At 36.8% G+C, this 60,948-nt stretch overlaps 4 protein-coding genes across 13 annotated transcripts in view; 2 read left to right on the top strand and 2 right to left on the bottom strand.

Annotated features, from left to right (window-relative positions):
• Positions 1-4,307: 4,307 nt before the first annotated feature.
• On the top strand, positions 4,308-24,686 carry Pfas (phosphoribosylformylglycinamidine synthase). 7 transcript variants are annotated; one of them, XM_073967000.1, is made up of 8 exons: positions 4,308-4,432; positions 18,967-19,118; positions 19,182-19,392; positions 20,375-21,297; positions 21,354-21,694; positions 21,750-21,964; positions 22,030-23,827; positions 23,889-24,686. In XM_073967000.1, exons 3-8 carry the CDS (start codon positions 19,315-19,317, stop codon positions 24,581-24,583), a joined length of 4,050 nt encoding a protein of 1,349 aa, XP_073823101.1. In that variant the 5' UTR covers positions 4,308-4,432; positions 18,967-19,118; positions 19,182-19,314; the 3' UTR covers positions 24,584-24,686. The 7 variants fall into 7 exon arrangements, with proteins under 7 accessions (XP_073823101.1, XP_073823100.1, XP_073823099.1 ...); XM_073966999.1 differs by having other exon boundaries at positions 4,316-4,432; positions 18,929-19,118; XM_073966998.1 differs by having other exon boundaries at positions 4,321-4,472.
• Positions 11,232-18,316, bottom strand: Nup214 (nuclear pore complex protein Nup214). The gene is made up of 11 exons (XM_073966993.1): positions 18,096-18,316; positions 17,856-17,994; positions 17,607-17,794; positions 16,507-17,553; positions 16,163-16,436; positions 15,830-16,101; positions 15,582-15,763; positions 14,992-15,348; positions 13,632-14,933; positions 11,695-13,575; positions 11,232-11,372 (listed from the first exon to the last, which is right to left on the bottom strand). The coding sequence occupies exons 1-11, from the start codon at positions 18,129-18,131 to the stop codon at positions 11,348-11,350; spliced, it is 5,703 nt and encodes a 1,900-aa protein (XP_073823094.1). The 5' UTR covers positions 18,132-18,316; the 3' UTR covers positions 11,232-11,347.
• On the bottom strand, positions 24,670-40,295 carry LOC141393659 (FAST kinase domain-containing protein 1, mitochondrial). 4 transcript variants are annotated; one of them, XM_073967004.1, is made up of 10 exons: positions 39,647-40,295; positions 38,328-38,678; positions 36,968-38,274; positions 32,461-32,609; positions 32,115-32,394; positions 31,724-31,874; positions 31,530-31,653; positions 25,177-25,286; positions 25,020-25,102; positions 24,670-24,954 (listed from the first exon to the last, which is right to left on the bottom strand). In XM_073967004.1, exons 2-10 carry the CDS (start codon positions 38,625-38,627, stop codon positions 24,747-24,749), a joined length of 2,712 nt encoding a protein of 903 aa, XP_073823105.1. In that variant the 5' UTR covers positions 38,628-38,678; positions 39,647-40,295; the 3' UTR covers positions 24,670-24,746. The 4 variants fall into 4 exon arrangements, with proteins under 4 accessions (XP_073823105.1, XP_073823103.1, XP_073823106.1 ...); XM_073967002.1 differs by having other exon boundaries at positions 39,348-40,227; XM_073967005.1 differs by having other exon boundaries at positions 38,328-38,580; positions 39,647-39,772.
• Positions 40,296-59,177: 18,882 nt separating this feature from the next.
• mtm (phosphatidylinositol-3-phosphate phosphatase) overlaps positions 59,178-60,948 on the top strand; it is a 2,261-nt gene continuing 490 nt past the window's right edge. Inside the window, exons 1-2 of the mRNA XM_073966992.1 lie at positions 59,178-60,825; positions 60,893-60,948. The exon at positions 60,893-60,948 is cut by the window's right edge and continues 490 nt beyond it. Of these exons, the coding sequence (XP_073823093.1) occupies positions 59,280-60,825; positions 60,893-60,948 (1,602 nt within the window). The 5' untranslated portion in view covers positions 59,178-59,279. The remainder of the gene's footprint in view (positions 60,826-60,892) is intronic.

Genomic DNA, 60,948 nt, shown 5'->3' with positions numbered 1-60,948 from the left:
ACATGACATATATGCCAGAAGCATTTAAAGATGTTTTTGGTTTTGATTTTTTTTTGCGATCAAATAATAATTTATTTGGGATATTCCATTCATTATATTTTAATTTCATTAAGGCAAGCTATCGAACTATTATGAACTACTGCTTTTTTCAAACAAAAATATTTACAAAAATTCAGAATAGGGCTGTTTATGTACATTATCTGACATTTTAGCATACCCACTTAAAGTTGGGGACAGGAATGAAAACTAATTATTCCATTTTAGTTCAGAATATTTTATGTGGAGGGTATGGTATGGCCCGGCCGAAATTAACGCTTTTTTACTTGTTTTTATCTAAATTACCCGAATTTTGTTAATTTTATTTTATTATATTTAAGTTAAGACCCTAATGTAAAAATATACATAAAAAATAATGAAATCGCTATCATTAATTAACTCTAAGCAATCGCAGTTTTAGTGAAAGAAATTGAAGTGGATACTTATGACTGTGATTCACTGTATATGAAGAGCGGAGTAAAATAACACACAAATTAGCTGTGTTCCTTTACTTACCTGAGTTTGCCATTTTTACCATTTGTTACCATTTTTAACCTGCAAAGCGTTCCTTAACCCCGAAAAGTGGCAAAACTGGGAGCAATTTTTAAGAGAGTGAGAGGGGAGAGAGAGCGAAAATGGCTTTCTCTTCTACCACAGGCTATCAGCAAAATTTCTGCAGGTAAAAAATGGCAGAACTGATTTTTCGATTTTTGTTTAACGACTATTTCACAATGAAGAAGAAAATGGACGAAAAACAGAAGAAAAAGTCGAACGCTGACAAAACTAAAGCATTATTCCCGTACTTTTTAATTGTAAAACTCGTAAGAGAGAGAAAAAATCTTTTTCACACAAAAGTTTTTTCAAAAAGTTCGGGAACTCAAAAAAAGCTGGAACAAATGTCAAAGTCGGCATACCAGCCAATCAGACGCCGGCATCCATGTTACTATTTTTTACACGCTCAAATTTGTCGAGTAAAAAGTTTTTAAAGAGAGCGCCATTCAGCGCCATTTTTGTTTAAAAAGAAGTGAACATTTTACAACTTTTTTGTGTACGGGAACGCTTTTTCGAGTAAAATGTGTAAAAATTGTAAAAACTTTTTAGTTCTGGAACACAGCTTATATTAAAAACTGTGAAATAAAAGACAAAAACTGATTTTTTATGTTTCTTTTTGACATTGCTGCCAGATCTACAATTTTTCTGTTCCTTTACTTTTCTGGTAAAAATGTTCATGAGAGAGCAATTTTGACACTTTTATCTTTTACCATTAAAAAAGTAAAGAAACAAAGCTAAATTATTAATGTGTAGGAGGACGTATACGATGACGTACCAGCGCTCAAGTTTTCCCACTGCCGAAATCGTTGAAGCTTGGTTTCCAAGATGCAGAATGGAATTCACCAACTCAACAAAGAACACAATTCTTCGGTAGTATGGAGGAAAGTGACAGGATGTGCTATATTACATTTGACGCAATCCACATAAGTCACCCCATTGTAAACGACCAGTACCGATTCCTATTAAACGGCGCGATGAAAAATTGGTGCATTTTTATTGGGACGGAGTGCCGCGAAAGATATCCAGGAATTTATGTGAAAAAGATGCTTAGACAAATTAGCAATGATGCGGAAAGTGTCGGCGCAAAGGTAATAGGCTACGTCGGCGATGGGAGCGGCAATCATCAAAAAGTCCCTATGTGCCATGGCGGTTGTTTGCGTCTTGACGGAAATTTTTTCCTATATGTCATACATATAGCTCCTCCTTGTTCGAGTAACTCAAAAATTCATACATGGAAAATTACGTCGGGGTCTAATCAGATTTGCCTATGTACGAAACTACTGTCATCATTACCATGAACGCACACAAGAATATTTTTATAAAAGATTCAAAGTTGAATGCTACCATGAAATATTCAATAACAGAGTTTTTCAAGCACTCCATGGCCAGTGGGAACACAGCGGCAATGAAGCGTTGAAGCAAACTGTGAAAATTGTATCTGCGATGACTGAATTTCTCGCAATGCTGACAGTAGAGCTATGTATATGTGGCGCAGAAACAAGAAATACTACGCAAACTGGAAACAATTTTACAGCGATGTGACACTGCCCCGCCTCGGTTTATTTATTCGCACACTGACCACGTTGCAAGAAATGTTCAGAACTTAAAGTTCAAACAATTAAACACGCAATTAACAATTGAAATGTTTTTTTTTAACAACATTAGAAGACAGGTTGAGGGCAAACCGACAGATGTTACTATGGAATATGGGAAGGTACGGTTCGATGCCTGCATAGAAAATTCAAATAAGATTAAAGACGCCAATGGCTTATTCTGGGACGAGTTAGATTTTTCAATGAAGCTACCGGAAAATTAAGATTGTCAGCTTCGTTTTTTTCGCAAAAATGTCGTTCAGGAAATTTTAGGTACGGTTCTCATTGACAAGTAATAGATATTGTTGCGTTTTCATACTTATTTTTGACATTTACCCCCAAGATACAGTAAAAAGAATAAAAATTTGTAATTCATATGTACATATTTATTTTGTTTAATACTTAGGAAATTCAAATTCGCATAGAAATCGTTGTCTAGCGTGTGAGATTTTAAACGTGTTTTCAATGCAAGCGGCATACCTTGCCTTGGCATATTCCATTGCGACGGTTGTTGGTGTTCCATAAACGCGTCTTCGTACAGTCAACCAAAAAAGTCTACATACACCCTATAAATCTAAATTCTATAAAAATTAAAAAAAAAAAATAGGGAAAAAGTGTACATACTCCCAATGAAATATTAAGATTACCGTAAAATTCATGGAATAAGCAATACAAATTTTACATTTTATTGCTTTATCGAATGTCTCTGGTTGTCTATGATATATTTTAGACAAAATTGGAACCTATTTCTGCTTTAATTGACGTTATTTAAGGTCAGACTTCGCGTATAGCTCGTTAAGGCGGACCCTTGCAGATTTCTTTGAGTTTTTCAGTCTGGTAGTTTATGAAACCCCAGGAAATACAGTGGGACTAATTATTTTGAGATCCTAGAGCGCTTTGAAGTTGTTCTTATAGATAATATATGCTCCTGAGCTTCGCTAAATATGCGAATTTCTGAGTTCTTCATAAATTTTATAGCTTTCACTGCATTCCAAGGGTCAAATTACAAGCAAGAACCTTGGAATTACCTTGTAATACATTTTTGGGCCTTAACTCAATCAGAAATGTACAGCATTATTCTACAAACCCGTTCCTAAAGTTTCCGAAGCATCAAAGTAAAAGCACCACCAAAGAATGCATGAAATTTGTATGAAATTTACACTGTTAACTAATATGCTCTCGTATTATGATCGTTAGGGTCACTTGAAGCGCTATAAATGTCGGATTCTTTTACATTGCTGATTCAATGGATGCTCGAGGATTGTACTAGCCCTTATTACAAGGTAATTCGAAGGCTTCTGCATGTAATTTGCCCCTTGGAATGTTGTGAAAACTATAAAATTTATGAGAAAACTCAGGAATTCGTATATTTAGAGAAGCTCAGGAGCATATATTATCCACAAGAAAAACTTCATAGCGCTCTTGGATCCCAAAATTATTAGTCCCACTGTATTTTCTGGGGTTTCATAAACTACTAGACTGAAAAACTCAAAGAAATATGCAAGGGTCCGCCTTAACGAGCAATACGCGAAGTCTGACATTAAATAACGGCAATTAATCCACAAATATGTTCCTATTTTTTCTAAAATATGTCATAGACAACCAGAGACATTCGATAAAGCAATAAAATGTAAAATTTGTATTGATTATTCGATAAATTTTACGGTAATCTTAATATTTCATTGGGTGTATGTACACTTTTTCCCTATTAATTTTTTAATTTTTATAGAATTTACCGTTATTCGTATTCATAGCGATTATGAATCTTCACGTAGGGAGCTACTCACAAGTGAGTTGCAGTTCACTTTCACCTGCTCGAGCTATTACGATTGGGCAGGGAGGAGCACAAAAAGTGAACAAGGGTTGACAAGTCGGAAAATGGAAAATAATGGCGCGACTTGTGAACCCTTGAAATAATAATTTGTGTTACCATACCGTCATTTTTTGCACAAATAACTTTGGGATTATTAAATTCTTATTTTTTGCATAAAAAGTAAATAAATTTTCAAATTAATAAACATTTCTAGCAAGAAAAATGTCGGTTATTAAAAATCCACTGTAAAAGAACATGAATATTGGTAAAAGAAAATACAACATTGAAACAACATGGCAACATCTGTAACAGCTGTTCTTTTGTTTTGACAGATATGTGAAAATTGTTTATTTACACTGAAGAATTCGTGAAATTTATTAGAAAATCGTAAAAAAGTGAACAAATGTCGTTTAAAAACGTCATTAAATGGCTACAATAAGTAAATGTTTAATGTTGCATTTTGGGTGATAACAGAAATGGCAAGTTCTGAGGAATACCAAGGAAATGGAGTGGAAGCTGTACCAGCGATGTTAGGACATCACAGGAGATCAATGATTGGTTCAAATGAGGTTCAGCATTTAGCCAATTCCAAGAATTGTAAATACAATTCGTGAAACATCCGATATTTTCTCCAGTATAAGAACCAATTCTATGAATGCTAAGTATAATTTCTAATGCTTTCTTCAACACTTAAACCAATTTAATGAATTTTAAATACAATTTCAATAAATTCCAATTGTAATTCCAATTTTTTTTGTTCATGGCATATAACGACCGGTACTTAAAATACTATTCCAGGAAATTGTTTGGTGTAGATACCATTCCACTGGGTTATCGACGATGACGTGATTAAGATCTCAAAATGGTTTGGATCTTTTTGGGGCAACGGTCTGGACTTATATTCCATCAAAATATTTGATTCTATTCAAGCTTGAGGGCAAGTGATTGGACATGTCATCTTTTTAGCACCAGCACCCATTTTTTCCAAGACTGCGACCCCAAAAGTTCCAAATCGTGTACATTACTCTCTCTAGGAACAACAATCGCAGACATGGGTTGCTCCAGATTGGGTCCTTGTATATTTGTGAACCGCTTTATACAGTATGCACCTTTTTGATTTGTCCATACCTGAAAACGGGGAACGCTTTAGTTACAGTACTTGCTTGGGCGTTACCGTGAGAGCCATCCCAATCACCAACTAGTAGGTTGGCCCGACACACTAGGTCCATCAAGAATGATCTTCACTTTCTAGAGAGGAAAGCCCAACGATACAGGAGAGAACCCCTTGCTCAACAAGCATTTCAAGTAGGTTTGTATAGCTTTCACATAGTCGCAGTTTCTAATGTAAACAAATATAGTGTGAATAAAGTCCACCACAAACCAGGGTAGTTTTTGCTCAACTATACTCGGGATATTGCAGTCGTCTAAATTCTTATAGGGCAAATGTTGATAGCACCATGCATAGCACTCTTCGTCTTTTAAAGGTGCGATGCCAAACCTAGTCATTTAACTTCAGTGGATAGTTACATCCCATTCTTGGAACTGAAGTTAGACCCAATTTTGTACCAAATTCTGAAAGAATTCAGAGATTCAGACCGAATTCGTAAAGAACTCTGAAAAAATGTTAGCGGTAAATGTCCTAATATTTGTTTTTGTCGAAAACATATTGCGATTAAAAATATAAAGAAACTCTTATCACAATAAGGTAGAATCTATTCCATTTCCAATATTTCAACCATCTTTGATGGTCATCCTCAGGGATTGGCTTTCAAAAACAAGAACATTTGTTTTATGCAACTATAAACAATATGGTAGAAATTTATAATAACAATGATATTTCTTTCTTTTTATAAGAATAAAAACAAAAAAATTTTAATTCTTAAGTTGACCTCAAGCCAAAGAAAAAAGCGTCCAAAGGTCAACAATAACCTCAAAACATACAAAATTTCTAATTATTTTTTGTTGCTTTCAACCTAAAATACAATTAATTATCATTACAGATACAAAATATTCGTATTTTTTAAAATAAATGACCACACTTAAATTTTTTTGTTCAACTCACTTTGATTTCGGTAGTGAGAAATTTCAGCACAAATTTGCCTCTTTTTCTCACTTTTTTTACATTTGTAATAGCTAATTTTTTCACGAACGTGAGTTTTGCTTACCCTCTTGTTGTTTATAATAAGGGAAGAGTGAGAACATAACAGCACTCACGGCGATATGATGTTTATAATAGGGGAGGAGGGGAGAAAGAGAAAACTCACGGTGAGATGCCGTTCATAATTGGGCTGATTATGGAATATAGTTTTGTTGTATGCAATATTGTTTATTAAGGATATGAGATAGAACTATGTACTTGGATTTTCATAAAAATGCTCCCTTACCCTTAAAACCCGAGAATTATAGGGTGTATGTAGACTTTTTTGGTTGACTGTATGTCGCTGAATAGTTTTTCAATATCGGCATGAGATGTAGCGTTTTCCAAATCGGAGTCATTATTCCTTAATAATTCTTGCCATACCGTAGAGTAGAGGTTATTGGAGTTTGTGTACTGCATTTTGGTCATTAAATGTTTAAAATGATGTATAACTTTCTCTTTGATTGCTTGAGGTGTTTGTGGTGTTACAACAATTTGTATTAATTTCGTCGTCATTGACACGAACTTCAGAACGTGTTTCATTCTGACATCATTAGAATTTCTATCCGACTCATCATAAAGTCTTCTCACTACAATATCGTTAAACAACTCTTGATATCGATCAATGTTGAAGGTCTCATAAAAATATTGATTGCTGATATCATCAATTGATTGCTCTGGGTTCTCCATCAGTCTCTTTGCGTATTGTACTTTTAGCGTATATCCCTTGAATTTTATGCGTCCCAGAAAATTGGTATTTTATTAATAATCAAATGGAAAATCATACTTGAACAAGCTGTACCTGCAATAAAATTTGACACTAAAATAATAAGTAAATGGGGAAAGTCGTACATCCACAGTTTTCCGTTATAGCAAAGGTTATTTTCATAGTACAAGGGTACCATGCCTTGATGTAACTTCTGCGAGTCGCAGACGATGCCTGCTACTTTTAAACCGATGCTGTCTGCGGCACCGAGCATCTGTGATAGCATGCTGTGTAAATCCATATCATTATAATGTCCACGGCCTTCGGCCACGGCCAGTTTTTACATAGCCCAGATAGCATAAATCCATACTGGGATGTAATTGGTCTGCTATCAACATTTAATGCATCGAAACTTAGTATGCATATTTTATATTCATCGGATTTATTGGCGAAAAATTTCGCAATCTTCCTCTGAGTTGTCCCGGCTAATCCCATTTGTTGTCTCGGGAGCAAACTTTCAATCGTAGCGATGTCGGGTAGCCTAGTAGCCAACCCTATAAATATCGAGGTTTAAGGGTAAGGAAACATTTTTATGAAAATCCAAGTACATACCTAGCTCTATTTCATATCCCTAATAAACAAAATTAAATAAAACAAAAATATATTCCACAATACGAATTACGGTAAATTCTATAAAAATAAAAAAATAATGGGGAAAAAGTGTAAATACACCCCACTGAAATATTGATACTACCGTAAAATTTATGGAATAAGCAATATAAATTTTAACTTTTATTGCTTTTTCGGATGTCTTTGGTTGTCCATGATATCTTTTAGACAAAATAGGAACATATTTGTGGATTAATTGCCGTTATTTAAGGTCAGACTTAGCGTATAGCTTGTTAACCCAGATAAAGCCACTGGTCGTTTAAACTCCACAAAAAATGGTTGCAAAAATTGATGTAAAACTCTGGTTTTTTCGAACATTTTTGTGGGGTTTTTTGCATTTTGTTATAGTATTGTCTGTTATCTTAAATTTCACGCTGATAACGCTACATTTGATCCACGCATTTCCACGCAATTGGCCAAAAACCCAAGCTATTCAAAAAATCGACTTTTGATGAAAAATTTAAATATGCGATAAAAATTTAATCAAAAATGTTAGAATCATATAAAGTCAGGGATTTGTTAGGAATATACAGCCCTATTCTGAACGCATGGGAGTTGGGAATTTTTACCCATTCCCACATTTTCGTATTCTGAATAAAATTTTGTGGGAGTTTTTTTCCCATTTCCCATCTCCCCTCATTCTGAATGATGTTCGAATTGGGAATTTGTTCCCATGGGAAAAAAGTATACATTCTCTATCTTGAATTGTGGGAGAATTTTGTGTCTTTTTGTGGGAAAAATCTCCCCAGCAAACAGTGTGGGAGTTTGAAAAAAATTTTCAAGAAATTTCATATTTTTATGAAATTTCCTATTTTAAGACATCTACACGACAAAATTATTGCAAATATTTATAATCGCCATGTGTTTGCTTAATAAAAGCATACAAAATGTACTGTAAAATATGCCATTAGTAGACTTCGGATTTTGCATATTCTTATATGATACAAAAACCTGCAAGAATCTAACATGTTTTACACCGATAAAAAAATTTCCTTTATGTTATCGAACAAAACAAAAAAAAAAAATGTAGTAAAAATTAGTAGATTTTTGCAGTTCTGGAACAGACCATATGTATTGAAATACGAGAAAAAGAGTCATGGTTGATTCTGTTAACGCAGCACAGCAAGTAAAAAAGAATTTTTGGCAATAATTATTAAAATATATTGGAAAATAACCATAATACATACAATCTTTACAACTTGTATTCATTTTCGTAATATAATCTTCCGGTTTTTTAAATCAGACGACTAACGTTCTATTGAAAACGTATTAGTCTCCTCAACGACACGACAACTATCACACAAACGTACATACATATATGCTAAATTATTGCAATGCTATTTCATTTTCCGAAATGCCTTTTCTTGAATAGGATCGTTATTTTTGAACGTAGAAGCTTGAAATTTTGCAAGGGCATGTGTTTTAGTTTTAGATTCAATCAAAAACGTATTTTATTTATTTTTTTGAGATACGTTTTCTGAAATATGTAACAATCGAGAAAAATATCCGAATTTTTCTTTTTGATTTTTTTTTAAATATGCAAAATACGAGTTCTAGCGATCATAAGGAATAAGTAAAACTAGCGATATACGCGTTAAACCCCTAACGAAAATTATTCCGAATCAACATACAATTTTTAAATTAGTTGCAAATTTAAAAAGTTCCTATTACTTTATACACAAAACTTATGTTTGCCTACTAATTAAAAAAATGCTTATACCAATTCGCAAATTCTGAAGAAAATGTGCTTATTAGAACAACACCACACATCGTTGACTCCATTCACTTAAAAAAATCCATAAATCAATGCACGGTTGTTGAATTAAGTGAGTTGTGCTTTGCTAATCTAATTCAAAAACCGCGAATTCAATGCAAACAGGCATTTTGTATTACAAAACAAAATTACATCCCCCCAAAAGTATGCTATAATAATTTGGTGTAACTGATTTCGAATTTCGAAATTCCAGCTCCCATCATTTGCTGTTCCCACGTCGTTGAGAATATGGAAAACGTGGGAATGGGAAATTTCGCTCCCCTGGGAAACAGTTCCCATGGGAATGTTCAGAATAGGGCTGATAGTAAGAGTATTTTCTCAACCAAAAACCAAGGGATAGGCATGTAAGGATACACCTGTGTTACCCTCCAAAGTTTTTGGAACTTTTAAAAGAAGGCCCGATTGTAGGAAAACTATACGTTTTAGAGAAAAAAGTTATTTTTTAAAAAATGTTTAAAAAATCTCAAAAATATAATTTTCATAAAAAAAATTAGGTTTTCTCGCAAAAAAAATTCTCGGCGCTAAGTGGGTTAATGCGGACCCTTGCAGATTTCGTTGAGTTTTTCAGTCTGTTACTTTATAAAACCACAGCAAATATAGTGATACTGATAATTTTGAGATCCCATTGCGATTTGAAGTAGTCCTTGTGGACATTATATGATCCTGAATTTCGTAAAATGTACGACTTCCTGACTTTTCTCATAGAGTTTATAGGTTTCACAACATTCCAAGGGGTAAATTACAGTGAATCACAGTCAAAAGTATCCACTTCAGTTTCTTTCATTAAAACTGCGATTGCTGAAAATTGGTTAATGATATCGATTTCATTCCTTTTTATATTTGTACATTAGTGTCTTAACTTAAATATAATAAAATAAAATTAAAGAAATTCAGGTAAATGTAGATAAAAAAAATAAAAATGGTTAAACAACATCGATTTCTACCTCACAGTGAAAAGTATGCACTCTAAAAGTTTCATGAAACAAAAAGGATTTTTTAGGAGTTTAGCACTTGGTATGACATCCTTTGTTATCCTTGACAGCTTTTAGCCTTTTTGGCACAGATTTAACAAAGTTTTCGGGGCAAAATATCGGAATTTTTCCCCATTCTTCTTGCAAGGCATATTTCCCAATAGAGTGCTGTTGGAGTACATGTCGAAATCTTAACTGGTGATGGGAAGACAATATCAAACCCATTTAGCAGATGAAGCAAAAGCACTTAAGCTTGGATTAAATGAAGAGCGGAGGAAACACACATGTTTGCGATTGAAATCAATAGAGAATTTTCATAATTTTTGTTAATTTAACAAAGTTATTAATATTTTTGTTTTACACAAATAATAAATGCATTTTATTTTGTTATTCAAAACACGTGCTCTGGACTGCCTCCTATTCTACCCCAAAGGGTCAGTTAAAATGCAATGCCAAAGGGTCAGTTAAAATGCAGTGCCAAAAGTTCAGTTAAAATGCGGTGCAATGGAGTGCCTCTTTCCGGGGTCACTCCCTTGTAAAAATCATGAGTGAAAATGCATAATTTGATGCACTTCCAAATCACTTGTACATATCATTTAACTGCCTCTTTTGAGGCAAACTTTTCGCTGGGTAAATATTCACTAATATGTGGAATATTGGAGATTTTCCTTACGCCATATAATAGAATTTCGTCTCCACATTGCTCCGTGGGTAGATATGGAATGCTTTTATTTCGTGTCATATGACATTGATAGATAGTGTAAACAACCTCTTAGTGGAAATATTCACGAAAGAAAACCAATTTTCTGATAGCCGAAAAAGATTGTCTTACGGAATAGACTTTCGTAGCACTGTTTCTGTACAAAACTACTTTACATACGAATTTACAGATCTTATTACAACTACATATATTTGGTGATATAATAAAATATTTTCCCAAGAATAAATTACCCTGTTCACGTACAACATACGCAGCATAAGTTTATGTTGAGAGTGAGACGAAAATGATTTTCTCCTTTTATTGAACGATACATTCAGACTACATACCAAGTATAACAAAGTATTTTTGAACGAATATACATACATACACACTTAAATTAACGATAACTCATAAAGGATGACCTGAAAAAGAAGAGAAAACGGAATTTTTAGTAAAGTTTGCGAAGTATCTCAAAATGTTCACCATCTATAGATCTCTTTTTTACTGGCTTAGGTGGCATACATGACAATGGAAACGTAAACTTTATTTTGCGTAGTTGGTCTAAAAATGAATATTCAATGATTAAATAAAATAAGCCCATTTATGTATATCGGTTATACAATTTAATGACCTTGGAAGCTTTTGTAACAATACCAATCCGTTGCCATTCAGCACAACTAGATCTATTGATGGCTAATAAAGTATGAAACAGTTTTAAAACTACAGTCTTGTTCCACAACTTACCCTCCAAAAGCCGGCTTTTGTTGATTTGGAGGCTGTGTTGATTGAGCCAAATTACCAAATGATAGACCAGTATCAGTAGAGCCCAAAGTTTCAAATATATTACTTTTTGCGGTACCTGTATTGGCGGCGGCGGTAGCACCAAACCCTCCAGTAGCTGCTGTGGGAGATGTAGCCGCAGCAAAGGTGCCAAACCCTTTAGGACTGCCAAAAGTCGGTGCCCCACCAAATGTAGGTTGAGCTCCAAACGCAGGAGGACTTCCAAACGTAGGAGGACCACCAAATACAGGCTTGGCAAATGCCGATTGTTGTGGAGAACCAAATGCTGTAGCACCAAACCCACCTCCAGCGCTGGGTGAACCGAAAGCTGGAGCATTGGATGTTTGTGAAAATGAACCAAAACCTGATGACGCAGTTGAACCAAACGCTGATGCTGTGTTCCCTCCACCAAATATCGATCCTCCAGATGTAGAATTGTTTCCGGCATTTCCTGCCCCACCAAATATTGATCCGCCCGATGATGCACCACCGAAGGGACCAGTTGTCGAGGATTGAGTAGCTGCGGCACCACCTCCAAATATATTACCCGCAGATGCTGCTGGTGCGGCGGCAGCTGTTTGGCCAAAAGTACTTTTACCAAAAATGGAACCGCCACTAGAGGCCGATTGTTGTGTGGGAGAACCAAATATATTTCCTCCTTCGGCTGGTTTTGCATTTGCAGCTGCGGCACCACCAAATATTGAACCAGCAGTAGCAGCCGAACCAAACGGGCTTGTAGTGGCTGCACCACCTCCGAAAATAGACCCACCACTAGCTGGAGCTCCAAATGCCCCAGTTGTACTACCACCACCAAAAATACTACCACCTGCTGGAGCACCGGGAGGTTTAGTTGCAGCCGCTGCAGCGGCAAATAGCCCAGTTGTTGGGGCAGTTGCTGTTGTCGAACTACCAAATACAGATTGGTCAGGTTTGGGGATACCGCCAAAAATGCTACCACCAGTTGTGGGTTCGGCGGGTTTTGTATTACTTCCAAATATAGATCCAGTACTTGGTGTTGTGGCGGTTGTGGCAGTTGGTGCCGTAGATCCAAATAGCGAAGGACCAGACGAGCTGGCTGCACCTCCAAATATTGGAGCTGAAGCTGTGTTGGTTGTAGCCACGGTAGATGTCGCCGCTGCTGCTTGGGCGAAAATAGATGAAGCACCTGCGGCCCCACCAAAGATGTTACTGGCTGTAGTAGTTGTACCTGTTGTTGCTGCTGTTGTGCTTGTAGTGGTAGAGGGAGCAGAAGATGTTACAGATAATGAACCAAATACTGGTAAAGCTGAACTTTTTTGATCTGCTGCAGAGGTGAAAGAAAATACCGAAGTTGTTGTTGCTGTGGTTGTGGAAGATGCGGCACCTACAGAAGACGCTGTGGTTGTAGTTGTTGTTGTGGAAGTCGTTGTTGTAGCCTCAGTAGATGTTGTTGAAGGCTTGCCAAAGATATTTGTTGTAGACGTGGTAGTAGTACCAAAAACAGGCGTTGTTGCTGCAGTTGGCTTTCCTCCATCACTTGCGGTATTATTTGTGGAAAAGCTAAATGGTGATGAGGTGGTTGATGTCGAAGTTGAAGTAGCAAATCCCGAAAATATATTGGTTGGTGTTTTCGCTGAATCTGCTGGTTTGGTATCCGGTTTGCAAATATTCAATGATCCAAATAAAGAGTCAGCAGCAGGTGCCGTGGAAGTTATAGTAGTGGGGGTTTTGTTTGCCGTAGTTGTTGTTGGCAAACCTGTAGATGTGATTGTAACATTTGGTGGAGCTGAACTTGTAGTAGTTGTTATGGTAGCAGTTGGACCCTTAGAGGCTGTATTACCCAAAGCAATGCCACCAAATGAAAAGCTGAAAAGAACAAACATGAGGTCAACAGTTACTGAGCTATAAATTTGTATTCCTACCTTGGAGTGGAACTGGCGGAAGTTGTGGCTTGAGAAGGCTGTGAAGAAGATACTTTGGTTTCTTGAGGTTTAGCTGGTACTACTCCACTGGCTTCGGAAGGTTTGGCGCTTGATGTGGCAAATGTATTTGCTGTTGTTGTCGACGAAGATAAACCACCAAAACTAAATGTTGTGCCAGACCCACCAAATGGTGTGGATGATTCCGAGGATAAAGCAGCAAATGGCTTTGCCGTAGTTGTCAATGACAACCCGGAACCAAATGCTGAAGAAGAGAACAACGACCCAGAGGATGAAGACGGAACTGGGGTCGTAGCGGTTGCAGCAGCTGTACTAGCGGGTTTTGCACCAAATCCTCCAAAAGGCGTTGTGGTTGTTGTTGAAGATACACTACTTGCTGGAAGATTTGTAGATGTTAGTGTGGAAGAAATACCCCCGAAACTGAAAGCCTTTTCCGGCTCATCCGGTATCTTAGAATCCTTTGAAGCAGTGGTGGTGGTTTCAGTCGTCGTCAAGTTAGCAGGCTTGCTGCTAGAAAATGCAGCAAAACCTGAGTTATCACCAGCTGGTGTTAAAGATCCTCCCATAATATTAGGTTTATTTTTAGTATCATTACCACCAATCACTTTGGCAGAAAATGATATGGGTGTTGCGGGTACAATATTTTCTTTTTGTGCCTCAATATTTAGATTTGATTTTACCGGTTGGCCAAACGTGACTCCACTACCTGATGTTGATGTTGCAAAAGCGGCAAATGGTGAAGATGCCGAAGAAGCAAGTTTTGAGGGATCATCGGGCTTCGATGAGGTCTTTACAAAAGAACTTTGATTGCCAAATGACAAGGTGGAAGAAGTAGCTGGATTGGGAGTAATAAACGGCGATGGTTGACTTGTGTTTGCCAGTAGCGGTGGTTTAGAAGCCATAGGTTTAGCTAAAAATGTTTGCTGTTGTTGTTGCACATTTTGTGGCGGTATTTGTTGTGAGGATGTTGGTTTTTGCGTCATTGTCTTTTGTGTAGACACTTGTTGCTGTTGCTTTTGTATTTGTTGTTGCTGCTGCAGTTGTTTTTCTTTCATTTCTTTTTCCTTTTGCTTGCGTTCACTTTCAAGTTTAGTTTCCAAAATTACTTCAGATTTAAGACCAACACGATCGGGTCTTTTGGGTTTTATTATAGATATCTGTTGTTGTTGTTTAGCAAAGTTTCTAATAGCATTTAATTTACTTTCTGATAATTTTGAGTGGGATTGCGAAACAACCTGTGAAAGGCTCATAGAGAGTATGGAATCTGCCAAGGATTCCATGGGGCTAGAAGAGCAAGAAATAAATTATTACACTGAGGTCTCCTTTTTTGATACGTACATACCCTTGACTTTTACTTAGGGCTCCTACAGCCACGAGTGTAACATCCTTATCGCTGCCTGGTTTATAATTTAAACCTTTTTGTTTCAGTTTACTTTTTATGTGATTCATTTTGGATCGTTGACGTGCCAGTAGATCTTTAAGTTTTGACATCCTCTGATAGATGCCATCCAAACAGGGTATATGCATTTGATTTTTTGAATTGCGTCGTACAACATCCTGATATTGAGACCATTGGGCATCAATTAAATAGTTGACTTGATTCAGTTGTGTCTGATTGGTTGCCACAAAGGCCTGTAGTTTGGCCAATTGTCTTCGATTTGCGGGATCTGCAGTGGATGCTGAGGTTAAGCGTGAGAGGCTGTATGGAAAGAAGAATTTAAAACATTGGAAATCTCTTTGTGAGTGATATTCTCCCACAGGTTTAACTACAAACTGCTCTCTTTATTTATTTCTAGCAATATCTTCCAGTTTACTTATGGGTACTTTACACGATATGTTTTTTACATATGAGTTGTCACTTTGCATATACATTTTGTATGGGAGAAGTGACAACTCATATGAAAAATACATATCGTGTAAAGTACCCATTACTTGGGATTTTTGTACATTTCCAACTTTGACCGGCATTCAGCCAACATAGCATATGACTCATTCATTGCATGCCTCAAGCTTTGAACATCCTGTTCGAATTCATGATCATCTGCTTGTTCAATAATTTCTTGAAGATCATTTAGTTGTTTCGTATAAGATTTGATTTCATTGGGTGTTCCAATCTAAGGACAACAAGACCAAATATATAATAAAGTGATTTAACAGACAATGAATATGGGCCTTCTTACATTTTCCATAAGCTTCATGGTTTGCATTTGTATCTGCCTTATTTCTACATCAAAAGCCTGTATCTGTATAGCTATCATTTGTTTGACAACATCATCAATTTCACCAACATTCATAGTGACTTTTGGAGTAGCTGGGGAAGATTTGGGAGCTGCTTGAACCGGTTGGGGTGCCTTAAAGGTTGGCGGAACTGTATACAAAGGTTGATTGGAGTCCGGTTTTGTTAAAGTTTTATCTGAAGCAGATGTTGCTAATGGTTGGCCAGCAGGTTTCGCTACAAGGTATTAAATATTGAAGTTTTTGTTGATATAAAAAAAAGAAATATGTACGTTTACCTCCGAACCCTCCCTGACCCGCAGAAATACCACCAAATGCTGGTACAGCAGATTGCGTTCCAAAACCAGGTTTTGATGCCGATTGTTGTGATCCAAAAGGTGTTGTGTTTCCCGAACCAAATGTCAATCCTGTTGTTGTTTTGGGAGCAGTGACCGCAGTGGGCATAGCAGCCATTGATGATGGTGCAGACGATACTCCAAATCCCGTGCCTACGCCACCACTTGGCTTAGATGTAGCAGCTAAGCCTCCAAACATGGGTACAGGCTTATCTTTCTACAATTGAACATATTTTCTTATTAGAAAAGGATCTTTTTGAATGTTTAAAGCTTTTAGAACAACTTACTATGGCTGGTGTTGATGTAACCATATTTGGCCCCAATGTAAACGTCATATCACCAAAGCCAGTACCACTACTAGCTTGTTGTTGTGTGGCTGCTGCGGAATTTCCTCCACTTCCTTTTTCAGCGGCACCTTGTGACTTTTGCTCGCCGCCACCAACACCCAGTGTCTGGTGTAAAGGTTTAAACTCACCTGATGTATCATTTAAAGGTGGTGGTGGTGAACATACTCCTGCAGCATTTGGTGATAAATTCAAGAAATTAAACGAAACCAAATGTCCATGTGTGGAAAGTACATGGATCATGGGCATAACCGGCAACAATTGTTCACCCATTTTTGTTTGGTGCGAAGAAGCGGTGTCAAATACAAAGCCCATGGGAAATGTTTCATCCTTCGACTCGGTCAAAGGCATTTCTATACGAGCTTCATCCAATAGGGTATATTGAATCCAAGTAGGATTTTCACCCGTTTCTTTGGTACCCAATATACCCACCTCAACACCATTTGCTGAAGAAACAAGCAATAGATTCCATTGTGATATATGATTAAATGTCAGCTGTTGTGTACGCGGTCCCGGAGCGCTATAGCAAATATCATAGTAATTTATGTATGTAGGGTTCCCAGCCTTGGGTGCGTTAACAATAAATAGTGAGGGACACATTTCTTCACCTCTTTGCAGGAAAATTACAGCAAACTGAAATGTAGATAACCAATGTACGGCAATACAATCAAATGGACCAGGATGTATTCCGGGTGGACATGGTATAGCACGTGCTGGTTGTAAATTTGGTTTGAATTGTTGTAATTTACCATCGGGAAAGCCGAAAACAATTTGTTTTCCCTTGGGAGACCAACAACCGGATTTCACTTGATTCTCCTTTCCCAAGGTAACTTTGTCATAATTGCCTCCTGAATTCAAAGTAAACATTGTCACTGAACCATCATTTAAGACCAATGCAATGTTGTTGGCAATCACCGGATTCCATAGCAGTTGTAAGGCAAATACATAACTTTCTGGCGACACGGGGACATTGTAAATGGGATTAATCGACTGTAAGTGGAATAAACTGTTTAAAATATTCTTTGAAGAAGATAATATCTTACCGCTGTTAAAAAACAATCCACTTGAAAGATTTGTAAAAATCCGGTATTGTTTTGCATGTAATTTACCGCTAACATTGATCCATCACAACTGCATGCCATTGCCTTGGGCTCACCCGGCAGAGATATAACACGCACCGGCAAATCTTTGCCATTGCTCTTGTAATCGATAATGTCCTTTAGTTTAATAACTATAAAATAATTAAAATATTTTTGTTACTCAAAATGTTGTTGTTGTTTGTTTTCTCCTACCTTTTAACTCTTTCACGTTGGGATTGCCGGCAAACAATAGTCCCTTTGTTGACGACACTGCCAATAGACTTACTAAACTTTTTAATTCTTTACTTTCTGGGAAAAGTGGAAATTTGCCATGTAATTTAAATTGTATGTCCTGTAAATAAAGGAGAAATAAGTAAACGCCTTTTTCAAGTGGCTGAAAACAAGCAAGCCAAAACATGCCGCAATCAAAATAAATCCAATTGCATTCATTACCTGCACATCTACGGAGCCTGGTGCATTTTGGGCCATATTGTTTGTATTAGGCTTTCAAATACAATTATCCTTAAATATTTTTGTATTTTCTTCCTTTTTTAAAGAGAAACTACGATTTATTTCTGCAAATTTACAACCAAAACACTATTTTCACTAAATAAGAGCGCAAAACAAAGACCACGGCCTACGGAGATTAAACAATGACGGCGTCATTTAGCAATACGGCGTTTCTTGACGCACTCTGCATAATTTTACTTTACGTTACGTGTCTGTACTAACTTACATTCTATGTGGCAACACTGAATAGTGGATCACTGCGTATAAAACGTTAAAATTCTGCAATTTTCTTTAACAAAAAAGTAAAATTTATTAAATTAGAAGTTCCACGTAACAGTGATTCGTGTTTTATTTAATTAAAATTGTGTAAATTTAATCATTTAAATGATAATAGTTGAATATAAATTATAATCTTTTTGAGTGTTGCCATCTTTATTTTGCTCTTTTATAATGAGAGAGAATTTGAATTTCATAAACTCATTCTCCAGCATAATTGAGAGCCCCCACTATCCCCACTATATAGAGGCCAGAAAAAAACAAAACATTTCGAGGAGATCGTTGTAGCACGTTTTTTGCCGGCAAGATCGTGTGCGGTATTTTCTTTGCGCAAATTTTAACCAGCCAATTTATTTATTAATTGAATTGATTCTAAGCAATTAGATGCCATCAATATTGATCACAATTTTTGGGTTTTAATGTTATTGTATTAAAAAACAACATCAAGTGAATGTATGGTAAATAACAAAACAAAAAATATTTCTTATCAAAATCAATAGATTAATAAATAATAACAACAATAACGTATATTACACAGCCTTGTTTGTGCTACTGCATCCTCACAACCAACGAACTCTACTTCTCTGATGCAAAAACATTTACGTCTGTCAATATCACTGATAACCCCCCATTAAGGAACAAACCCCGGCAACAAGTAAACAAGAAACGTGCAGACAGACAAACTTGTTAGTAAGTAACATGCATATATTTATAATTACAACAAATAATATGCATTTTTTTTGCTTGTCTCAGACTGTGTAGGTTTACTTGGCTATTGATTCATATTTCATCGTTTTTAAATCAGCAGTTGATAGACGACTATTGTGGAGTGTTGACGGTCATAATTCAATCTACATCTAATTCGGTAAAAGCAAGGAAACCCATTATGGCTATTATACGTTTTTATACCACTGAGGCCTGTAATGAGGTCCATCGCCAGAAGCTTTTAAAATTACTTAAAGCGGTGAGTAATCAATTGATATTATCTAAAAGAAGGAGATCTACTGACCATGAATTATATAAATAATAAGTCATCATCATAGTCCCAGCGACATTGTTACATAAGATGCTGTGCTGGACAAATCGACCTTAATAATAACTTTGGTTTAAATCGTCCTAATATGTGATTAATTTAAACCAATTAAATTTAACATAATTCGTAACTTGAATTACCCATAAAACGTAAACCTCAATAACGGTCACTTGAAGTCATTTGATTCATAATTTAACTTCAATATTTAATATGTGATTAATTTAAACCAATTAAATTTAACATAATTCGTAACTTGAATTACCCATAAAACGTAAACCTCAATAAAGGTCACTTGAAGTCATTTGATTCATAATTTAACTTCAATATTTAACATTCTTTATTAATTCGACTCATCTCAAATGATAAATTAATTATAGATGATATTCCCTAAGGCTTCAAATTACCTTCATAATAAAGTGAATTGAATTGAAAGATGATTTCCCCAACAAGAAAAAAACCTAAATAGAAAACGTTTCATAAATTTGCATACGTCTTAGTTTACATGGCCGACAACGGCCACGCTAACTCACACAGACAGTTGTGCGTTAGTCGTTACATTACCAATACCCACTCTGTAATAATAAAAAGATGTTGGATTCAATTTCAAGCCAAAATATCATGTTCATTAAAAAACAAGTCCAGTTTATGCTTATGACAGATCTCCTTGGCATATTTTTGAAGGCCCATATCTTCGAAAATATGAACTTCTGCAACAAAAAATATATATCGGCGATAGACATGGCAAAGAAACTTAAGCCCATTTTTCAGTGGATGGGCGATTAAGAAATTCGTACGTGCCCTACCGTGTGATGTTTATGGAATTTGTTTTTTACACATCTTTTTGAAGCAAAACATCCTCTGGTTCATATTGAACAAGATTTTTTTTACCAAAATTAATTTTTTTATTTTCCAGAACTTTTCAAATGTCGATTCAGTTCAAGTGGAGAGATGCTATCACGTGGAAACAACCCAACCTCTAGACTCAAAGTCGATCAACCTCTTAAAATGGCTATTGAAACATCCTCAAGGTGAAGAATCTAGTTTATGCGACACCTCCAAGCTGCCAAATGAGAAGACCAATGAATCTCTGTTAATTGAAATTGGTCCACGTTTCAATTTCTCTACACCATTCTCTACAAACTGTGTTAATATTTGTCAAAATGTTGGATTACATCAAGTTATCCGTCTGGAAGCCTCAGATCGTTATTTAATCGGTTATACAGCCGGCCAACCAAATGCTGACGAATTGGTGGATTTACTAAGCGATCGCATGACTGAGTGTCGTTATACAAAAGAAAACTTACCCGTAAATAGTTTCAACGAACAGCTACCTCATTCTCAGGAATCATGGTATAAGGTTCCGGTTATGGCAGAAGGACGTAAAGCTTTGGAGGAAGTTAATGCCAAATTGGGGCTGGCTTTTGGTGATTGGGATTTGGATTATTATACAAATCTCTTTAAGAATATCTTACAACGGGATCCAACTACGGTGGAGCTGTTTGATTGTGCCCAATCGAATAGTGAACATTCAAGACATTGGTTTTTCCGTGGTAAAATGATTGTTGATGGTGTAGAACAACCCCAGTCTTTGATACGCATGATAATGGATACCCAAAACAACTCGAATCCAAATAACACCATTAAATTCAGTGACAATAGCAGTGCCATAAAGGGGTTTAAACATGTTACCATACGCCCTCAGTGTTTCGATGGACCTGGGCCAATGTCATTGGTAACAGTGGATAATGATTTGATTTTCACCGCCGAAACCCATAATATGCCAACGGCTGTGGCTCCGTTTAGTGGAGCCACCACTGGAACTGGTGGTCGTTTGAGGTATATAATTTTACTTACTTTATAGTTTTCCATAATTATGAATACGTTTGTTTCAGAGATGTCCAAGGCGTTGGCCGCGGAGGTATACCAATTGCCGGCACAGCAGGTTACTGTGTTGGCTCTTTGAACATTCCCGGTTATCCACAACCCTATGAAAATGCTTCATATCAATATCCCCCTTCTTTTGCCAAACCTTTAAAAGTCCTTATCGAGGCAAGTAATGGAGCCTCCGACTATGGTAATAAATTTGGTGAGCCGGTCATTACGGGTTTTGTCAACTCCTATGGCCTAACCAATGCCCAAGGAGAACGTGATGAGTATGTTAAACCCATTATGTTTAGTGGTGGTATGGGTACAATGGAGGCTACAATGCGTCAAAAATTTGATCCCAAGAAGGGTAAGTTGTTTTTTTTAACGCTTTAGTTTTAAAAGTTAAATTGTGTTTCTCGTAGGCATGTTATTGGCCAAAATTGGTGGCCCGGTTTATCGCATTGGTGTTGGTGGCGGTGCAGCCAGCTCTGTGGAAGTCCAAGGCTCCAATGACTCTTCATTGGATTTTAATGCCGTACAAAGAGGTGATGCTGAAATGGAAAATAAATTAAATCGTGTTGTTCGGGCCTGTATTGAAATGGGTGATCGTAATCCCATTATTGCCATACATGATCAGGTATGTGGGAAAATATTTCCAATTAAAATTTTAACTGAATTTACCATATTTTCTCTCATTCACAGGGTGCTGGTGGCAATGGAAATGTCTTAAAGGAGTTGGTGGAACCTGGTTTTGCTGGTGCAGTGATTTTCTCCAAAGAATTCCAATTGGGCGATCCTACAATTAATGCCCTGGAATTATGGGGTGCTGAGTATCAAGAAAATGATGCCATTTTGTGTAAATTTGAAGATCGTCCTCTGCTGGAAAGTATTTGCCAAAGAGAACGTTGTCAAATTAGTTTTGTTGGCATTGTAACGGGTGATGGTCGTGTCACGCTAATTGAAAGTGATGCTGATTTTGAAAAGGTTCTCCAAGAAGACTTTGATCGCACCAAGTTAGGTCCAATACCATTTGATTTGGAATTGAAACATGTTTTGGGGGATATGCCTAAACGGGAATACCAGTTGCAACGTATTACCAACAAATTGGAACCATTACATTTCGATAAATCCTTTGATTTTGCCAAGAGTTTGGAATTGGTGTTGAGTTTGGTGTCTGTGGGCAGTAAACGTTATCTGACCAATAAGGTGGATCGTTGTGTTACCGGTTTAATTTCCCAACAGCAGTGTGTGGGTCCCTTACACACTCCCCTGGCTGATTTTGGTTTGGTAACGGTGTCACATTTCAGTAAGGAGGGTATTGCCACTTCATTGGGTACTCAGCCCATAAAGGGTTTGTTGGATGCTGGAGCCATGGCTCGTATGAGTGTTGCTGAAGCCTTGTCGAACTTGGTGTTTGTAAAGATTACTGAATTGGCAGATGTCAAATGTTCTGGCAATTGGATGTGGGCAGCAAAATTACCCGGAGAAGGTGCTCGCATGTTTGATGCCTGCAAGGAAATGTGCAGCATAATGAAGGAGTTAAGGATTGCTGTTGATGGTGGCAAAGACTCCCTATCCATGGCAGCCAAGGTGGGTTCCCAAACTGTCAAATCACCCGGTACATTGGTTATTTCCACCTATGCTCCCTGCCCCGATGTAAGTGTCAAAGTAACACCAGATCTAAAGGGACCTGCTGAAGGAAAGGACACCGTTTTATTGTGGATTAACATTGAAAACAAATTCCGTTTGGGCGGCAGTGCTTTGGCCCAGGCATATAAACAACAGGGCAATGAGTGTCCTAATTTGTTGAATTCACAGGTTCTGGTGAATGCCTTCAATGTTACCCAAGAGCTGTTAGCAGAGGGTAAATTATTGTCAGGCCATGATATTAGTGAAGGCGGCTTATTTGTTTGTGTTTTGGAGATGGCCTTTGCTGGTTTGGCTGGCCTGGAATTGGATCTTACAAATGTCCTTAGCCAAATACCCTTGGAAAATGTGGATTCCTCAGCTAAAACTCTACCTGAATTGGCTGTTCTCTATGCCGAAGAATGTGGTTGGGTTTTGGAGGTGGAAAGCAAATATGCAGTGGAAGTTCAAAAGAAGTTTAGTGAATTGCAAGTTCCCAATCATCTAATTGGTCAAACAAAGGGTTATGGTTTGGATAAATCCATTAAAATAACGGCCAAGGGAAAGACCCTCTTAAGCAATAGCGTGAAAACATTGTACCAGCAATGGGAACGTATTAGTTTTGAGCTGGAAAAATTGCAAGCAAATCCTGATTGTGCCATTGAAGAATTCAATACCTTGGAATATCGTACGGGACCTAAATATAAAACCACCGTAGATTTGAGTTCAGAATTGGTGTTAAAACGGGTCAGTAAGGCGGTTACAGTGGCTGTTTTACGTGAGGAGGGTGTCAACAGTGATCGTGAAATGATTGCCTCGCTGATGAAAGCCAATTTTGATGTCCATGATGTTACCATGTCGGATCTGTTGAGTGGTAAGTGCCAAGGAAAATTATTTGTTTTTACACTATTTTTAAATTTCCTTGTTGTTTCCAGGCAAAACCTCTTTGGATCGTTATCGTGGTGTCATATTCCCTGGAGGTTTCAGTTATGCCGATACCTTGGGCTCAGCCAAGGGCTGGGCAGCCAACATCATGTTCAGCGATCTTTTGGCCCCACAATTTTCGGCATTTAAAAAACGCCCTGAAACATTCTCCTTGGGTATTTGCAATGGTTGTCAATTGATGAGTTTAATTGGTTGGGTGGGAACCTCAAATGCTGCAGCCAGCCAAGAAGTCATTTCCAAACCTGATGTGGCCCTCTTGCACAACAAATCTGAACGTTTTGAATGCCGTTGGTCTACTGTGTGTATTGCTGATAGTAAAGCCATAATGTTGAGTAAACTTAATGGTTCGGTATTGGGTTGTTGGGTGGCCCATGGCGAAGGACGTTTCTCGTTCCGTGATACTAAAGTGTTGGATAACTTGAAGCAGCAAAAGTGTGTGGCATTGCATTATGTGGATGATGATGGCAAACCCACTGAGGTATATCCCATGAATCCCAATGGCAGTACAGAAGGCATTGCAGGTCTTTGCTCGGAAGATGGTCGCCATTTGGCTTTAATGCCTCATCCTGAACGTTGTCATGCCATGTATCAATGGCCATATGTATCACCTGGTTTCAATGTCAAGTCCCAGGCAAGTCCTTGGCAGGTAATGTTCAATACTGCCTATGAATGGTGTACAAGTTAGAGCGCCCAGGATTAGTAATCTCCACATAAGTTTTTTTGTACATTATTTTTTTTGTTTTCATTTCTAACAATAAATAAAAAAGATCATTTACTTATACACATAATCAACACACTATAAATAACTTATTTTTTGGGGAATATTGTCGTCCTCCAATTTGTTCAAATCAATTTGATATTTGCAGTAAACATTTGAGATATTTTGTCTTTGCCCCAGGTGCATTCATGTATTTGGAATTCCAGTCATGCTCGTTAATGTGTAGAACCTTGTAGCCCATCATTTCCAAATGTTTAATTTTCAGTGAATCAGGACCTCGCAGGGCATTCAAGTCGTTGGCACAAAACGAATCTAGTTTGAGTAATAATATTGCAACTCTGCAAGAGAAAAGAATAGATTTGTTAATACAATTGCCATAATTCAAGGTTTTTAGGTTTCCTACTTTGTTATACGATCCAACATGGTGGTCTCAGCTGGCCCTGGTAAGGGTTTCCGGTACTTGTCGAAATTTATCACAAAGTCAATCTGTAGAAAACGATATTGAAAGTAAAATATCTATGTATGTATGTGGATTCGAACTTTCTTATGCTGTTACCCACCTGATAGCCATATGGCGTTGTGTGATTACAGCGGAAATAGGATTCATCTTTAAGTACGTTTGTAAGGAGATTTTTGACATCTGTATTGAAAGGGGTTTCCACAAAAGGTTCTGTAATGAAACAAGAATTTTTGTTATTGATATTTCTTTGAAAGGAAGACGGAGTGAACCGATATAGACCATGTATGAAAAATCCACGATTATTGGTCAAGAAGTCGCTCAAAAATATTCTTTAAAAAATCCACGTTTTTTTCAATTCTTTCTTTATTGCGTATAATATTAATATGGCTTAGAAATAAAATATATATAGACAAGAGGTTAGGAATTTCTAATTCCTTTTCTACTTTATAATTATTTTAAAAATGTAACAAATGTAAATGTAATAGAGTAAATAAATTAACATATTTTTAAATGGGAAATACGCAAAAACAAAACCATTTTAAACCATTTTGATGTCAGTTACGTTATTGAGGTAAAATTATGATGATATTAAATCATTAATATGCTGATATGAAGTGTGTCTGCGTACTCGATAATTTGTAATAATTATTACAAATTATTACTGAATGTTGTTTTTTTTACACAAATGTTATTAAAAGAGAATGAATTGAGAAACTTGTTTTGAATTTTTTATTAGTCCCAATTTACATTAGGCGAGTTTACTTGCGGCAATTGTCAGTTTGTAGGTGAGAGAGGGTGCTGAGAGGCAAAGGGTTACCATATGCCTCACCTCTCTCTCCATCGAACTGACAATTGCCGCAAGGAAAATTGCCTAATGTAAATATGGACTTACTAAGAACTTATAATTTTTACTGAAGGAATTTTGTTCAGTAACATTTTGTACCTTTAGGCAGTTGTCAAAAGTTTAAAATATTCAAATATCATAATCGTAAATATTAATCAAATTGAAAATTTTTACTGAATGTTGTCTTTTTACTTTTTAATTTTTTCCTTTGAAAGATTATAAAATGCTTTACTCTCTAAAAAGAAGTTACTGAGTAATATTTACTGAGAAAGTACAAGGACAAACCTATTGAGATGTTTGGCATTTTTCAATAAAATTTTCTGTCATCTTGTTTATCTTTTGTTGAACTAATTCGATTCCTGTAACATGATGTAGACGTTGAGTTGAAAATAACCATGGAAGGTTGCATATCATTTTGAGAATTTTGTTTTGACAAATTTGTAATTTTTTGATATAACACATCGCCGAAGATGACCATACTGGGGCGCCATAAAACATAAGTGGCTGAAAAATGCTTTTATAGAGTAGTTTATTATTATTTAAACTCAGCTCAGATCTTCTATTGATTAAAGGGTATATCAATCTTATGATATTATTTATTTTATCCACAACATATGGTATGTGACTCTTAAAAGTTATTCGGGTGTCCAGTATGAGACCCTGATATTTTACTTCGTTCTTCCATATAATGTTTTGGTTATTAAAAAGAATTTGTCGCTGTGGCACGAATCGAGGGCAACGCTTTCTGGTGAAGTATATCGCTTCTGTTTTGTCAGTGTTGAGAATAATTTTCCATTTGAAAAAATACTTGCTTAATTTTATTAAGGCTGATTCCAGGCATTCAATGATATTGTTGGATAATGTACCAGGACAAAGTATTGAGGTATCATCTGCAAAGATTGATGCTGTGCATCCGCCAAGATCAGGAAAATCTGAGGTGTATATATTGTATAAAATAGGAGAGAGGCAGGAACCCTGAGGACATCCTGCAACAATAGTTTTCTTCACTGAACAAGACGAGCCGATTGAAACAATGAATGTTCTTTCAGATAAGAAGCTTTGAATTATTTTTATTTCCATAGGGAAATTAAATTTGAACATTTTATAAATTAGTCCGTTATGCCAAACGCAATCGAATGCTGATTTGATATCCAATAAGCCATACCTGTAGATTTTCCAGAGGAAAAATTATCATGAACAAAATCTCTTATTTTAATTAAAGGTTGTTAGTGTTGTGTTCCTTTCTAAATCCGAATTGTTCTGGAGGAATAATATTGTGTTGCTCAATAAAACTGAGAATTTTCTCTTTGACTACTTTTTCCAAAATTTTGCTCATCGAAGATAGTAGACTAATCGGTCTATAATCGGAAGATGACTTTCCAGTTTTATTAGCCTTTTTAATGGGGACGGTTTTTGCACATTTCCATATTCGAGGAAAATAGCTTAAGCTTAAGCAAGAATTTATGATAAAGGTTAAGAAGGTAACTCCAGCACGAGGTAGGTTTTTCAAGCAAATGTTATTAATATTATCAAATCCTGGAGCTTTTTTATTTTTTAACGTCTTCAAAATTTCACTGGTTTTGTCAATGCTAACCCGAAAACTTTCTGGTAGGCTAGTGTTGCTGCAATGCACCTCCAAAGCAATTTTATCTACTTCGTCAATCGTATTCCTATCACTTAGATGAGATGATAATGAATGGTTGTTCAGGAAATGTTGAGCTAATAATTCACATTTATCCCCTGTTGTGAAGTATGATGTGTTATTACAGACAATGGTAGGGATCTGATTATTTTTTCTTTTCAAAACTTTGGAGATATTCCAGAATGGCATGATCTAAAGAAGATAACGTTTCATTCCATGAACGGTTTCTATGTTCCAATAATTCGTTCTTAATTTGTTTATTTAGCCGGTTCATTGCGTGGCGATCGTTAGGGTCCCGAAATCGTTTAAAGTTTCTGGAATAAATATTCCTATGTTGAATCAAAATTTTGATATGGTTGGGTATTGCGTTTATTTTCGAAATGATTTTACGTTTAGGGACACTATGGTCAACTGCCGACAACAAAATTCCTGTAAATTTTTCTATGTAAGAATCTATTAGATTTTCATCAGGTACACAATTTTCGTAATCCAAGGTCGCCAAATTACGGTTAATAAATTGTTTATATCGATTCCAGCCTGCTCGTTTGTAGTTGTAATAGGATTTGTCGTTGGTTTTAGCTCCAAAAACGATTTTACAGAATAGGGGCATGTGATCGGATCCCAGATTGTTAACAGTTTTTACTCCAAGAATATTTTCAGACATATTCGTGATGAATAGATCTAAATTAGAAGGTTGTCTTCTACTATCAGCAGGTATATAAGACATATCCGAAGAAAATAAGACTTGGAGATTATTCATTTGTAGCTTTTCGTATGATAAATATCCCCAATAATATGCTCCTGGAACAGCCCCATTGAGGTCCTGAATTGAAATCGCCACCGACTATAAATTTGTTGCTGGTACAAGTCAATTTCCGCAAATCGGAAGAAAACAGCCTTTTCCTGTTAGAAAGGTCTCTGTTGCCGCCGGGGAAATAACAGGAGTAAATATTTATGTAATCGTTGCCAGATGAGATCTTTAATCCTATTGTTTCAATTGCTGACGTATTTACATTAGGTAATAGCTGGTGCTCAATATTTTTTTGATCAGTATTGCAACGCTCCCACCTCTTTGATTTGGTCGGTCGTTTCGGTAGCATACATAATTTTGATTTTTGATCGAGTGATCGCTTTTAAGCCAGGTTTCATTGAGAAGACATATATCAATGTCCTGACATTCAAGAAAGTAAATTATTTCAAACATTTTGCTAATTTTGATTTTTGATCGAGTGATCGCTTTTAAGCCAGGTTTCATTGAGAAGACATATATCAATGTCCTGACATTCAAGAAAGTAAATTATTTCAAACATTTTGCTTCGTACGCTTCGATAAATTTTTAAATTTAAATTAAATTTTTCATTTCCTCTAGGGAAAATAATTCATTTGATGTTCCTTGTTGTTGGTTACTATTATTGGCAGAAGTATGATGATCCTGGTTCAAGGAATTTGGAAACATTGTAGAATATTTTTGATTGCCAGAAAACTGTACAGTCGGTTTAACTTGTCTTCTGGGCTGATATTTTTGCCTAATCTCTAAAAATGATTTCCTTGCAGGACAATCAAGAGAGGACGATTTATATTCTCCATTACAATTGGCGCATTTTACGGTGTTAACTTTACATTCTGCCGTTAAATGATTTCCGGCACAATTAGCACAAAAGGTTTTGACATTGCATCTATTTGAGCCATGACCGAACATCTGACAGTTATAGCACTGTGTTACTTTATTTCTGCTAGGCTTTTGATATTCCCAACCAACTCTGATACGGTTTATATCAAAATAACTTTGACGTAATTCTTTAAAGTTATTGACTTCCTTTCAAAGTACACAATATAAATAACGTTTTCGTACGAGGCGTTGATTTTTTTGGTCACCAACTTAACATCTGTACATTTCAAACCCATTTCAATAAGTTCGGCTTTTATTATTTTGGGGTCCATTTTATCCATGTTGAATAATAAAGCTTTATAAGGTTTTTCAATTTTTGCAGCATATGTGAAAGTCCCTTACAATTATGCTCAACATCAGCAACATTGGTTAGAAATAGTTTCAACCCGATAGATATTTTTCTAATAGAATAATTGTTTACATTCAATATTCTACATCAGATATCGGCACTAACACAAATGCATTGTTTGCGGTCTCACGCATACGACTCTCTCCACAAACAGCGTGTTCGTTAATGCATTGCTAAAATTAAAAATCATTGAAACAACAGAACCTTCTTCATTGACTTCTGATCGAAGACTGAGAGGTGGTTTTTCTGTTGTTATTCTCATCAAGGGCACGTGTGCCCCTTTTTGCCAGATGCTGCTCTTACCACTACAGTCACACATATTGTTTTGCTCAGTTTTGCACAACAGTATTGTGATTGGAGGCACCTTGACTTTTATCGAGTTATCGATAACTATTTCATTATTATTATTTCCATCACTGATGTCATCATCCAATGTTTGGAGAGGTAAATAAAAATTTTGGTTGTTTGTTCTCTGGGGAGAACCACCTGATTCGCTCTCTTGCTCATCATTTTATGCCTCGGAGAGGCAGAACCATCTTCGTCGCACTGTCTTTTAATTTTTGTTTGGGTAAAGTTGTTATTTTTGTAAGTGTTAATACAGATCACAAAACAAAAATAACCGTATTTTGTTGTTTTTGGAGTTGTAAAGAAACTTCTGTTTAAGAAAGAACACGTCTGTAAGGCAGAGTGAGGCAGAGAACATTTTTGGGTCTCTCTTGTGCTCTCAATGAGCGTAAATTTGTTGTTGTTCACAACGTGTTAGCATCTACACAGGCTGTGAGCGATAAGAATATTACGCTCACTTAGAGCACATGGGCTCTCTTGTGAGTCACAATGCCTCCTCCTGCTGTATGGTATAAGCGGCACAATACGACTGATGAAATCCACGTTTATTAGTCAAGAAGTCGCTCAAAAATATTCTCTACAAAATCCACGATTATTGGTCAAGATATCGCTGAAAAATATTATTTAAAAAATCCACGATAATTGGTCAAGAAGTCGCTCAAAATATTATCTAAAAAAACAATATTATTGGTTTACAAGTCCCTCAAAAGTATTCTTTAAAAAATCCACGATTATTCGTCAAGAAGTCCCTCAAAATATTATTAAAAAAAAACAGAATTATTGGTTTTACAAGTCCCTCAAAAATATTCCTTAAGAAATCCACGTTATTGGTTTAAAAGACCCTCAAAAATATTCTTTAAAAAATCCACGATTATTAGTTTACAAGTCTCTCAAAAATATTCTTTAAAAAATGCATAATTATTTGTCAAGAAGTCGGTCAAAACTAAACTTTAAAAAATCCACGATTATTAGTTTACAAGTCTCTCAAAAATATTCTTTAAAAAATGCATAATTATTTGTCAAGAAGTCGCTCAAAACTAAACTTTAAAAAATCCACGATTATTGGTCAAGAAGTAGCTCAAAAATAAACTTTAAAAAATCCACGTTTATTGATCAAGAAGTCGCTCAAAAATATTCTTTAAAAAATCCACGGTTATTGTTCAAGATGTCGTTAAAAATATTCCTTTAAAAATCCACGATTATTAGTCAAGAAGTCGCTCAAAAATATTCTTTAAAAAATCCACGATTATGGGTCAAGAAGTCACTCAAAAATATTCTTTAAAAACTTCACAATTATTGGTTTACAAGTCGCTCAATAATATCCACGATTATTGGTTAAGAAGTCGCTCAAAATTTTTCTTGAAAAAATCCATGACTATTGGTCAAGAAGTCGCTCAAAAATATTTTTTCCTTGTAGATATGTTGTCACACGTTTTTTGAGGCTCTTCTATCAAAACAACAGATTTAAAGGGGATTTTACACTAGCCATCAATGTCATATGACCTGAAATTTTCCATTGTCATACAGTCACTAATGTGTGCAATATTTCGGGTAATATTACATTGAGGGCTAGTGTAACCAACCCTTAAGCAGACGGTACTTACTTTTACTCATTTGTGCTTCAATGAAATTTTGCTGGAACCATGGAACATTTGCTTCGGGAAAATCTAAACAAACACTACGATTTAGCTGCATAACTATATTAAGTACTCTTTCGGGATAGGTGGCCTATGAAAAGTAAAATCAAATGTTAACAGGTTAAATATTTAGATTTTTATCCTTCTTCTCTCTCCCTTACCTTTGAATAACACATTTGTATTTCATCTTCAACACGTTGTATGAATTTTACACAAAATACTTTATTTATCAGTTCCTCGGGTATTATTTTGTAATAGCACAATGCCAGACAGGCTTGGACCAATGACAAACCACTCATGTAATTGAAGTCTCTGAAAAAGAGATCATGGGGGTTATCATGAATGAAATTCCCCCGTGAGTTTTATCTTTCCGCCGTTGCAACTTAAGGGAGAAAGTGAAAAAATTCACGGGGAATTGCCGTTCATGATAACCCCCCATATATAATAAAAAAACATTCTTTATATAAAAGTCGCTCTATAAGACAATTCTTTATAGAGCGTTATTCATTATAGGGATGTTCGTTATAGAGAAGTCCGACTGTATGTATATACCTCAGTAATATATATCCTGCATATTCCAACGATTCATATGACTGTGGTGTATAACCCAAATTATATGTACAGGATAACAGCTTTTCCACCGTTTCACCCAATATGTGTTCATAATTATTTTCTAAATATTTAAACATAACCTCTAAAACTTCAGGTACAAAGTAATTTGTGGCCAAGAAATTGTATGCCATATCTCTCATTATGCGAGAATTTAAGTCTTCACAATGTATTTCTTTGTACTTCTGGAGAGTTTTATGATATACCACACTGTTTTGCAGGGCTGTAAAGAAACAAAAAAAATTCAAATATATCACAGACTTTCTTTAGAGTATTCACTTTTTCCTACATTTCCGATTGCTTAGCATGCGTACAAGTACATTAAGATCCGTTACATTCAGCTGATTATCTGCGAGAACTCTTTCAGCACAACTTGTTAAGACACTATCGATTGTGGCCAACTGCATATTGGCCAGTTGTGGAATTTGATATCGGTATCTGGAAAATACAAGAAATAAGAAATATTGAAAAATAGGATAAAATAAGGGGTAATCTTACCTCATTTCCAGAGAAATTCTCAAACCCCGACTTATCAGGAAACAATCTGTGACTGTGAATTGATCTGACATATTGATGATTTTCGAGAGTATAACATTTGGATATTTCTTCCAACTGTATGGTGTATGACCATAGGCTAAAACAAACGAAGCTAGACGGGCAAACGTTTGCGGTATCCGTCCCGCCACATCATGTTCTATGGCTCTCATACACATTTGCGAGAGTTTCTTTTCCAATGCCATGTGTCGATAGGTACCACCTAAATTATTATTAAAATTCATATAACGATGACAATGTTTTAAAAAATTGACCTGATGCGCATCAGTTTCCGCTACAGAATTCAGTTTATTCAGTACACCATTCCAATAGGTATTACATATTTTGGTATCAGAAATTTTCAAGGCTCTCAGAGTGGAGAACAAGAACCCCGTTGCATTTGGTTGCTTCCAACTATCCGCTGAAGAGAGTAGGGCCTTGAAGGCGTTTGCCAGAGTATCTCGTTTATTTGGTTGGGAAAATGGTACATAACAGGCCAATGTTTCTGGAGACATGTGGGTAGCCAACAACTCCTCTAAGGCCTCCGATAAGGGTTGCTGCAAACATGCTGGTTCCATGTGATATTGGTAGATGCGGCTAATAATTTTCAGGTCATTAACATCCAATTGTCTGACAACCGGTTTAATAGTAAGCAAAAGATCTCTAATCAGTTGGACATGATTATTGGACCACACAGCCATATTTAACATAATTAATATCTTCATTATAGTCTTTGGTTTGGAGGCAGAGATTTCCCCATTACTTATTAGTTCCCTGACACGCTGCTTGAAAGTTGCCATCAGCTCTTCATTTATAAGGGGTTGTAAATTTAACATGACAATTGCAATCATTCGTGCCTCATCATCACTACTGCAATTCTGCACATGTTGATGGAGATGTTTCATGAAATTTGCACATAACATTGGGGTAAAGAAGTTACGTCCAGCATTGATACCAACGACAAGGCGTGACAATGCAGGTAAATCAACTAGCTCGGATTTCTCCACTATATCAAGGGATCGTGTCAATAACTCCTGCAACAATGGATGGGAATTTTCTTCACCCATCTTTCGTAGATATAAATAACATGTTCCCATTTCATTGACATTCAGTTCATCAACATATTGCTTGAGTAGTGGCATAATTTTATCCAGCATCGGTTTGAGATTGCCCACATCATTTTGTCTCTTAAACATCCACAATAAAACAATGGTTTGGACCACATGTTCTTTGTGCATTTGTGTCAACAGAGAATCTGTAATATTCATCAACTACAATTGATATGTAATATGACTGGGAAACAACAAAAAAATCCAAAAGTTACCTGCTCAGATGTTTCACATGCATTTAACTTTTTCATTATATCATCATCCTCGTTGTACATCATCATTTGTTTGAAATTCAAATTTTGAGAAATATCATCATCCTCTGAGCTGGATCCTTCTTCCTTTTCGAATATCTTCTTAGAAATTCCATTGTCATTGTGATCCTTACAATAAAACCTTTGTGCTCCTCCATTCGTCAGAAGTTTGTTCCTCAGAAATGATTCTGTTTGCTGCACAACCAAAGCATTGTCCCTATTCCAAACAACGTGCATTATTCTCATCTCATTTATCATTCTCATCTGTTGTTTTCCCCATAACCAAGCAATTGATTTAATTTGTTGTTTCACCCACTGTGAGGAATACATATTTCCTTGTAATGTTTAATTCAGTTTTCTTTTGAAACTTCCACATAAAAATAAAAAATTGCGCGTTGAATTTCTTTGTTTTTGGCTTGTTTACAATTTTCTTGCAAAAATCTCTTGACGTTCATATGACCATATGATTGGGCCACTGATAATAGGTGATATGGCCACTTATCAATTTTATTATGAAACGTCATTCTTTATTTGGTTGTAGTTCGTCCCTGTAGTGCGATTCTCTAACACATTTTTTCAGTTACCGACAAAAATCGGTAAAATTAAAACGCAAAATTATGAATGAAAAGTTCAAATAAAAGTTGACAACACTCTTGCTATCGGTAGAACTTTACGACTGCTTTTTATTCGTCGCTAACTTACCGAAAAATATCGGTACTTACCGAAATTATAAGCATTTTAATTTTACCGACAACTGTCGGTAACTCAAAAAATTAGTTAGAGAATCGCACTACTGATGTTTTTCATATTTCGTATTTATATTTATATAAATACAACATATGGCTATGTTACAAATACAAGACAACAATTGCTTTGTTCCAGAACTGCAAGAATCTACTATTTGTACTATTTGTTACTATTTTCTCTATTTTCTCCGATAACAGATAACATAAAGGAGTTATCGTAGTAAACAATAGTAACAATAGTTAGTATCTTCTTGCAAGTTCTGGAACAAAGCATAAACAAACTTCTAATAATTGGATTTTGATTTAATTGATTTAAAATCACCGGTAAGTCTGAGTTGTATCGCGGAGTCATTAGAGAATCACTCATATCAATCGAGAGGGTAATCAATTCCAAATTCCATGTACATGTACAATGCAGTAAAGCTAGCCAGGAAATCTGCATCCGGTCTTCAAACGGTGTTTTGTTGTATGGTAAAAGTCCGGACACCGGCGAAACATATGTTATTATCGAGATTATACTGTAAGCCATACTTCATACGATATTAGAACCGAACCCAGAACCCAGGGTTAATAACTTTAATAACTACTGTTATGTTAAATGTTTTAAAAGTAACGACTTACATTCAATTCCAATTCCCCCATCCACATTTGTCTCAACGTCATTGACGTTAAGGGGCAGTGGAGGTGGCAAGTTCTTGCATGGTATAGCTTTCGCTTGCAGCCGTTTTGTTGTTTTCGTTTGGACGTACATATCTGGTCCGAAATGCCTCTCACAAATTAGGGACGTTCTTTTTGGTCTTTATGCCATGTACTTCCTGCAACATAGCTTTCCACTCATCTCTCACAGAATACATAGTAACTCCGCTTCTGCAATGCCTCATCAATGAGTACTCGCATCCTGTTATCAAACACCGTCTGGGGACTGACATTTTCCCTGTACAGTGACAAATGCTCTACACACTAAGGCCGTTGACTTCAGTTAGATCACTTGGACAACTTGGACACACTGTGCTGTTTCACTTCCACAGTCCGCGCCTTCCACAATGATGAATGACGCGTTGTTTCTTCTTCTTCTTCGAATTGGGTTCACTTTTGTGAATAAGGAGTTCATCGAACGAAAAAATGACGAATGAGTGGGAAGCAAAATGCCCGACAAGGTGATACGTTGACAATCAGCTGATATGCATTTAGTCCAATGCTAGGGATAGGTTACACCATGAAACTCTAGAAAACATGCAATGATGCAAACTAGCAAAGACGTATAGCAATAAAGACTCGAACAAATGCATTTTCCAAAAACATATGATAATAGTTCCACATTTTGGTTACAGATGGCTACACAACACACTGGAATTGATAACAGCAATCATGGTACAATAATACAGGTAGCATTATCATGCCAGCTGATGGTAACATAATGTGTCAATTGCATTGATTTGATGTCAAATTTTGACATCTTATGTTGCCAACAATTGCCGATGCGGCTACCTGTGTATTTGTACCATGACAGCAATAGAGGTTAATTCCCTCTACAGTTAATTTTTCACAATTGACTTTTCCTATCTTATAATATTGACATCTTTGAAACTAGGGATAAGAGGGATAAGTAAATCGACTTTTACCCAACTAAATCGACTGGTTGCTTTGCGTTGCTGCTTCATTTCTGATATAATAGAATAGAATAAAGACGAAATTGCAATCATATCCCAATCAATTAGATTGCATTTGATGACATTTAATAGACACGACAAATGATGAAAACCTATGGAAAGTATGAAAAACGCTTTTGGTGTCGTTTTGGCGATTTTTCCACCACTTGGTTTACTTAGTCGATGGTCAGACTAGCAAGGTTTCTTGAAACGAATTTCAGGTCACACTAGAGTGGTTTCATTGAAACTTCTAGGTATTTATAGATAGAGTTCCCCACTACAGCAACTTTATGATATCACTCTACTGTGAAACTCGACCTAGTTTCAATGAAACACTCTAGTGTGACCTTCGACTAGCGTCCACACTAGCGTGAATTTCATTAAAAAATTTCATGAAATTAGGTGTTCTTAGGTTGAATTCCCCACTACAGCAATTTCATGATAAATGTCTTGAATAAGGGGTAATCTCACCTCATCTCACCTTAGGGTAATCTCACCTAATCTCACCTCATTTCCAGAGAAATTCTCAAACCCCGACTTATCAGGAAACAATCTGTGACTGTGAATTGATCTGCCATATTGATGATTTTCGAGAGTATAACATTTGGATATTTCTTCCAACTGTATGGTGTATGACCATAGGCTAAAACAAACGAAGCTAGACGGGCAAACGTTTGCGGTATCCGTCCCGCCACATCATGTTCTATGGCTCTCATACACATTTGCGAGAGTTTCTTTTCCAATGCCATGTGTCGATAGGTACCACCTAAATTATTATTAAAATTCATATAACGATGACAATGTTTTAAAAAATTGACCTGTTGCGCATCAGTTTCCGCTACAGAATTTAGTTTATTCAGTACACCATTCCAATAGGTATTACATATTTTGGTATCAGAAATTTTCAAGGCTCTCAGAGTGGAGAACAAGAACCCCGTTGCATTTGGTTGCTTCCAACTATCCGCTGAAGAGAGTAGGGCCTTGAAGGCGTTTGTCAGAGTATCTCGTTTATTTGGTTGGGAAAATGGTACATAAGAGGCCAATGTTTCTGGAGACATGTGGGTAGCCAACAACTCCTCTAAGGCCTCCGATAAAGGTTGCTGCAAACATGCTGGTTCCATGTGATATTGGTAGATGCGGCTAATAATTTTCAGGTCATTAACATCCAATTGTCTGACAACCGGTTTAATGGTAAGCAAAAGATCTCTAATCAGTTGGACATGATTATTGGACCACACAGCCATATTTAACATAATTAATATCTTCATTATAGTCTTTGGTTTGGAGGCAGAGATTTCCCCATTACTTATTAGTTCCCTGACACGCTGCTTGAAAGTTGCCATCAGCTCTTCATTTATAAGGGGTTGTAAATTTAACATGACAATTGCAATCATTCGTGCCTCATCATCACTACTGCAATTCTGCACATGTTGATGGAGATGTTTCATGAAATTTGCACATAACATTGGGGTAAAGAAGTTACGTCCAGCATTGATACCAACGACAAGGCGTGACAATGCAGGTAAATCAACTAGCTCGGATTTCTCCACTATATCAAGGGATCGTGTCAATAACTCCTGCAACAATGGATGGGAATTTTCTTCACCCATCTTTCGTAGATATAAATAACATGTTCCCATTTCATTGACATTCAGTTCATCAACATATTGCTTGAGTAGTGGCATAATTTTATCCAGCATCGGTTTGAGATTGCCCACATCATTTTGTCTCTTAAACATCCACAATAAAACAATGGTTTGGACCACATGTTCTTTGTGCATTTGTGTCAACAGAGAATCTGTAATATTCATCAACTACAATTGATATGTAATATGACTGGGAAACAACAAAAAAATCCAAAAGTTACCTGCTCAGATGTTTCACATGCATTTAACTTTTTCATTATATCATCATCCTCGTTGTACATCATCATTTGTTTGAAATTCAAATTTTGAGAAATATCATCATCCTCTGAGCTGGATCCTTCTTCCTTTTCGAATATCTTCTTAGAAATTCCATTGTCATTGTGATCCTTACAATAAAACCTTTGTGCTCCTCCATTCGTCAGAAGTTTGTTCCTCAGAAATGATTCTGTTTGCTGCACAACCAAAGCATTGTCCCTATTCCAAACAACGTGCATTATTCTCATCTCATTTATCATTCTCATCTGTTGTTTTCCCCATAACCAAGCAATTGATTTAATTTGTTGTTTCACCCACTGTGAGGAATACATATTTCCTTGTAATGTTTAATTCAGTTTTCTTTTGAAAATTCCACATAAAAATAAAAAATTGCGCGTTGAATTTCTTTGTTTTTGGCTTGTTTACAATTTTCTTGCAAAAATCTCTTGACGTTCATATGACCATATGATTGGGCCACTGATAATAGGTGATATGGCCACTTATCAATTTTATTATGAAACGTCATTCTTTATTTGGTTGTAGTTCGTCCCTGATGTTTTTTTCATATTTCGCATTTTTTTTTATTGATAAATCATGGCAGAACTACCAGGTAGTGGTATCACACCAGCTGATCGAATATGAAAAGTCAAACCCCTTTATAAAAAAATTATTTTTGTTGTAATTTCCCCAACAACATAAAGAAAGTTTTGACATAACATATTCGAAATTTTACGATACGAAATTTTACTACCTGCTTAATTGTGTCATGTGATAAATACAACATATGGCTATGTTACAAATACAAGACAACAATTGCTTTGTTCCAGAACTGCAAGAATCTACTATTTATACTATTTGTTACTATTTTCTCCGATAACAGATAACATAAAGGAGTTATCGTAGTAAACAATAGTAAGTAGCTTCTTGCAAGTTCTGGAACAAAGCATAAACATAATTGGATTTTGATTTAATTGATTTAAAATCACCGGTAAGTCTGAGTTGTATCGCGGAGTCATTAGAGAATCACTCATATCAATCGAGAGGGTAATCAATTCCAAATTCCATGTACATGTACAATGCAGTAAAGCTAGCCAGGAAAGCTGCATCCGGTCTTCAAACGGTGTTTTGTTGTATGTTAAAAGTCCGGACACCGGCGAAACATATGTTATTATCGAGATTATACTGTAAGCCATGCTTCGTACGATATTAGAACCGAACCCAGAACCCAGGGTTAATAACTTTAATAACTACTGTTATGTTAAATGTTTTAAAAGTAACGACTTACATTCAATTCCAATTCCCCCTGTTGCGGGAGAGCTCTTGGTCCATTACTAACTTAATTCCAAAAAAACAATCACTCCAAACATGATACCCTGCACTGGCAATTAATTGTTTTGGTTTTTGCAAATATCACCATTGTGAATGTTTTTTTTTAACACATCTGAATGTAGAATCACACAAACAAAAAAAAACACCATATATTTTTCCACTAGTGGCAGGGTTTACTGAAGGAATGCTCTGGATGCCTTTGGACCATGCCTGGGAGCAGGAAATAATATAAAAGATAGCCCTTGATAGGTTTTCTTAGTTATTGCCGGCAATATTTATGTTTTTTTGACGGCAATATGGATGCCACACACACACAGACACATGACCGTCCAACAATCGAGAGATGAGATAGACGAGATGGCGGCTTTGGCGGCTTAATATTCCATGCACGTATTGGGGTTGGGTTGACGGAAAACCGAAATAAAAATTTGGTTGTTTTTATTCTGCCCAAATATGGCCACAATAAGTAAATAAATCCACTTTTTCGCGAGAATTTCAATGTTGATGTACGTATTGTGGTAAAATTTACGCGGGGGTTGTCGGCCGTGAATGTTTTGATTGTCAGCTGTCAGTTTTTAGACCAGCTGTCACAATCATTCGTACTAAACAGTACAGGGTACGTACAAGAAACTGCTAACTGCCATCGCTGAATGCGGACGGACGGCATGACGGCGTTGGTCGTACGTCGAGAAAATGGGGGATTATAATTTGTGTAATTTGATAGAAAGAGAAAACGGTTAGAACTTTAAAATTATTGGAAGAAATTCTGTTTGGGAATAATCACCTATAAAAGGCAACAAACCAGAGAAAACAGCCATTTGTAAAGTGGGAATTTGCCAGTGTGGTTATTAATTGTGTGTATTGTTGGCCATAGTAAAAGTTAAAAACTTTAATAAACAGTCAAAAGTTTAGTGTGTTTAACGTGTGTGTTACCAAACCTCCTTGCCTTCGGATTATAATCAAGGAAGTGAGTTTAAATAGTGACCAAAAGGTGTAGAATTTAGAGCAAATGCCTAAAAAGAAATTATTTCATCCATAGGTAATCCGTAATTCAAAAGGTTTGTCGCAAGCAAATAAACGTAAGCCACTACAATAGGACACGAGTCGTGTGTCGAGAATAAAGCCAACAATATAAAGGTAGGAACTATTTTTCCTCATAAATCACAAATTTAAAACCCATGCTGGCGTAATTTATAAAGCTACGTTTACGCCCAATCAAAATTTATACGCTGACCAGTGGCAACCTTTGCCTTGCTAAATTTACGCTACGCCCTGTGAACTAATCGGTGTGCTAAAAGACAGCTGTTAAAGGTGTTGTAGCTGTGGCCAGAACCTATCCGAGCCAAATTTGTCAGCTGGGCGAATAACTACAATAACTGCCATAATAATTTCCACTTCATCCTATTGTTATACTGGTTGGCCACGCAAATATGTTATACCAAGTCCGGAACTGGCGTAAGGGTTAATGGCCTCAAATGTAAAGCCGACTCTTAGGCGCAAAATTAATTAATACACCCAAATCTAAATTTTCATTACCTTTTTAGTTAAGTTATATGTATTTTGTATCCGTATTATATTGTATTACTTATTATTTACCTTTTTATCCTAATTGATTAATATTTTGACCTTATTTAATCCCAAATTTTAATATTTTTTTTTGTTTATTGACCTTTATAATTTCCATTAGTTATAATAGTGTAAGGGACTGTACAAACCGAACTGGTAAGGGTTTTTTTTTATGATTTCGAATTCCTAGATTAAAAAGGTTAACAAGACTAATTTTTCCCACTTAATTGAGCTCGATTAGGTAGGTTTCCTGGTAGAGTAATTAGTGGTCAGGTATTAAGTCCTGAAAACACCCCACCTCAGTAAGATTGTAGGTCCTTGAGGAAAATTTAACGTAATTTATTTCTTTTTGCTTTTGTATTAAGGTTTTGATTAATCAGTCGACTAAAATAATGATTCTTTGACTGTTCGTATAAATGTTGAAGTTATGTATGTTATTATTTAATAAATATGTTTAATGATGAATCATAATATGAACATGGAGTGAGAGTATCATTTTGAGGGAAAAAGGGCTGCGTGAGGGAGATGTTGCAGTAGAGGGGATTTGTGGGGTCCATCATGCTTTGGAATAGAAACCGAATGGACCATGGTTGGGCGGGTCAAGTGTGGGTCGAGTCATCAAGAGACCCAGATCTCCGAAAATGTTCCCCGTGTATATGTTTTGTAAAGTTTTGTGTAGTGTTTGTTTTAGTTCATATAAAAAAATGATGTTAGGCCCTGGGTTTGTTTGGGCGGGTTAAGGACCGCCTTGAGAAGCCACCGTGGAGCTACCGGATGGCCCGAATAAACGCCCGTATGGGGCCGTAACAGAAATGGCGCCCAATCCAAAGTAACTTCTTTGAATTTTCAATGAAGATAGTAAGCAGAAGTGTATGAAACCGAGGCACTTAAAAATAGCCAAGAAATAGTTTAAATAGACCAGAATGTCTCATCCCAAAACTGACAATGTCTAGTCTATATTGCAACCAGATCTGTATTTATGGATTATGTTTAAATGTGCAATATTAGATGTAGACAAATTAGTTTTAGGATAGATTTAAGATTAAGGTCATGTGCAATCTCTAGTTGTTTTGTGTAACTATGAATGTTTGTATCGACCTGTCCCTTGTTTAAGTTTTGTTTTGTTTGTTCTTTGAGTACCGAATGGTAGGAATAATGAGAGGAAATATGATAGCCGTTATAGGAATCAGATAGCCTGTAAGACAGAGTGTCATTCACCGAAGTGAAAACCCATGAAAGCGTGTTTTTTTGATAAGATAAAAACAGAGCCATGGGACCATATTCCTACGAGGGTATTCAATTCAAGTATATGTTCGTGTTGTCTAGAATAATTTCGGAGAAACGTAACACTTTATGAAAAACATTTTTAATGGATATTGCAACATGCAAATTGATCATTCGTCACCCAAACCTAATGTTTGGACTTCGAAGACAGCAAATTCTTCAGAGTTATGTGATATGAATGACAATTGTAGTTGTTGTAAGACTCCTAATATGCAACTCCCTCTGAAAAATAGCAGCCTATATCCCTCTGTGAATTATAATAGATATATTTGAATATAAAAAAATTAAACAATAATACATATTATAGTGAAGGAATTAGCAGAATTTAATCAGGATATTTCAGTAAAAAAGTTACAGATTTTATATTAAGAGTCTAGCATATATTGAAAAGAGAATCTAATTAGAGATAAATAACACTGGTTAGACTAATAGATACTCAAAGCATATTCCCCATGAAAAACTGAAGCCTTCTTCCAATAAATTGAGAGTTATAACCGTAAAGAAAAGTAGGACTAGGGACTGGAGTAAGGGTATGATAACCCGATCGGCTAGTAAAAGAACTTGGCCACCAGCTTTCGATAAAAATTCTGACAGCACAATTCATCCTGATACCTCGTCCAAAAAGAAAAAAATGGCCCAATCTCAAGGTAGTGATGCGAATCTAAATGCAACGATTCGAGACTTATCTGGCACGATAATACAGCGTCCAGTAAGCGAAAATCCGAATCTGCCGACTCAGCCACTGGCCGCAAATGGGGGTGAGAACGGTGCCGAAAAGTTCCAAACGCCTGACCAATCTCGAGCACAACCCTCAGAGAAGTTCCTAGAGGCAAAAATGAAGAAAATGATTAGCGATGAGATGAGTGTTATGAAAAAGACATTGGATACCTTGGTGAAGACCGTCCAGAGTATGACTATGAATGGTAATAACCCTGCTCCAAGTAGTTCCAATGGTAGTTCCAATAGCAATAGGGATGTCCCCCAACAGCAACCAATAGAAACGTCAACTAGGGCAGCGTATACTGATCGTGTTCCGCCGGGAACCTCAGGAAATAATAGCCATTACTTTCCACCACCGTTCTTTAGCGAAATGATTAGAATCCGGGTAGACAAGTTCGGAATTAATTTTGATGGAAATTCTCAGAAGCTTACAGTGGAAGAGTTTATTTTTAGATTAGAGAGTCTTCAAGCCCAGTATGGAATCCCATGGGATGAAATACTCAGGGATTTTCGGGTTTTAGTCTCTGGGCCTGTACTGGAGTGGTTCTGGCAAAGCCAAAAGATGCGAACATTCACGTCTTGGATCCAGTTAAAGGACGCTTTGTTATGCCAGTACCGTAACACCAAGTCCACATATGAAGCTATGCGAGATTTGGTGGAACGTAAGCAGTTGGCGAACGAGTCGATTGATTCATTTTTCCACACAATGAACCAACTCAGGTCCCGACTGGTACACCCTATAACTGATCAAGATATGATACACATAATAAAAGTCAATCTAAAGGAAAATATAAAGATGGTGATATACCCAATGTCCGTTGCCACTGTCGAAATGTTGCGCATCGAGTGCAAGGACGCAGAAAAGAACTTCCCTAGGCGTGATGCCAGATCCATTCAGCCTCCGCAGCGCTCCGGAAGACAGGTGAATGAAGTAATGCTTGAAGAGTACGAACCACAAGAGCCGAATGCGCCAGAAAACATTGTGGAGAACTTATCAGCTGTCCACATAAATCACCAGCAGAGTCGTGTGGTGTGCTGGAATTGCCGCAATGTAGGCCACGTGTTCATGGAATGTCCGTCCACAGAACGCAAGTTGTTTTGTTACAGGTGCGGAAAACCAAATACGACCACTCCCCATTGTTCGAATTGCCAGGCGGGAAACACGAAGAGGGGCGTGGAGAAGCCGGGGGAATCACGTCCGTCAGACCACCCCGAGATCTAGACCAAATCACAGTAATTCCGCGACTGAATTCTGGAAATAAAGATCGTGTTTATGAAAAAACCGTTCCCAATGTTAAAAATAACTTTGCGAGACTACGTCATACAATACCACTGGAAGAAAGAGAGAAAAATTATGCCGAAGTTAGATCCAGAATATTTGCTTCTGGGGATAATGAGTATTCTGTACCGAAACGCATTTTGAAAATAAGACAGAAAACGGCGGAAAAGAGAAAAACAAAACGGTTTTTAGCTGACTCTATTGTTAGAGCTGATATGAAGAGTAAAGATCCCCGAGTGTATGCCCTAATACGTCTGAATGGGAAATGCTTGAAGGGATTATTAGACAGTGGGGCCTCCGTAAGCCTATTAGGTAAAGGATGTAGGGAGTTGATGGAAGAGTTGGACATAGAAGTTAAGCCAGTATTACATAATATAACGACTGCCAGCGGACAATTGTTTAGAGTTATCGGAAAAATTAGTGCCGTGGTCGAATACGAAAACAGGCAAGGAGAAATACTTCTCTACTTATGCCCCGATTTGGAGCAAACCCTCTATTTAGGCATTGATTTTTGGAGGAAGTTTAATCTTGCCCCTGAAATAGTTGGTGTTGATGAAATTAACATTGAGAAAATAGTCGATGAATATAAAAATCGTGATGAAAACCATCGACTAAAACCCCATGAACTAAATGATGAACAGCAACGTAGATTAAACGAAGTGATCAAACAATTTGATACCTTCGAAGAAAAAGGTTTAGGTCGGACAAAGCTAGAGAGGCACACAATAAAGCTGGTAGAAGGGGCTGAGCCTGTAAAGGATAGGCATTACCCGATGTCGCCCGCCGTCCAAGAAATAACCTATCAAGAGATAGATAAGATGCTCCAGCTAAAGGTCATCGAGGAGAGTGAAAGTCCCTGGAGCAACCGAACCACAGTGGTGAGGAAGCCCGGGAAGAACAGATTCTGCCTCGATGCCCGGAAGCTCAATAAATTAACGGAGAAGGATGCATATCCTCTCCAGAATATAAACGGTATTCTGAGCAGGATCGACGAGACGGTGTTTATAAGTAGCGTCGACTTGAAATTTGCCTTCTGGCAGATCGAGTTAGACGAAGACAGCAAGAAATATACCGCGTTCACGGTGCCGGGACGACCTTTGTACCAGTTTCGCGTAATGCCCTTTGGGTTATGCAACGCTGCGCAAAGGTTGTGCCGGTTAATGGACAAGGTCGTCCCCAGCAGGTTAAAAGAGAATGTCTTCGTCTACCTCGATGACCTTTTGGTCATTTCAAGTGATTTCGACCATCACCTGGAGATATTAAAAGAAGTTGCACAGTGTCTTAGATCGGCGAATTTGACGATAGGCTTAAAAAAGTCTCAATTTTGCTTCCAAGAGCTCAAATATCTGGGTTTCATTATTGGCGGAGGTATGTTGAAGACAGACCCCGAAAAGGTACAGGCGATCAAAAAGATAGCCATACCCAGGAACCCCAGGGAAGTCCGCAGTTTCTTAGGGACAGCCGGATGGTACCGTCGTTTCATTAGGGACTTCGCGACCATCTCGGCCCCTCTAACGGACACATTAAAAAAGAGCAAAAAGTTTTCAATGACTAAGGAGGCCATATCCGCATTTGAAAATTTGAAGAAGTCCTTGATAAGTGCTCCGGTATTAAGGCATGCGGACTTTAAAAAGAAATTTTATATCCAGTGCGATGCGTCGGAGTACGGTATCGGGGCAGTACTGTTCCAGCTGAGCGACCACGGAGACGAACACCCGATCGCTTTTTACTCACAAAAATTGAATTCGAGTCAAAAAAACTATAGTGTGACCGAAAAGGAGTGTCTAGCGGCTGTTATGGCAGTAAAAAAGTTCCGACCATATGTCGAACTGATGGACTTTACTGTCATAACAGACCATGCTAGCCTCCAATGGTTAATGAACTTAAAGGATTTGAGTGGTCGTCTCGCCCGTTGGTCGCTTCAGTTGCAACATTATCGCTTCGACATCGAACACCGGAAGGGAAAAGAAAACGTCGTGGCTGATACTTTGTCGAGGCTCCCGACAATAGATGAGTTAGATGGAAGTCCAGTAGTCGCCACTGAAACTAACGAATATGAGAGTGCCGAATATGAGGAGCTTATAAAGAATATCGAGGCAAATAAAGATCGGCTCCCAGATTTAAAGGTAGAAGATGGGAAAGTTTATAAACGTGTAAATTACGACGATAACGACATGCCAGGTGAATATGAGTGGAGGTTGTGGGTACCAGAGTCGATGACCCACCTCCTCATAGAAAAAGCCCACGATCCGCCCACAAAAGCACATGGCGGAATTTTTAAGACTTTGAACCGTCTGAGGCAACAGTATTACTGGCCCCATATGACCTCACAAGTCCGACAATATGTCGGCAAGTGTATTATATGCAAAGAAACCAAAGGGGTCAACTATAAAACTCAAGCACCTATTGGTAATGAAGTCCGAACAGAACGCCCTTTTCAAAAGATATACGTTGACTTTTTGGGGAAGTATCCCCGTTCCAAAAGTGGCAACGCATATATTTTTGTCGCAGTGGACCATTTTTCAAAATTTGTCTTTCTCAAATGTATGAAAGAGGCCACTGCCAGCAATGTTGTGAAATTTCTAGTGGAAGAGATTTTTAGGAAGTTTGGAGTCCCTGAAACTGTGCATAGTGATAACGGTGCACAGTTCAACTCCAAACAGTTCAAGGAGATGATCGATGCATACAAAATACAACATATGCAGACAGCCCCCTATTCCCCACAAGCAAACGCCTCAGAACGGGTTAACCAATCTGTTCTGGCGGCAATAAGGGCATATATGCAGAACGACCACAGAGATTGGGACTTGTACATGACGGAAATCGAGTGTGCTCTCCGAACCTCGGTACATGCTGCCACAGGTGTCACACCGTTTTTCGCCCTGTTTGGCTTTCACATGTACTCAAGTGGAGCCGATTACAAGTTAGCACGGAAGTTGAAATCACTAACTGAGCATGAAATATATGCATTAGATAGAACTGACCGTTTATCTGTAATCAGAGAAAAAATTAGGGAAAATATGCATAAAGCCTATGAGGTCAGCGCTAAACGCTACAATAACAGAGCTAGGGTGACCAGATTTGTCCCCGGACAAGAAGTTTTTCGAAGGAACCACATGCTCAGTGAGTTCCAAAAGAACTTTAATGCCAAATTTGCACGAAAATTCACTAAAGTGAGAATAACCAATCCCGTTGGGAACAATATGTATGCGATCGAGGACCTTCAAGGTAGACCCTTGGGAGTAGCACACTCAAAAGACCTCAAGATGTGATTTTCCTGTGATATACCAGCCCTTTTTGGCGAAACTGACTGTGATATTAGTAACTAGGTGCAATATAGGATAAGTAATTATTTAATTAATTAGTTGATTATTATTGTTAATTATACAATTAATTATTTAGTGAAGTCCTATATGTATTAGTAGTTACAAATCAGTAAAGGAACTCACCATCATATCCTTTTATCCATACCGATCACAAACAGTCAAGACCAATAAAATCCAAGCCTAGAAAATCACATACTTGACATATAACCATCCAGGGGGTCTAAAAATAAATATTTCACAAAGTAAATAGTCGTACAATTTACTAAAATTGCAATATACTTCCCTAATATGACATTGTTTGCCCGGCTAATGAGACATCAGGGTGTGGGAGTTCCCCACGTTGGGTCCCACTTACATTTCTAGGCCGAACTATGGTGGTACACTGAACGAACCCCACCCGCACACCGACATTTACTGCGCTGGCTCGTAACCGTCGGAGTTTTGTTGCGGGAGAGCTCTTGGTCCATTACTAACTTAATTCCAAAAAAACAATCACTCCAAACATGATACCCTGCACTGGCAATTAATTGTTTTGGTTTTTGCAAATATCACCATTGTGAATGTTTTTTTTTAACACATCTGAATGTAGAATCACACAAACAAAAAAAAAACACCATATATTTTTCCACTAGTGGCAGGGTTTACTGAAGGAATGCTCTGGATGCCTTTGGACCATGCCTGGGAGCAGGAAATAATATAAAAGATAGCCCTTGATAGGTTTTCTTAGTTATTGCCGGCAATATTTATGTTTTTTTGACGGCAATATGGATGCCACACACACACAGACACATGACCGTCCAACAATCGAGAGATGAGATAGACGAGATGGCGGCTTTGGCGGCTTAATATTCCATGCACGTATTGGGGTTGGGTTGACGGAAAACCGAAATAAAAATTTGGTTGTTTTTATTCTGCCCAAATATGGCCACAATAAGTAAATAAATCCACTTTTTCGCGAGAATTTCAATGTTGATGTACGTATTGTGGTAAAATTTACGCGGGGGTTGTCGGCCGTGAATGTTTTGATTGTCAGCTGTCAGTTTTTAGACCAGCTGTCACAATCATTCGTACTAAACAGTACAGGGTACGTACAAGAAACTGCTAACTGCCATCGCTGAATGCGGACGGACGGCATGACGGCGTTGGTCGTACGTCGAGAAAATGGGGGATTATAATTTGTGTAATTTGATAGAAAGAGAAAACGGTTAGAACTTTAAAATTATTGGAAGAAATTCTGTTTGGGAATAATCACCTATAAAAGGCAACAAACCAGAGAAAACAGCCATTTGTAAAGTGGGAATTTGCCAGTGTGGTTATTAATTGTGTGTATTGTTGGCCATAGTAAAAGTTAAAAACTTTAATAAACAGTCAAAAGTTTAGTGTGTTTAACGTGTGTGTTACCAAACCTCCTTGCCTTCGGATTATAATCAAGGAAGTGAGTTTAAATAGTGACCAAAAGGTGTAGAATTTAGAGCAAATGCCTAAAAAGAAATTATTTCATCCATAGGTAATCCGTAATTCAAAAGGTTTGTCGCAAGCAAATAAACGTAAGCCACTACAATAGGACACGAGTCGTGTGTCGAGAATAAAGCCAACAATATAAAGGTAGGAACTATTTTTCCTCATAAATCACAAATTTAAAACCCATGCTGGCGTAATTTATAAAGCTACGTTTACGCCCAATCAAAATTTATACGCTGACCAGTGGCAACCTTTGCCTTGCTAAATTTACGCTACGCCCTGTGAACTAATCGGTGTGCTAAAAGACAGCTGTTAAAGTGTTGTAGCTGTGGCCAGAACCTATCCGAGCCAAATTTGTCAGCTGGGCGAATAACTACAATAACTGCCATAATAATTTCCACTTCATCCTATTGTTATACTGGTTGGCCACGCAAATATGTTATACCAAGTCCGGAACTGGCGTAAGGGTTAATGGCCTCAAATGTAAAGCCGACTCTTAGGCGCAAAATTAATTAATACACCCAAATCTAAATTTTCATTACCTTTTTAGTTAAGTTATATGTATTTTGTATCCGTATTATATTGTATTACTTATTATTTACCTTTTTATCCTAATTGATTAATATTTTGACCTTATTTAATCCCAAATTTTAATATTTTTTTTTGTTTATTGACCTTTATAATTTCCATTAGTTATAATAGTGTAAGGGACTGTACAAACCGAACTGGTAAGGGTTTTTTTTTATGATTTCGAATTCCTAGATTAAAAAGGTTAACAAGACTAATTTTTCCCACTTAATTGAGCTCGATTAGGTAGGTTTCCTGGTAGAGTAATTAGTGGTCAGGTATTAAGTCCTGAAAACACCCCACCTCAGTAAGATTGTAGGTCCTTGAGGAAAATTTAACGTAATTTATTTCTTTTTGCTTTTGTATTAAGGTTTTGATTAATCAGTCGACTAAAATAATGATTCTTTGACTGTTCGTATAAATGTTGAAGTTATGTATGTTATTATTTAATAAATATGTTTAATGATGAATCATAATATGAACATGGAGTGAGAGTATCATTTTGAGGGAAAAAGGGCTGCGTGAGGGAGATGTTGCAGTAGAGGGGATTTGTGGGGTCCATCATGCTTTGGAATAGAAACCGAATGGACCATGGTTGGGCGGGTCAAGTGTGGGTCGAGTCATCAAGAGACCCAGATCTCCGAAAATGTTCCCCGTGTATATGTTTTGTAAAGTTTTGTGTAGTGTTTGTTTTAGTTCATATAAAAAAATGATGTTAGGCCCTGGGTTTGTTTGGGCGGGTTAAGGACCGCCTTGAGAAGCCACCGTGGAGCTACCGGATGGCCCGAATAAACGCCCGTATGGGGCCGTAACACCCCATCCACATTTGTCTCAACGTCATTGACGTTAAGGGGCAGTGGAGGTGGCAAGTTCTTGCATGGTATAGCTTTCGCTTGCAGCCGTTTTGTTGTTTTCGTTTGGACGTACATATCTGGTCCGAAATGCCTCTCACAAATTAGGGACGTCTTTTTGGTCTTTATGCCATGTACTTCCTGCAACATAGGTTTCCACTCATCTCTCACAGAATACTCCGCTTCTGCAATGCCGCCTTCCACGGCGCGGACTGTGGAAGTGAAACAGCACAGTGTGTCCAAGTTGTCCAAGTGATCTAACTGAAGTCAACGGCCTTAGTCAACATCATTGACATCGGGAGTTTCTGATCCTAGGACCACCTGATCATTTATGTAGGCCCTCTTGCCAAGTAATACTTTGGTAATTACAACTCGTTTCTGTTCATCGTTGTATGGGGAACGAACGACTCCAGTAGCAATCTGGTTATATATTTCCAGAGCAGCACGGTTTAAAATTCTTCTATTTTCCATTTTGTTATCAGATGCGTTATCTCGTTATTACGTTATCGGACTGAATGAGACAAATCTGTGAAGTAGCGTTCTTATAAGGTTCATTTTTCATTCTTAGGTAGGAAAAATATTTTCTACGGATTTTTTCCATTTGCAGGTAATGCAGGTAATACACTCTTAAAAATGTATCCTCCAATATTTATGATTTGACATAAATTTTCAGGTAATTCGACCTGCTTTCCTCGAATGGACAACACAAACAAGTCCATTCGATGAAAGCAGGTATTGAATTTTGCAGGTAATTCGACCTGCTTTCCTCGAATGGACAACACAAACAAGTTCATTCGAGGAAACCAGGTAGATTTACCTGCAAAATTAAGTAAATCATAAATATTGGAGAATACATTTTTAACCATAAAAAGAGAGAAGAAAAACAAGGCCATAAAAAGACGCAAATTTCATATTTTAATGTAATGTAGCAAAGAAATCATTAAACAACTTTCTGGAACATACAAACTGTCTGCGAAAGGTTCTTAAAGGTCAAAATACACTATGCAACACTGAAAATGCAAACAACATCTAGTATGGATTTTTTGAAAGTACATATTTAGACTACAAAAATCCTAGTAGGGTTTTGTCCTGTCAGATCCAGTTCGGATTTTATGGCCTCATCTAAACCGGGCTAAATCTACACTTTTTTGCATTTATCAGGCCTTTATCTCAGAAACGAATAGGAATTTGGCCTTGCTGTCTTTAGCAATATTGTAGCCCTAAGCTAGTAGAACTTATCTTTTGAAAAAACCACATAAGAAAAACTCCATCTAGGGCATCAAAATCTATAAAATATAGAAAATTTTGCATAATTGCTGAAATTCTGGTCAGTATCGGCTAAACTATTGGGATTTGAACCAAGTAACCTTTTGTAAAAATCTTCCAAATAAAGTTCTCAACAATTCTTCAGAACATTCTGAAACTCTAAAATGCTTACTTCATGTTGTTTCAGCGCTATTTTGCATCTTATCTTTTACAGCACGTATTTCAAACACAGTTCACAACAACAGTTTATTCTCGCATTTCGGATTTCACTACATTATAGACATTTTTATTAAATCGTCGTTGAAAAATGTACTGAAAACAAAGGGATAGAGGCATTTTACAACAATGACATGTTCTGAAGAGTTGAGTATTACATTCCAGGGAATATTTTTCCAAAAGAAAATATTCAAAAAAATTAACGGTTTTGGAGATACGGTGCGAAATGTAAAAAAATGTGGAATTTTTGCAAATATTTTGAAATTTGAAGCAATAAATGTAGTTTTTCGAGTTAATTTTTTCTCCAGATATTTTATTCTCGTCCTTATCTACAAATTTGCTTCAGATGTCAGAAGAAGATTCGCATTGGTTTCAGAGATATAGACCCGAATATCTTAAAAAACTCAATATTTAACCATGTTTAGATGGGGCCATAAAATCCGATCTGGATCTGACACAACAAAACCCAACTAGGGTTTCTTGTCGTTTGGGTCTTTACTTTCAAAAAATCCTCGGTTCGAATTGTTTGCACACGATCACCTTAAAAATGTTGCACAGTGATATCAAAACACTTTACAAAATATTCAATTTTTATACTATTTCGTTCGATTTTCAATTGTAAAAATAGTATATTGTTTCCGAAATCCGAACTGCCCTCGTACATGAAAATGCACGGTTGTTTAATTAGTTGAGTTGTGCTTTTGCTAATCTGATTCAAAAACCTTGAATTCAATGCAAATATGCATTTTGTATTACAAAACAAAATAGGGCTAAATATCGTTATTAAAAAAGCTATATCCTCATGTTACACTTAATATTTTCAGTACGTGAAGGAGGAAACGTTGTTACGACCACAATAGTTCCGGTCAAAGCAGCAACGTTATCAGCCGGGGTTCAAACCGACAGTAAAGAATTTGCCGATAAAGCCACACAATATGAGGAGATGCCACTACCGCCTCCAAAAAATGAAATAAAATATTCACAAATTTCATCACAAAAAAAAAACAATTAAAGCATCCTGTAATGAATCACAAGAAATTGCAATTGCAAAATCTTGTAAGGAATCTTGTTTTAATGAGTCACAAGAAATTGCAATTGCAGAAAATGAAGCGGAACAAAATTTAGAAGAAGGTTTTAATGAGTCAGAAATTGCAATTGCAGAAAATGAAGCGGAACAAAATTTAGAAGAAGGTTTTAATGAGTCAGAAATTGCAATTGCAGAAAATGAGTCGCAAGAAATTCAAGAAATTGAAATTGCAGAATCTTGTGAGGAAGGAGAAGAAGAAGGACATCCTTGTTTTTTTGTGAGAAGAGGTATTCTACCTATCATAATTCAAAAAGACATATGCAAAGGGCACACAATGCTTCAAACCAACAATTGGCTGAGTTAAGAATAAAAAAAGGCAAACGCAAAGGCTACGTAGTCAAAGTAGTCAAAGACAAAGTCTGCTCGGAATGCAGTAAAACTTTTATTTCCGAAGTGCAGCTGAAAGCCCACAAAAAAAGCCATGCAAAGCCATTCGGCTGCAAAAGATGCCCGAAAAAATTTAAAACGGCTATCCAGTAAGTATATTTTTCTCCATAAATTATTTATTATATATTTTATATTATATATTAACTACAAATATTTTTTATTTCTATTACAACTCTATTAATTTTTTTTCTTGCAGGGCTATGCAACATACACACGACAACAACGTGGAAAACAACAACGATCACTCTTTCGAAATCCTGAAGGATATAATTTTAAGCAGCCCCAAATGAGGCTTTAAATTTCATATGAAATAAATTAAATAGACAAATTTGTATATTTTTGTATATTGATAGGGTTTTACGTTACGAAAGACTGATATTGAATGAATTCTTAAAAATTTCGGTCGTTTCACTTATTTTAATTGTATGATTTTCTGTTCTGGCAACGAAGTTGCTATCCATAATCAACCCCTTAATTATAATATCAAAATCAAACTTAGTTAACTTCACAATATTATCTCCAATTTTCATGTTAAATTTCATTTAATTTCTGAAGCAATCCATATTTCAATAATTACACTTTAATGCCCTCTACATTTCAATAGTAACAATATTCATAGTTTTGTACCTTTGTCATTGTGAGTTTGTAAATATTCCAATTCCCCATTGTGATTGATTCATTTTATTTTAAAGTTAACTGACAGAATGCAACTATGTAAATAATTTATTCTACTACTCTTGTAAAACAACCCATTAATTACTACTTTCGATATACCATTTTATGCAACTGTAAACTATTACCGCCCTACTATTTCTTCTCACAATTTGTACTTAAGCTAGAACAAAATTCAATAAAATCGCTCAGTTTGTCATCTACAATCTAACGCGTTACATAACCATCAGATAAGATCGCAAGGGGTGATCTCCATTCTAACACGTTATGGTAACTATCAGATAAGATCACAATGAGACAAAGTGCTCCTCCGGCAGTCAACATCAATCCTCACGTGTGTGTTACCTGAACAATCGACACCAGGTTGTTATAATGGCGCCCAACTCGTGGGCATGTATCACGACCACACAAACCATAATCTGTGAGTAATAGCCGAGGACAACAACAACAAAACCAATAGCACTGCGTAATTCTAGGAACGATCAGTTGCCGCATTCGTATCCAAAGATGACCCACAAGAAGAAAATGCCTGTTGGAAAAGAAGCTTGATGAATCAACAACTATGTACGTGTACGATGTATGAGTTTTACTCCAGGGTGAGGTAAACATACATCCACCTCTGCCTGCCAGTTATTCATCTTTACTCCTGCAAAATGAACCGCGAACCATGTTGAGAAGAAGAAGGTTGATGACAACAATGTACGTGTACGATGCAGTTTTACTCCAGGGGGAGGCAAAATACATCCACCTCTACCGATAGTTAGTCACCTTTACTCCAGGGGGAGGTTCCGGAGAAAGTCTTCAACGCCATCTTTGTGCAATTACTACAGTCTTATTAGCACAATAGCAGTTTCAACAACGAATGTTCCTCATGCAGTCCATCCTAAGCAGAAGCAACAATCCTGATGCAGGTTACAATAGAAGTTCAACAATCCGTAATTTCTGATGCTTCATCGGGACGCTTTCAGCATCAGAGGGGGAGACTGAAGCAATCCATATTTCAATAATTACACTTTAATGCCCTCTACATTTCAATAGTAACAATATTCATAGTTTTGTACCTTTGTCATTGTGAGTTTGTAAATATTCCAATTCCCCATTGTGATTGATTCATTGTATTTTAAAGTTAACTGACAGAATGCAACTATGTAAATAATTTATTCTACTACTCTTGTAAAACAACCCATTAATTACTACTTTCGATATACCATTTTATGCAACTGTAAACTATTACCGCCCTACTATTTCTTCTCACAATTTGTACTTAAGCTAGAACAAAATTCAATAAAATCGCTCAGTTTGTGATCTACAATCTAACGCGTTACATAACTATCAGATAAGATCACAAGGGGTGATCTCCATTCTAACACGTTATGGTAACTATCAGATAAGATCACAATGAGACAATTTGTCCATCCGGCAGTCTACATCAATCATCACTTGTGTTTTTCTGAACAATCTAAACCAGGTTGTTATATTTCTTTATTGATTTTATCGCTTTATTTATTATTTACTGCTTACAAATTATAATCTACATATAATATGTTACAAAAACAAACATAAGTATAAAATAAATAATAATAATTTTGAAATTTGTACATAGTAATTTCTCTCAAACTTTAATCAATTTCGAATATGAGCTATATCGGACACCTCCTTCCGGCAACTCGTCCCCCTGGCAAAATTCAAATAGGGTAGTCCTTGTGGTTCTTATTACAGCTATAATGTATTACAGCTATAATGTAATGTTGTGTGCAAATTTCATGAAACATCTCCATCAACATGTGCAGAATTGCAGTAGTGATGATGAGGCACGAATGATTGCAATTGTCATGTTAAATTTACAACCCCTTATAAATGAAGAGCTGATGGCAACTTTCAAGCAGCGTGTCAGGGAACTAATAAGTAATGGGGAAATCTCTGCCTCCAAACCAAAGACTATAATGAAGATATTAATTATGTTAAATATGGCTGTGTGGTCCAATAATCATGTCCAACTGATTAGAGATCTTTTGCTTACCATTAAACCGGTTGTCAGACAATTGGATGTTAATGACCTGAAAATTATTAGCCGCATCTACCAATATCACATGGAACCAGCATGTTTGCAGCAACCCTTATCGGAGGCCTTAGAGGAGTTGTTGGCTACCCACATGTCTCCAGAAACATTGGCCTGTTTTGTACCATTTTCCCAACCAAATAAACGAGATACTCTGACAAACGCCTTCAAGGCCCTACTCTCTTCAGCGGATAGTTGGAAGCAACCAAATGCAACGGGGTTCTTGTTCTCCACTCTGAGAGCCTTGAAAATTTCTGATACCAAAATATGTAATACCTATTGGAATGGTGTACTGAATAAACTGAATTCTGTAGCGGAAACTGATGCGCATCAGGTCAATTTTTTGTGTCGTTTTGGCAATTTTCCCACCACTTGGTTTACTTAGTCGATGGTCAGACTAGCAAGGTTTCTTGAAACGAATTTCAGGTCACACTAGAGTGGTTTCATTGAAACTTCTAGGTATTTATAGATCGAGTTCCCCACTACAGCAACTTTATGATATCACTCTACTGTGAAACTCGACCTAGGAACCCTTGTTTTCATGAAATTGTTTCAATGAAACACTCTAGTGTGACCTTCGACTTATGGGTACTTTGTCCCGGTCCACACTAGCGTGATTTTTTTTCAAAAATCTCTTGACGTTCATATGACCATATGATTGGGCCACTGATCATAGGTGATATGGCCACTTATCAATTTTAGGCTTATCTTTCCTTAACCGACCCACCTCAGAAAATTATGAAAAAATTACCACAGATAGTGCTTTTTATCCCGATTCCAACGATGTATTGCTTTTGTTGCGGAAATGTACACTTCCCAAGATATGGGCCTCCAAAGTTCCACAAAGGCCCTAGTCTAAAATTTTGGCAAACCACCGCAGAAAATTATTAAAAAATTACCACAAATACTGATGTTTATACTGATTTCAACGATGTATTGTATTGTTGAAGGGTATGTATACCGAGATATAGGCCTCCAAAAATATTAAATTTAAAAAATTGTTCCCGTTCCCGAGATTTGCACCTGTCCATAGGAGAAAGTCTCAAATCCCGGCTGAAGGCCTGCTATTTAGAGAAAAATATTTAATTTAAAAGAAAATGTTGTTCCCCTTCCCGAGATTTGCACCTCTCCATAGGAGAAAGTTTTAAATCCCGGCCGAAGGCCGTCTATTTATAGAAAAATATCAAATTTGTCACAATTTTAGACTAGGGCCATTGTGGAACTTTGGAGGCCCATATCTCGGGAAGTATACATTTCCGCAACATCAGCAATACATGGTTGGAATCGGGATAAAAAGCACTATCTGTGGTAAATTTTTCATAATTTTCTGGAAAGGAAAGGAGTTCCCAAACTTGGCATATACCCTAGACAGACGGCAGCGTTAATTTGCATTATCTGCCTTAATTCAAATTAATTCGTGCATTATACCCCGTTTATATATAACCGGATTTAACAAACCGACTGGGTTTTAAATGTCAATTCCATTGCTTATATTTCAAACAAATCCTTATAAAGAAGGTTAACCCTGCAAAAAGCTCTAATATAAACAGCATATTATCCACATTCTTAATGCACAAAATCAAAGGAAATTTAAACTGAATTTAGCAATTTCAATATGGCAATGGTGTTGAAAATCAATTGTCTTTTGTCAAATTTCCATGTTTAAGAAAATAAAAAGGAAAGCAAATCAGCAATTTTCGCGTTTCTTCAAAGTAAGTATTGGTCTTTCGCGAGTAGAATAGCAGCTAATCGTTTTTCACGCCTTCTAACAAATCTCTTTTAAAAATTTTTATTTTCACAAAAAATGTCATTACCCACCATACCAATTATATCAAAAATTATATCTTCTTCAAATGTTTTTTAAAGTTTTGCAATATTTTTATAATATTAAAAAGACTCAAAAATATCGCGAATAAATTAAGTTTATTTTTGCTTCATCGTTGTGAAAAGGTCAATGGTAGAAAGTGTATTTGTTTCGCATATTTTGGCGAACTTTTGTAAAGCTTTATGAAATGGTCTGCTGGGTACAAACAAACAACACAAACAGCTGTTTCATAAATGTAGAAACTATCGTCTGTCAGGGTGAAAAATTAATTCAAATTATGACATTTTTAATGCAAATTAACTCTGCCGCAAAGATGTCAATATTATAAGATAGGAAAAGACAATTGTGAAAAATTAACTGTAGAGGGATTTAACCTCTGTTGCTACGATATCATAGCAACATTCTGTTAAACGAAAACTGTTATTCATTGGAATATTGACAAGAAAAACATTAAAACTCTAGTTTGACGGCATTCGCTTTTGATTTTTTCATTGAATGAATAATAAAAAAATAAAGAAAAGAAATAAATTTAATTAATGTTTTCGGCCGTGAGAAATGGGAATCAAAAACGATTGGCATTGCTGTTATCAATTCCAGTGAGTTGTGTAGCCATCTGAAACCAAAATGTGGAACTATTAGCATATGTTTTTGGAAAATGCATTTGTTCGGGTCTTTATTGCTATACGTCTTTGTCTGCCGTCTGTCTAGGGTAATAAGTTTACATTTACGAAATCCACTCGATTTCAACTGTCAATTTAATTGACAAATTGATATAGTTTGATGTGTTGCCAGCACCCTTTATTATGATATGGTTTTTGATTTCTAGAACCCTATTTATTTTTTTCATTTTTTACTTTTCCAACTTTTCGTCTGCTACTTTGTTTTGATTCTTAACTTTTATCGGCCACTTGCTTCTTTTGTTTTCACACAGTTTCTAGGTCTGGCAGCACCATTTCGGGAATGAAATAGTGTTTTTTACGTGACGACGGAAGAAAACAAAGATTATATTGATTTGGTTGAAAAATGGATAGAAAGGATCTTCAAGATACCAGTAACAATTTACCCGATAAGGTTACATCGAAAAATGCCAGCACAAATTCTCTGGATACGGATTCCAAATCCAGCTCGCTAGGATCAAAACATGGCAACGAGGGTTCACCTAAAGACACGCCCTTTACCTATTTGGAGGGAGAAGAAGATCAAGATCAAAAGAATGATGTTACCTATGTGTGTCCATATCGGGGACCAGCATTTGGTGCGTTGACCATAACCAATTATCGTTTGTATTTTCGTTCATTGCCACAGAGAGATCACGAGGAGCCACCAGTAATCGTCGACATCCCATTGGGAGTTATAGCCCGTGTTGAGAAAATCGGTGGTGCGTCATCGAGAGGCCAAAATTCCTATGGCATTGAAATATTTTGTAAAGATATGAGAAATTTACGTTTTGCCCACAAACAACAGAATCATTCCCGACGTACAGTATTTGAGAAATTGCAGTCGTATGCATTTCCATTATCCTATAGTGGCAAATTGTTTGCTTTCGCCCATGCTGCAGCCATTGGTAGCTCTCCAGCTGGGGAAAATGGCTGGAATGTCTATGAACCGTTGGCAGAGCTGAGACGATTGGGTGTCCATAATGATATGTGGAGGGTAACAAAAGTCAATGAAAATTATACGGTGTGTGACAGTTATCCAGCGGTTTGGGCAGTGCCCAAACAGGCGTCAGATGATTTTTTGCGCAGAGTGGCCCAATTTAGGTCACGCTGTCGTTTGCCGGTTTTGTCATGGATGCATCCCCGGTCACAGGCAACCATTACCCGGTGTTCCCAACCTTTGGTGGGTGTGGGTGGGAAACGTAGTGCCGATGATGAACAGTATTTGAATTATATTATGGAGGCAAATGCCCAGTCGGACAAATTGGCCATAATGGATGCTCGACCCAGTGCCAATGCCATTGCTAATAAGGCCAAGGGTGGTGGCTATGAATCTGAGGAAGCCTATAAAAATGTTGAAATTCACTTTTTGGATATCCATAACATTCATGTTATGCGTGAAAGTTTGAGGAAGGTGAAAGAAGTGTGTTACCCCACCATTGATGATTCGAAATGGCTATCATCGATAGATAACAGCTTGTGGTTGAAGCATATTAAATGCATTTTGGCGGGGGCAGTACGTATTGTTGACAAGGTGGAGACTATGAGCACATCTGTGGTTGTCCACTGCTCAGATGGTTGGGATCGTACGGCCCAGTTGACAGCTTTGGCAATGTTACTGCTGGATCCATACTATAGAACGTTGCGTGGTTTTGAGGTACTAATTGAAAAAGAATGGCTTTCATTTGGCCACAAATTCCAGCAACGTATTGGTCATGGTGACAATCGTCATTCCGATGCTGATCGTTCGCCGGTATTTTTGCAATTCATCGATTGTGTGTGGCAGGTGTCACAACAATATCCTAATGCTTTTGAATTCAATGAACATTTCCTTATAACAATTATTGATCATTTGTACTCGTGTCGCTTTGGTACATTCCTTGGTAATACAGAATGTGAAAGGGTACAAGAAGGTAGGTTGAACTTTGGCCTATATTATTAGATATTGAATTAATTTCTTCCCATCCTCTCTCTTTGCAGATCTCAAGCACAAGACAATATCTCTTTGGACCTATATAAATTCCTCAATTGATCAA

Source organism: Musca autumnalis, unplaced genomic scaffold (assembly GCF_047663935.1).
Source record: "Musca autumnalis isolate F117 unplaced genomic scaffold, ASM4766393v1 scaffold_2, whole genome shotgun sequence".
In the NCBI taxonomy this organism is placed as follows: domain Eukaryota; kingdom Metazoa; phylum Arthropoda; class Insecta; order Diptera; family Muscidae; genus Musca; species Musca autumnalis.
This window is presented reverse-complemented; position numbering and strand designations above follow the sequence as displayed.

Bases quoted from the DNA above. Each gene is read 5' to 3' on its own strand.
- LOC141393659 (XM_073967002.1), bottom strand. From the start codon at position 39,554: ATGGCTTACAGTATAATCTCGATAATAACATATGTTTCGCCGGTGTCC. The intron at 31,654-31,723 runs GTAAGGGAGAGA...TACTTTTCATAG, and splicing joins TACAAATGTGTTATTCAAAG to GCCACCTATCCCGAAAGAGT. The intron at 25,103-25,176 runs GTGGGTAACAGC...CGTTTTCTACAG, and splicing joins CAACGCCATATGGCTATCAG to ATTGACTTTGTGATAAATTT.
- Pfas (XM_073967000.1), top strand. From the start codon at position 19,315: ATGGCTATTATACGTTTTTATACCACTGAGGCCTGTAATGAGGTCCAT. The intron at 21,298-21,353 runs GTATATAATTTT...CGTTTGTTTCAG, and splicing joins GGAACTGGTGGTCGTTTGAG to AGATGTCCAAGGCGTTGGCC. The intron at 21,695-21,749 runs GTAAGTTGTTTT...TGTTTCTCGTAG, and splicing joins AAAATTTGATCCCAAGAAGG to GCATGTTATTGGCCAAAATT.
- Nup214 (XM_073966993.1), bottom strand. From the start codon at position 18,131: ATGGCCCAAAATGCACCAGGCTCCGTAGATGTGCAG. The intron at 16,102-16,162 runs GTAAACGTACAT...AATACCTTGTAG, and splicing joins GGGTCAGGGAGGGTTCGGAG to CGAAACCTGCTGGCCAACCA. The intron at 15,764-15,829 runs GTAAGAAGGCCC...TGTTGTCCTTAG, and splicing joins CCATGAAGCTTATGGAAAAT to ATTGGAACACCCAATGAAAT.